The sequence below is a fragment of the Malania oleifera genome, chromosome 5 (assembly GCF_029873635.1).
Source record: "Malania oleifera isolate guangnan ecotype guangnan chromosome 5, ASM2987363v1, whole genome shotgun sequence".
Classification (NCBI taxonomy): Eukaryota; Viridiplantae; Streptophyta; class Magnoliopsida; order Santalales; family Ximeniaceae; genus Malania; species Malania oleifera.
In genome coordinates, this window is record NC_080421.1 from 107894833 (window position 1) to 107956407 (window position 61575).

A 61575-nucleotide genomic window follows, 5' to 3' on the forward strand; every position below is an offset into this window, starting at 1 on the left:
TTAATTGTAAGATTATAATAGATATTGTTAGCAGTTTTGTTCCACTCCAATAATTTTTATATTTTTAAAATATTAAAATATAGCAATTTTATTCAATTTTTTTTTAAAATGAATTATTTTAGGTTAAAATCTTAGCATATTTAAATAAAATTTTTAAATGAAAATATTTCTAGTTTCGTGAATTTATTCTTTAAAGAAAAACATAATACTATATATTTATTATCCTACAAAGTAATTTACACTATAAAAATTAACTTCTTTTGGTCATAACACAAGGATATTTTTGTAGGCAGAAGAGAGAGAGAGAGAGAGAGGTGCCGCTACTTGATTCAGAATGAGGATGAAGATCATATGCGGAGGCACTCTGGTCATCTTCCTTCTCCTAGATCTTCTAAGCCATTATGCCGCCGCCGGCGACTTCATAGACGACACCTGCCAGAAAACCATGTACCCCCAAGTCTGCACACAGGTCCTCCGCTCCGAGCCCAGCAGCGCCGTCGCCGTCCACGCCCAAGACTTAGCCGCCATCACGCTCACCGCCGCCGTCGTCAACGGCACGGAGACCATCGCCGAGATCAACCAATCGCTTAGACAGAATTTCAACTCGTCGCGACGGTGCGCCCTCAACTACTGCGTCTCCCTGTACTACGACGCGATCTTCCACTATCTCGCGAGCGCCCAACAGAGTCTGTCCGCGAATGCCTACGCCGCGGCGGGAGACTCGGCGTCATCCGCCGCGAAAATGTCGTATCTCTGCGAACTCTCGTTCACCGACGGGAAGTGCGGGCATGACGCCGGCAAATCAACGTTGACCGACAGAAACGATGGTTTCTTCCACCTCACCGCTGTCACCTGGGGCATTATTGTTAGTCTATATTAATTACTTGTGGGTGTGGGACGCGTTTCTCTTGAAATTATCATTTAAGAATTTTAAAATAAATATGTGCACCAAGTGTTCATGATAGTAGTATTTTCTAATTAGAATAAAAAAATTAATAATTTATAATCAGATTAAGAAATTTTCATTTATTTAGTTATTTATTCGCTTCAAATTGAGACAAATAAGAGTTATTTCTATAACAATAGTTCCGTTGTAAATGAAATAAAAGAGAAAAAATTTTGAAATTATAAAAATTTAATAATCTAGTTTTTCAAAAATTAGATGTTACTAATCATCTTATTATATCATTTTGTTATAAAATATGTTCTTATATAGACAAATACATTGACATCCCAAAGGTTAACCACATAATAAACCGTTATGTGGGCATACCAAATGTTGTAACATATTATCTAGATAGTCATCCACATAAATATACATGTTTTATAACACTTACCCTATGATGACTATACACTATGAATATGCCTTGTTAAAACTTTCGTTAAGGATTCCCCTGTGAGACAAAATCTTAACGAAGGAAAAAGAGTGCAATATTCATACTTCCCCAAAAAAATACAATCAACTAAAAAATGTCCTTAAGTTGTCACATTCCAATGTTATGTACATGCTTCTTGAAAATTAAAGTTAACAATGCTTTTGTGAATAGATCTGATGGTTGTCACTTGAAAGAATTTTACAAATGTCAACATCTCCTCTATTCGGAAATTCATGAGTGTAAAAGAACTTTGGTGAAATATGTTTTACTCTATCACCTTTTATGTACCCACCTTTGATTTGTGTAATACAAGTTGCATTGTCCTCATACAATATTGTTAGCGTGTCATTTTCCAGTGATAATCCACTTGTCCCTTTAATGTATTGGATTATAGTTCGTAATCATACACATTCATAACTTACTTCGTGAACTGCCAATATTTCTGAATGGTTTGAAGAGGTAGTGATGATCGTTTGTTTTATAGATCGCCATGAGATAGCAATATCACCACATGTAAAAACATAGCTTGTTTGTGATCGAACTTTATGAGAATCAAAAAGATATCCAACATTAGCATATCCTTAAACTCCGACTTTAATCCCTTTATGTAAAATAAACCCACATCGAATGTGCCGAGGAGATAACGAAGGACAAGTTTTACTCCATTCCAATGTCTTTGAGTTGGTGTAGAACCAAACCTTGCTAGCAAATTTTAGCGCAAAAGCTATATCTGGTCTAGTGCAATAAGCAAGATACAAGAGTGCTCCTATTGCACTAAGATAGGGTACTTCTGGATCAAGGATTTCTTCATCATCTTATCGAGAACGAAAAAGATCCTTTTTCACATCAAGTGAACGAACAACCATCGGGGAGCTTAATGGATAAGATTTGTTCATATAAATTTGTTTCAAGATTTTTTCTATATAAGATGATTGATGAATAAGAATTCCACTTGTTCAATGTTCAACTTGAAAACCAAGGCAAAATTTTGTCTTCCCAAGATCCTTCATCTCAAATTCTTTCATTAAGTAGTTAGCAGTTGTTGAGAACTTTTCTGGAGTTCCTACCATGTTTAGGTCATCAACATAAACAATGACTATAGAAAATCCTGAATTTATCTTCTTAATGAAAACACAAGGATAGATAAGATTATTTTCATATCTAATTTTCAACAAATATTCACTTAGACAATTGTACCACATTCGTCCAGATTGCTTCAATCCATATTAGGATCTTTGTAATTTAAGATAATACATTTGCCATTGTTTTGGATTAAGTTGTTACTATGTCCATGAGGCGAATGTCAAGTCCTTCAGAAATCGTTAAACTAATCAGAAATCTAAAAGTAACTGCATCCATAACAGGGGAATAGGTCTCATTATAATCTATACCAGGCCTTTGGGAGAAACCTTGTGCTACAAGACGAGCCTTGTATCTCACAATTTCATTCATTTCATTTCTTTTACGTGCAAAAACCCATTTATACCCAACAAGTTTGACATTCTCAGGTGTTTGGATTATTGGTCCAAATTCCTTACGTTTGGCTAATGAGTTTAGCTCTGTAGAGACCCAAAAAATTTATTTATGAAAAATAATAAAGGAAAGAGAAAGGAAAAGAATAATAAAGGGAAAAGAAATTTAAAAGGGGCATCAGCAGGGGTTCGTTGATTAATCCAGAGTCTTCGTCGATGAATGTCCTTCTAGGTCTCATTGACGAAGTATACGTGTCTCGTCAACTAGAAGATATCGAGAGTCAGGGAATTTCAAAGAATTTAAGGTTCATGAATGAACTAGCCCCTTCGTTGATGAAGTGTCTTCATTGGCTCATTGATGAATCACTTTAACTTGTCGATGAAGCCTGGCCTATAAAGAGGTCTTCTGTCATTTTCCAGAAAATTCTTGTCTCTCTTCTCATTCTCTCTCCCTACCCTACGGCCCTCTCTCTCTCTCTCTCTCTCTCTCCCTCTCTCTCTCTCTCTCTCTCTCTCTCTTCAATTTTTTTCGCTTCGTCTAAACCTATTTTGACGATCATAAGCTACCACGGGATTTGAGGGGAGATTCTCTACAAGTTAGCCAAAGCAGATTGTTGATTTGGAGTCCTTGGGCACCACTCTAAAATTAGGATAAGTAAGGTATTTTAGGATTTAAATGTTTAATTGGAGTATATAGTGTCTAGGAAGTGCTAAATAAGAAATATTATGGAGGTTGAGTTGATTAATTGGGAAAAAATGTAAATTTTACAGTCTTAAGTTTTGAATGTCGCGGGCGTAGGGTTTGGGTTTTAACAAGTCTATCAGTAAGTCAGGTAAAAGGAATAAATTATAACAATTATTTTGAGAATTACTGGTTGAATTAATACATGAAAAATAAGAATATGATATTTTTCCTGAAATTATTATGATATGAATATCATATAAAATGGTGTGGCATATGAGTCATACTGAATTGTGATGTTTTGGGATTTGAAATATATGAAATGATGAATTATGTTATACCAACACGTATTTTACTAGGAAGTGATGGAATATGAAATATGAATATAGAAATGTTTTCTATGATAAATGGGGAAATATGAAATGATGATATGTTTTATTGAGAAATGTTGAAATATGCGAAATGAGATATGTACTATTATTGAGAATGGAATGTGTATTGAAAAGATGAGAAAGAAACAGAAAATGATGAGAATATTGAAATGTGATATATACCATTATAAGTTGAGATATGAATACTGAAAATGTGAATATTGGAATGAGCATATTGAAAGGCGAATACTAAAATGTGAATATGAAAATGTGAATACTGCAATGTGAATGTTGAAATGTGAATACAGGAATGTGAATATAGAAATGTGAATATTGTAATGTGAATACTGAAATGTGAGCACGAAATGTGAATAATGAAATGGGGAAATGAGAACCCCGATGGACGGTTGTTGATAAAGAGTATGATATTGTTGCTGGCGAGGTGTTAGTGCAACCACACGGTCTCATGGAGAGTGTGGCGTGACAGCCGATTGAGCCAGTGAGAAGGGTAGTTTTTCCCCCTAGAGTCCAAACTAGGGTAGGTAGGCCAATCGTACTACAGACAGACAGGTAGAGTTCTTATTTTGATCTAACCAAATAGGTCAACTGTGATTTAGATGCAGCCTTTGGGCCGCACAACCTTGACCATGGGGGGAAGCATGGCATGGATAATATCCTCAAGACAACCATGAGTTACAGAGGACACATGGATTGGTTACTGAAGACACTAATGAGCTAGATGTGAAATGGAAATGAGAAATGAAAGAGTGTGAGTTAAATAACATAAATATTTAGGGTGAAGTAAAACTCTCTGACTGAGGGCTTACTGAGTAAAGTGAGTGTCTTGATAAGTATCAGTTGTAGCCTCACCCAAGTTAATTGGGTAAGGTTACAAACGATATTGGAGCAAAGGAGAGCTACATGTATAAGCGTGTAATCTCCCCTATCCTCGAGAACTTTTGCTGATAAATATGGGTTGTATGTCAATGAGTTTGAAAAATGGAATTTAAGCTTATAATAGCTTATGTTTTATATCTATATGATTATGAGTATAATTGGTATATTTTTCTCAAATATTATTATCACTGAAATGACTATATTATGGTATAACGAAACTCATACTGCCACACACTGCAAATAATTTATTCCATTTTACTGAGATGTGTCTCACCCAAATATCTAAATATCTGCGAAAACTATGACAGGCCAGGGGAGTTGGTACCCTAATAAACAGGGTGAGTGTTTTAAGCTAGGGATGTATGATTCCCCTAGAGCTTTTGATTGATTTTGGGAATATGTTAGATATGTATATATATATATATATATATATATATATATATGGACGGTTATAACTCTGGTCATTTGTATTCTAAATGGTGCATAAATATTGCCTTCCACTATTAGGGTTGTTTGTATGACTGTTTACCCGGTATCCACTTTAGGTCGGGTTGTGTTGATATGGTATCAGAGTTGTGACGTGGCAGGTGTTGGATAATTATTATTGTTTATTATTTAAAAAATGGTATGAAAAATTGGTGCGTCACAAGCTCAGCCTGTATTGCTTCTTTCCATTTTGGCCAATCATTTCAATATTGACATTCTTCTATAGTTTGAGGCTCAAGCTCACTATCATTAATAATTTTTGAAGCAATCGCATATGCAAACACATTGTTAACAATAATCTCATTTCTTCTTGGCATATTTCCAAATTTTAATAAGATCTCATAATTTTCCGATACCAGAACCACTTTTAGTGTTGCTTCTGTGAAAATTTATGATTGTTGATCTATTGTTAGCTTTACTGTAATCCCAAGAGGGGAGTGGGGGTGAATTGGTATTTTAAAATTTTTTCCCCTAGGTCAATTAATCGGCAGCAGTAATACATAACCCTAGGGTCAATCTAGTGTAGATATAAAATAAATCAATATATATGCTGAAATTAAATTACACAAGTAAGCTAATTGCACATGCAATGTCAATTAGGTAAAGAGAGATAACATCAGATATGTTATCGAGGTTCGGCAAAATGCCTACGTCCTTGCCTTGGCTCACAAGCATAAGGATTACACTAAGACTCACTTCACAGGTGGAGTGACATCGAAATACAACCAGGTCAAATTAACATAGAGCTAAGCTCAATCTTTTACAATCAATCCTTCCGAACTGGATCAACGCCGCCTCAAGCCACGCCTGGAATACAACAGAATCATAATACAATTTGTGTACAAATTATTTGTTTCTCAATCAAACAGATTTGCACCAGTATTAATCAATGCACACCAATAATATAAGAACAATAAGCTCTGTGCTATATGTGTGCAATCAACACTCAAAGTAATGTCTATATTCAATCAACCACAAGAGTGTATCAACAAGCTAATCTTTGAAACTAAGTATAGATGTAAATCTCAATCACAGTTTAAGGTTTCAAAGATTTCTACCAAAAGTATTCTAAATATCTCTAAAAAATATTTTCTCAGTATTCAAGCACAAGAGATATTTGAAAAAATGAGCATGTGAAGAGATTTTTGCATAGTCAAAAATACAAGCTCAATGAGTCTTGCAATGATAATGAAAAGACTCACTAGCCACTAGATTTTCCCACGCACTAATTTATCAAATAAAATCGAGGGAAAAATCTTATGCTTAACTCTCAATCCGAAAATCAAATACACAATACAATAAGTGTTTCCTAGGAAATGAGGATAATGTAAAACCACTTAAATAACTCTCACAAGGATTGATTTAGTAAAGAAGTGATTGTATGAGAGAGTATAGGCTTTATATTTTGCAAAAAGGTTCTCAAACATACAGAGAATATTTGCTAATCGGATTGCTAATTACCTCCTAATTTGAGCAAATGAACCCATATATATAGAGAAGACCTAAATTATATCTGCTGGGGATACATAGGGAATTATTAAATTTATTTTGAAAGAGTTTAAAAAATTTAACCCAGTTTAACCCCAATTAATTGCGGTAAAATTTTAGCCCACCCGAGAGTTTTGGTCGACCGAGCCATAGGTTTGGTTACCCGAACAAACACAAAAGAAAAAGTTAAATTTGAATTTCAGGTGCTTGAATGAGGGTTCGGTTTGCTAACCAAGGCGATTTTCCATTATGTTCAAGGTTCGGTCGCTTGGTCTCAAGTTCAGTTTGCCAAACTTGCATATTCGGTTGTTCGAGAGTATTTTTAACGTGAAGTTCGAGTGTCCGAGTTGTTGGAAAAAGTAAGGGTATAAGTTCGGTCGACCGTAGACACTTAAGTCATTTGAATTCGGTCGCCCGAAGTTAGGTCAACTATTTGACCATTCAATGATTTGGTCAAACGAGGTGTTTTGAACACCAAGGTTTGGTTGCCTGAAGCCCTATAATTTTTATATCTAAAGTCCTGTTTCAATTCAATAATTTCCCCTGATAGTATATGTGATAATGGGGATTAACTTAAGTGCAAGTGCAAGGTCCTAAGGTCTTTCTAAGGTCTTTGAGTTTATCAGTTCCTACATGCATGATATGCATTAATGATTACAGACCTTTCCTACTTTACTATTACAGACCTGAATTGAACTTAATATATAATTACAACAAATGACTCTTCTGGGTCTTCTTTTGCTTTAAGTTAATATATGCTATCATACGATCTTGCTAATATGAACGTGCACACAAACTTGATAAACATTAAATACCGGAGTATTTTTCATAATCAAAATAGGGTATGACCTATAAGGTCAACATTTTCCCCCTTTTTGATGATGACAAATATATTATACAAAAGTGGGTACAACCAAGAAAGGCTCCCCCTAACAATAAAACTAGATCAATTAGTGGGACTGACTTCAACCTACACCTTTCCAGGATGGTGCACCTAATTTTCCTAACCGGACCTAAGTCAATCCTGGACTATTCAACATGGCTAGTCTCCCTCTTCAGGTCTGGGCCTAGAGTACAACAAATATGTATAAAATTTTGTGTACATGGAAATGCTTCTTACACAAGCAAATATGTACCACTACGTACAAGTACTAATCAATGCACATCAATAATATAGGAACTATAAGCTCAATGATGTATGTGTGCTATCAACACTCATTAGGATGTATAATCTCAAATATGCGTAGAGTGTTCTAACAAGCTAATCTTTGAAAGCAAAGTGTATCAAATCTCAATATCAGATTAGTGTTTCAAAGATGCTAGCAATAATATTCAAACGAACTCAAAAATATTTTCTTAAATGTATCTACCATAAGAGTTGTTTGAAATCAAGCTTTGTAAAATATTTTACACCCAAAAAAGAATGCTTAAGGAATCTTGCAATATCAATGCTAAGATCCTAAAGCTAATGAGTTTTTCCCAACACAAGATTTATCAAGTTAAATCTGTGGGAAAACTTTATCCAAACTCTCAATACAAAAATCAAACAATACAAATATCAATGAGAGTATAGGGCTATTTAGAATGAAGCACTAATAATCTAAACACTCTCTCTAAGCTTGGATGATCAAAGAAAATGAAGTAGGAGAGTATTTGGGAGTATTTGAGAAATATGGGCTTTTGGAAATCTTTAGAGGATTTTTCATTAATTATTTTGCTAATCTCCACTTAATTTTCACAAACGAGCCCCTATTTATAGAAGAGGTGAGAATTATAACCGTTGGGGACATATATGTCATTTTTGTAAAAGTTTAAGCAAGGTTAATAAAAATAACAGTGTTTTTAACCTCGATAATTCTCGCCAACTCGAGACCATCACTCGACCGAACTTAAGGTTTGGTGACCGAGTGTCTGAGTTCAGTCGACCAGGAGCATTTTGAACTAGAAGGATGATCGACAGTACATAAGTGGTTCAAAGGTGATTTTGCAAATCCGCGCAATTTGGTCAATCGGGTCATTTTGAACTAGGAGGTTCAGTCGATGAGGCGGTTGGAAATTCCCACGAGGGGGTTCGGTTGACCAGGGCATTGCCCATATAATTTTGGTTGGTCGACTGAGCGGTTAACTTGTTGACCTAGGGAGGTTCAATCAACTAGATTTGCTTATGTATATCTGGTCAGTCGATCGAGAGGCAACCTGTTGACCCGGTGGGAGTTTGGTCGATCGAACATGCCAATTTCTGCATTTTCGTTCTTTTTCTTCTTATAAAGTTACCCCTATTCATATGATAATCAACACTAAGATTATGGGGGCCATTTTCTTGCAATATTGTGGGTCCTATGGTTGATCTAAGGCCTTTGAGAATATACCCTAAAAATCTAGCGTTGATCGACTGAAGGGTGATCCTTAAGGTCCATCTATGGTCTTGAACTTATAAATTCCTACATGCATGATGCACACTAATTATTATAGACCATTCCTATTTTACTATTATAGACCCAATATTAAACTTAATATGAAATTACAACAATGAATCTTTTGGGTCTTCTTTTTACTTCAAGTTAACATGTGCCATCAAATGATCTTTGCTCATATGAACCTGCACACAAACTTGATAGACATTAAATACCTGAGTATTTGTCATAATCAAAATAGGGTATACCCCACAGGGTCAACACAAGGGATTCTGTTCCAACCCCTACTCCACATTGGTAGAACCCAGAGGCTCGATGTGCATATCACTCCAACTCCCCTGGTCACACCATCGATCGCTGCTGGGCGTTTAAGCACAAAGTACAATCATTGAGAGACTCTATATGGTTGATATTTGACAGCAAAGAGCCAGGTGTACAGGGGAATCAACTGCCTAATCATAGTGGGGGGTACTGTTAAGGCCATTGGATTGAAGGAAGGACTGATTAGAAACAATATCGAGAAATGAATCACGTGCTAAGAGGGATGCTTCTTTGAGTCCTTTTTGCTTTAATCATTTTGAATTTGAATTAAATAAAATGCATTTCAGTCTCATCACATCACCTTGTGTCAAATTTTATCCATTTTAGCTTGCATTTTGTGTTTTGACACAGGAAATTATTTTACTAGAACAAAGGACTTGGAGCCAATAGATAGTTGATTTTGTGAATCTATTCAAAACCAACAAAAAAAATGGAGGAAAAGCCTAAAAGTTGGAGTTTAGTAAGGACTCCACTGCAAGATATGGTCAAGGAGACTTGTTGATAATGAAGATTTTTAGGAAAAACAGACAGAATCGACCTATCAAGCGTTATATTTGCTCGACGAAATCAATGAACAAAGTCTTCCATCTTTATCTTCGAAATCATGATCGGTGTCTTAGGAGTATAATGATTATATTCTGATCAAATGAGGGGTGACCATCTTTGGTCGACCAGTTTTTTCACAAAGAACCAAACAATGATTTACCATTTGTTAACCAAGTTAAGTCTCAATGTTAAACCGGTTTTTCTTAAGAGTTAGATCGCCAGAAATTTAACCTGGGTTTGGGTCTCTTGGGGTTTGACAAATCATTTAAGGCGATGGTCACTACCAAAAGGATGGCAAGTCGTCTTTCTACTACCCAAAAATAAATTTAACATGTGATTAGTGTTTTATTATTATAATTAATTAATGTGTGATTATTAACTTATACCACATATTTGTAGTATTATCATTTATAATAAATGCCACATTCTTAGTGTTGATCCCTAAGAAAGGTGGAGCAAAGAGTCTTAAGGATCTCAAATCCATCAGTCTTCCCAACTCTATTTACAAATCATTGCCAAAATCTTATCCTTGACTCAAAAAGATATTGCCTCCAATAATTTTTGAGAATCGAATTTTGTCTAAAAAGGCAAATCCTTGATGTTGCTTTGTTGGCTAATTAGTGCGTTGATTCACTTTTTTTAAAAAAGAAGTTGGTCTATTTCACAAATTAGATCTTGAAAAAGGTTTTGACCTTGTAAATTGGGAAAATATTTTGAAGACTACAGAATTCATGGGCTTTAGCAAAAGATGGAGAAGTTAGACTCAATTCTGCATATCTTCTTCATCTTTTTATTTTTTTTATCAATTGAATATTAATTGATTTGTCTCACATTTACGATAAGATCGACATGAATGTATAATAACGATTCTTGAACGGGTCTAAACTTCAATGAACACATGCATATAATGATTAAAAACATAAACAAAATATAATTTTTGTTATTGTTTAAATGCATTATAAGCTAAGAGCTTGATTTCACTTGTTTTTACGTAAATATGTGCATATAATTTATAATTAATTTTGGGAATTTGTACCAACTCTTACAATTCAATTCGATTCTCAATTCCCAAAATTGGAATTTTGGGAAACTTTCCCTCATTAAAGGCACACAAGGCAAATGAACAAATGAAATCTAGTTGATTCCGTTGTTACATTAAACTACAATTTGTTCCCCTTCAACCTTGCATTTGGATAGAAATGGTTGCATCAATGGAGATAGGCATTCCTTCATATTGAACCCAAAGCTATAATCTAGAGAAGGATGAAAAAAATTTAGGGCTAATCTATAATGGCTGAGTGTTATGGTTTTGGAAAACATGGCAATCTGTAATTATTATAAAATACTTGTTTGGATAATATCTATAAATAACTGTCTGATAAATATATATCTGTCTATATATATACACTGTAAATCATGATATTTGTAGTTGTGTAAATATTGTGCTAATATACTTTATGCTCATGCCACACGATTTAAATAAATAAATTCACATGCTCTAAAATCCATATTTTATGCTAAACATATATATTTTATAATATGAATAATAATAATCTGTTAAAACACATAATTTCTGCTAATAATCATACCAAAATTCTTAACATAACATATTTCCCTTACTTATCTGACTGGGAGGCTGGTCTCCACTTAACTCTCGCACCCTTGGTGTACCAACCCCAAAAGCTTGCATTTACATATACAAATTCTCTAGTAAATCAATACACCCATATTTCCTGAGATTGCCTATTCATAATTTCTTGAACTATAATTTACGTAGGCTCCCGAACATATACTTGTTGGGGTCCTCAATGCATGACTATAGGGGCCCAAAACACTCTATTCTTGAAAATGTGGCACCCCAAATTTATTCCATAAAACACCCGTATATTCTTATAGAATAAAAAATATGGACCCAAATAATACTGGTAATACTGAAAATACCTAAAAATCTACTTAACCAAATTTTAGGAGGGTTCCCAAACTACTCAAATTAAATTTCCGCTCCAGCTAAGTTGTAGAGAATCTCCCCAGGATCACCATGGTAGCTTTTGATCGTCGAACCAGGGAGAATCAGAGCTAGAAATTTAGAGAGAAGTGAGAGAAACCCATTTTATAGAGAGAGAAAATGATAGAGAGAGAAATTTTTCGCTGAAAACTCGTTTTCTACATATTTATAGGTGGCTAGTCATCTGACCTCATCGACTAGTCCTTGAAGGCAGTTTGTCGACGAAGATGGTGCGCCCGTCAATGAAATTCAGGCTCTGAAAATAGCTTCTTGGTAAATTCTCGTCGACGAGACACACATCCACGTCGATGAGCCCAAGAAGATGATTCGTCGATGAACGCTCCGCGTTTGTCAATGAGACCCTGTCCCTTTTGTGAAATTTCCCTTTTATTTCCTTTTCTTATTATTTACTTACTATAAATTCTCCGAGTCTCTATAGTTCTACCGGTTTAGATTTCGAAAATAGTTGATGTAAACAAATTCTCTTACCTATTTATAGAAAAATGAACCCAAACAACTCGAAATGGAAAAACCCTAGAAATTCCAACCAGTGAAAACACGCGTATTTGCTAGACAGGAGATGATAGAGACAAACAGGAAGCAGAGATAAGCTCAGAAAGGATTTATAGTGAAAAAGTTCCGAAACCCTAGGAGAGAGAAGAGAGAGAATTGAGATTCTCTAAAAAAAATGAGGTCAAACCTATTTATAGGTGAGCAGGCCCAGAGGAAAACCGGTGCCGGTTTCCCTTGTATCCACAAAATCATCACCGATTTTGCAGTTGACTTACCCGACTGATCCAAAACCGTGGCTGATTTTCTTCCGGCTCACAAAACCGTTGCCGATTTGGGTCCCCACCTTCCAAATTCCTTCTTTTTATTTTATTTTCCTTTATTTCTTTCTTTTATATTCATTCTTTTTTATTTTTCGGGTTCGGGTTCCTACAATCCCCTCCTTATAAGAATTTCTTCCTCGAAATTTGCTAACTAATACTAAGCATATTCTAAAATCACGACTCCATTCTACATAAGGGTCGGTAGCCACCCATATTATGGCTCTGGCCCAAGTTTATTACATACCCTCACCTATGGCGGAGGAATACCATGGTTACAACATAATGTCTAGAGAGGTTACAATATCTATACAGAACCCTCTCAAAGACCATACATACTCTAAACCAAAACAAACCTACTCTACTAAACATACATACATATGTTCTTACTTACATAATATTCTTCTTACCTGCCTAACTTTGTGCATCTATGAATAACTAAGGATACCTCTGACGTATCTTTGACTCTAACTCCCATGATGCTTCCTCCACTGCATGATTATGCCATAATACTTTCCCTAATGGTATCTCCTTAGTACACAATTTTTGCACCTTCTGATCTAGAATCTGAACCAATACCTCCTCATATACTAATGCATCACCGATCTTCAGAGGCTCATAGCTTAGCATGTACAAAGGGTCTGGCACGTACTTCCTCAACATTGACACGTGAAGCATGTCATGAACTCTGGATAGTGCCGGGGGTATCGCCACTCGATAAACAATTGAACTTATCCTTTCTAGGATCCCAAATGGCCCAATGTAGCAAGGGCTCAACTTCCCCTTCTTCTCAAACCTCATCACCCCTTTCATCAGAGCGATCCTCAGGAATATCATATCTCTAACCTTGAACTCTAACTCCCATCGGCGAGTATTTGCATAACTTTTCTGCTGACTCTATGCTGCTCTAATCCTCTCCCTGATAAGCTTGACCTTTGCAAAGGTCTACTGAATCAGTTCTAGTCCCAAAATTTGCCACTTGCCTACCTCATCCCAGTACAATGGAGATCAACATCGGCGACCATACAAAGCCTCATATGGTGCCATCTCTATACTGGCTTGGTAACTATTACTATACAGGAACTCTATGAGCGGTAGATACCGAATCCAACTATCCCCAAAATCCAGCACACACGCCCGGAGCATGTCCTCTAGAGTCTGAATAGTCCTCTCAGATTGTCCATTCGTTTGCAGGTGAAACGATGTACTGAATGTGAGCTGCGATCCCAAGGCATCCTGCAAACTCTTCCAGAAACGAGAAGTAAATCATGGGTCTTGATCTGAAACGATAGAAATAGGGATGTTGTGGAGTTGTACAATCTCCTACACATATAGCTCTACCAACCTATTCATGTAATAGCTGACGCTAATGGGAATAAAATGTGTAGTCTTCGTCAGACAATCTACTATAACCTAGATGGAATTTTGTTCATGCACCGCTGCAGGTAACTGATTACACGTCAAAACTGCGTAATTGGACCCTTAACCCGGGCTTTACCGTTTATATTTTTAATTAAATGTCTAAATTGTCCAATATTTTAATAAAGTGCCAAAATTATCATTCTTGAACTTTATTGCACTATTTATGAAGTTTTGGTAATTTTTTGTCGTAGGAAAATTCCCGGGAATCAAAACTGACACCTGTTCGTATTTTGTGCATAACTTTTTTGTCCGAGCTCCGATTGAGACGATTCAAATTTCTGGAGAAAGAGAAAGGATCATCTACAACTTTCATGTTTTGAGTTTTGTGAGATACAGGCTCCAGAAGAGCAGAATTTGCAATAAACAGAGAACAAAAAAATATAATAATTCGGGTCCTCTAAATGGGTCAAATCTCTAATCCGGGTCTGGGCTTTCTTCCCCAATCTCTATTTATTCTTCTCTTCCCCTCTTTCCCAGGTGTGCCCTGCACACCATTCTCTTATCCTCCCTCTTCTTCTTCTTCTTCTTCTTCTTTAAATTTTTTTTCCTTTCCATCTTGTCTCTCTGGCAGTTTTTTTTTTTTTCTCCCTTGTCTTCTTCTTCTCTTCTTCTTCCTCTCTTGTTACTTATCTTGCTCTTTCTTCTCCTCTCTGTTTATCCCCTTTCCCTTGTTGCTGCCACTGTCGCTCCATAGCAGGAAACACACCAACAGCAGCCTTCTCCTCTCGGCATCATCCAGCCACGACAGCCCCTGCTGTCCACTTTGCTCTGGCCAGCAAAGAGGTCCTTCCTTGCAGCAACACAGCAGCAGCGTGCTGCTAACAGACGCCACAGACAGCAGCACCAGTAGCTGAGGTTACTGCTGCAACTCCTGCCAACTAGCAAACCAGCCAAGCTTCTCTCCAGCAGTTCCAATCACTCCAGCATCACAGCCACCCGAGAAGCCCCTCTGCTCCAGCCGTGACTCCGCAGCCTCCTACTGCAGAACAGAACACATCCACAACAGGCCCCTACTCTCTCTTTCTTTTATCTTTTCTCTTTTAATATTGATATAGGATAGTATTGTTTTTTTTATTTACTGAAGGTAATTAAAAAGCTTGGATTTTGAATGTTTTATCTTTGCAATAGTTGATTGTTTGATTATTTTTGTCTTTGGTATTTTAATTTATTGGTAGATTTAGTTGGAAGTTCATATTTAATTACGCTTGGATTCATATTTAAATTAGTTATTTTTTTTCTCTTTCCAAGATTTAATTTTTGTTTCGATGTTCGGTTTAGTTAGGACCGGTTTTATCAAAGTTCATATTTTTCTTGTGTTTCATTATCGTTCAAGTGTTAGGGTTGTTTTAATTTGTTATTTTCATTTTATTGGTGCAATGAGTTACCGTGGAATTGATTTGACTCGAAAATTGTGGATTACAAGCATGAGTGGCTAAGTTCGGTAACTCGAGGTGTGGATTGATGTCGTTTGCGTTCCATGGTTTATTAGTTATCCTATGACATCATTGTTAAACTTTTATTTGGTTAAAACCGAAAATTGAAGGCATCGTTGATAAATCACTAGCTCTTGTTTCTTGCTTTGTTGTTGACGTTAGGCACATCAAAACCTTGATTTAATCTAGGATTTTCATCAACTAGTTTACACGACATTCGGTTGATGCTTAATGAGAGTTTATATTTTCTTCCGTTTGGATGTGGCAAATTTACTCGAGTTTAGTAATAAAATTTCATCTTATTAATGCCTTGATTGGATTAATAAGAAGAGGAGTAAGGCCTAGGGAATTAGTAAATTATGGAAGCAAGCAGACATTGACCCGTAACCCGAGTATTTGGTAAATTGTTTCAGTTAATCTGTTTAGTTTTGGTTGCGTTATTAGATTTACATTTTTGGAAAATTGATAAAATTTTAGTTTCATTTTGATAGTTTACTCAACCTTCTCTTACTTGTTTACTGTTTTCAAAATCATAAAAGACCAAAAAGATTTTCAAACCCCATTTTTCAGCAACAGGATTTCACTAAACTTACATAAATACTTTGATACTCAGTGGTCCCTGTGGAATACGATCCTAGACTCATCCTTGATACAACTTGACACTTCTACACTTGGAAGCACAACTCAGAACAAGTCAGTAACCCCGATACAAAATCTATCGAGATATGCTCCCACTTCCACTTGGGAATGTCAAGTGGTTGAAGTGGTCCTGCTAGCCTCTGGTGCTCTACTTTAACCTGCTGACATGTTAGGCACTGCTCTACGAAATAGGCAATCTCTCCTTTCATGTTAGACCCCCAAAAAGATTCCCACAGATCCCTGTGCATCTTCGTACTTCCTAGATGAACTGTGTAGAGCGAACGATGTGCCTCCTCTAGAATGACCCACCTAATCTCAGTGTCATTCGGTACGCAAATTCTAGTGTGGAATCTCAATACCTCATCACCTAAGATATTGAAATCTAGCTTTAAACCACTCTGAACCCCTTTTATAACCTCTATCAGTTCTGCATCTTCCTTTTGAGCTGCTTTGATTCTTTCACACAAAGTTGGTTGAATAAATAAACTGGAAATGAATGCTTGTGGATCCTTGTTCACCAACTCCACTCCTAACCTCTATAGATCCATCATGATCTGATGTTGTACAACAACTACTGAGATCAATGCGTCCACCGACTTTTGACTCAATGCATCAGGTACCACATTAGCTTTTCATAGGTGGTAACTAATGTTGCAGTCGTAGTCTTTAATCGACTCAAGTCATCTGCATTGCCTCATATTCAACTCCTTCTAGGTGAAGAAGTATTTAAGGCTCTTATGATCCGTAAAGATCTCGCACCTTTCATCGTATAAATAGTGCCGGCAGATCTTTAATGCAAAAACAATAGCTGCTAGTTCCAAATCATGCGTAGGGTAGTTCTTCTTGTACTCTTTGAGTTGGCGAGAAGCATAAGCAATAACCTTTCCCCGTTGCATCAAGACACAACCAAGTCCCTTTTGGGATGCGTCACTATAAATCACATAACCATCATTCCCTAATGGAATGGTCAATATTGGAGCAGTGACTAAACGTCACTTTAGCTCCTAAAAACTCTGTTCACACTCCCCGTTCCACTCAAACCTACTATTCTTCCTTATAAGCTGTGTCATAGGACCTGACAGTTTAGAAAAGCCCTTGATGAAACAACGATAATATCTGACCAGACCTAAGAAAATCTGAACCTCATGCACATTCCTCGGTCTTGCCTAGTTAACTATTACCTTTACCTTGCTTAGATCCACTGATATTCCTTCCTTGGACACTACATGCCGTAGAAATGCAACCTATTCTAGCCAGAACTCGCATTTCTTTAATTTAGTGAATAACTTCTTCTCCTTGAGTACCACAAGTACCAATCTTATATGAGTCTCATGCTCTACTGGGCTCCTTGAATAGAGTAAGATGTCATCTATGAATACCACAACAAACTGGTCTAAATATCAGTGAAACACCTTGTTCATCAGATCCATAAATGCCGTAGGAGCATTTTTCAAACCAAACGACACAACCAAAAATTCATAATGGCCATACCGGGTTCAGAAAGTTGTCTTCGGTACGTCCTTTGATTTCACCTTCAACTAGTGATACCTGGATCGTATATCGATCTTAGAGAAGACATGTGTGACCTGTAGTTGGTCAAACAGATCGTTAATTCTGGGTAATGGGTATTTATTCTTCACCGTTACCTTGTTAATCTCTCTGTAGTCGATGTACATCCTCATCGACCCATCATTCTTCTTCACGAATAGTACCGGTGCTCCCCAGGGTAAAACACTCGGTCGGATGTAACGCTTATCTAGTAGCTCCTGTAGCCGCTCCTTCATTTCCCTTAGTTCTGCTGGAGTCATTCGATATGAAGCTTTTGATATTGGCGTCGTCCCTGGAGTTAACTATATAGTGAACTCCACCTCACAATCCAAAGGTAATCCTAGCAAGTCCTTTGGAAACACATCTGGGAACTCACTTACTATGGGAATCTCCTCCAACCTAAATTCTTCTCTCGACGTCTTTTTTGCAAACGTCAAGTATCCCTTGCATCCCTTCGATGGTAGCCTCCTAGCCTAAATAGCTGAAAGGATACGCGGTGCATAATGCACACACGACCCTAAAAACTTGAATTCCTGCTTCTTAGGAGGCCTAAATACTACCTCTCTCCTATGGCAATCGATGTTGGCATAACTGGCCGATAACCAATCCATCCCAAGAATGATATTGAATCCATGCATATCAAACATAATTAAGCTGATTGGTAATATTCTCCCTTGAATCTCTACCGAGAAATCCCAAATCACCTTACTACATACGACTACTAACCCTGCCGATGTAGCCACTGCTAGTTCATCAGCTAATGGTTGAACCTTTAACCCACATAGTTTGACGAATCCTCAAGAAATAAAGGAATGCGTCACTCTTGAATCAAATAGTACTACAGATTTATTCATAAGCATATAAATATTACCTATCACCACATTTCCGGTGTTCTCTACGTCGCCTAGAGTTGGGGAATACACCCTTGCCTGGGTTGTACCTCTATGGTATCCACCACGTGGTGCTTGAGTACCTCCTCTATATGGTTGCTGTGGGGGTGCGTTGCTCCTTGGCGTGTCACAATCACACATCAGGTGCCCTAGTTTACCACACCGAAAGCAATCACCTGAACCCTACAAGCACTTCCTTGCATGTTGCTTCTCGCAAGTAGGACAAGCTGAGAAAGATGTGGTACCCTGAGGTGTACCACCCCCAGTCTCTCATTGATGGCTTTCGCCACTACCATATTTCTTCCAAGTGCCCTGCCTCACACCTGAATAAGAATTGGGAGGCGCTAGCCTCTTCTTCAGGATCTGTACCACTATGTCCTCCTGTAGGCTCTCCTCTGCCACAGTGACTTTATCCACTAGAGTAGCAAAGTCTTGAATCTGCAGGATCGCCGTCTGCTTCCGTATCTCCTTATTCAGACCCCTCTCAAACTTCCAGGCCTTCCTAGCCTCATCTAATATCATAAAAGGAGCAAAACGTGCTAACTCCATGAATCGGGAGGCATACTGCTGAACTGTCAGCTGCCCTTGAGTCAGAATCATAAACCCCTCCATTTTTGCATACCTGAGAGTGGCTAGAAAGTACCACTCAAAGAACACCTCTCTAAAATGGCCCCATGTCATCACTACTGGTACTGTTCGATGCTCCTCCAACATCCTTATTGATTTCCACCACCTATCGGCTTCTCTAGTAAATTTGAACGTCGCATAAGCCACCTTCTGCTCTTCCGTACAATGTAGAACAGTCAAGATCTTATCAATCTCCCAAAACCAATTCTCTTCTTGGATCGAGTCTGCATTCCCTGCGAAGGTAAGAAGATTCATTCGAGTGAACTGATTAATAGAACATCCTAGCTTAGCTATGGGACGGTCCTGCCCCCTAGCAGTTTGCACGACTTCTGCCATAATCTGTTGGGCGAAGTTCCGTAAAACTAATGTGGAGTCACTGGCGGCCTCATGGCTCGCCCCTTCCTTGCTACTGCCCTTGGCGTTAGTAGTATTATCTCTAGACTCCATTCTGAAGAAACAATTGAGAAACTTTATTTAGAATCCTGTTTGCTTACATATCTGCTACAACTACAATACTATAAGACTCACTTCGATGAATTAACACCCCTAATGACGACATGCTTTGCTAACTTGATACTCTTATTCTAGCTCCAATTCCGCCGACTCGGAAACAAAACCGTCGATGGATTGCCGTGATTTTTTGAACCCATCTACTAATCCAGAAAAATACAGAAGTTCGTCAATGAAATTCTGTCTCCAGGTCTACGAAGAAAAACTCGAAAGTCCTATCCTCATCCTATACTCTGGTAAAGTTATCCAACCTAATCTGTAGAACTTAGCAACCTAAGCTCTGAATATTTCCACAACTAGGCGATGTAAATCTCTTCACACTTCTAGCTGGAACTTGCTTTGATACCACTGTAACGCCCTGACCCTCTAAGTGGGCCCAGAGTACTACTATACCTACATAACATGCATATCTCTGATACCATACATATACTACCCACCCAAATAAGGGAAATCAGGTGCTTCAAACTGAACTTCACATTCATGCACAGTGGAAAACATAAACATCCATCATCTAATAAAACTTACCATATTTTCTAACTGTTTCCTCACATACATCCATACATAACTATAAACATAACCTGCTATTACAAACCCCAAAAGATATCCTGGCCAAAGCCCAGTATATAAAAAAGAACTTACATAAACTAACAAAAACACTATGCTTCAAAATCCCTCTAGAAGTCTAGGACCGATTTCCTATAGGATCTAAAATAAGATTTGTATATTGGGGCGAGACACTTCTCAGTAAGGTAGATCATATTACATCAGTGTGTGACTACATGAGTTTATTCCAATAGAAAACCAATTACACATTTAAACCATTCACAAACCTATAATATAGAATATATATATATATACATAATTCCTGCTTAAGATTGTACCACTCATTACAAGCGAGATATCCTGAGGTTGGGGTAGGGTACATGCCCATACACTATACGATCCCTCGGCTCGGTACTCAAAGATGTAACTTTGCCCATTTTATTTTTAAATCATATATATGTATAATGAACTCATCTCAGCTTTGAAACATCATAACTACACCATTTACTTCCCCCATGATATGGGTTGTGCATTTATAATGCTCTGATCTAGTCTTGGGGGCACCAGGCTAGTCATGCTACTCTCTCCAGTCTAACTTGGCCCACACCACTCTTGTATAGACCTGGAAAATTATAATGATTAAATAATTAGGGAAAATAATAAATGGGATAGATAAATAAAGAATAAGGGAAGAAGGACGATATAAAAGAGGAAGAACAACAAACCTCGTCGATAAATATCCTGTCTTCGTCGATGAGTGTTCTTCTAGAGATCGTCGATGAAGTTCAATCCCTCATCGACGAAAAGATCCCGAGTGAGCAAATTTCAGATTTTAAGTTTCGTCAATGAACACGCCCTTTTTTCGATGAAGTTCTTTCTGTGACTCGTCGACGAAGCCTGTCTTCTCGTCGACGAAGCCACGTGGCAACATCGAGTATAAAAGATCCAATGAAGCTTCTTGGTGAAGAAAGTTTTATTTTCCTCTATTTTTCTCTCTCTAAAACGCCTATTTGCCTTCTCTCTTCAAATCCAGCCCGAATTCATCCTGAATCAACAAATCGAGACTGCTACAGTGTTCTAGGGAAGATTCTCTACACATCTAGAGGAGCAGATTTCTAAACTGGGCTTTTCGAGAAATGCTCCAAAGTTGAGGTAAGGGTTAAGATTCTTAGTTTTGGGATTTTAAATGTTTATATGAGGTTTATAGATTGAGGAAATGTAGAAATAGTAGGTTATTTGGGGTTTATCTAATTAAATTAGGGTTTTTGATTCAGCGTTTGGGTGAGCGCCACAGACATCATTTTGGGGTTCTTGTTGGCATAGTTCAAGAACACAGGTAAGGGGGAAATATATATATTAAACTAGATTTTATGAATTAAATGGATAAATGGATTATGTTATGTGTGTGTGTGTGTGTGTGTGTATATATATATATATATGTTTCCGTATGGGTTTAAAATGCCAACCGCTTAAATTGTATTTTCTGAGCCTAAGGCTATTTTATTAGATATGTATTTGTGAAAATGGACTAATGAAAGTGAAATATTTTTCAATATAATTGTTTAAGAAATTAAAGGTATACTTTTAGTATATGAAAGATTAATGAGGGTTGACTTATTTTACAGAAAATGTTTGAAATGTATTGCTAAATTGCGTGGCATGAGTAAAATGGAAATTCTGTGTTGAATTATGTTATATGTATGAAATGCAGGTTATACGGGAAATGCAATGAGAATGAAAAATGTGTTATAAATTATGCTGCATGTGATTGTTAATGTAACCATGGAAACAGATGAACAATTGAAAGGAGTTGTAGACTAACTGATAAACAACTGAAAGGAGTTGTAGTAGCAGAATAGAGCATATCTATGTGAACTAACTAATGTACAGCTGAAAGGAGTTGTAGTACGAATGCAGGAAATGGAATGGAAATGAGAATGAAATGAAATATGAATGAAATGGAAATGAAATGTGAAATGTGAAATGTAAACAATGTAAAATGGGAAAGAGTCACGTACAGTGAAATGCTATGAAATGTCAAAACTGAGAACATGAACATATGAGAAATACAGAATAAATGACAGATAGAGTAATGTATTATTGTAGCATCAGTATCCATGCTAGTATGATATGTATTTATATAGGCGGGGCAAACTCTTCGCCTGAGGGCTTGCTGAGAAAGGTGAGTGTCGTAGTAGGTATCAGATGTAGCAGTAGGCTGCATAACATATTAGGGTAGAAGGAAATTACTTGTATGGGCGGGTACATTTCCTTATTCTCGGGAGCCTTTGCTGGTAAACCTTTGTATGAACAGTGTGAGTACGAGATTACTTTTTCACCTGAGGGCTTACTGAGTAAGGTAAGTGCCCTGATATGTTTCAGTTGTGACCATTAGTTGCCTAAAGTATCAGAGCAGAGGAGTACTACTTGTATGAGTGGGTAATCACCCCAATCCTTAGGTATTCTCGTGGGTAAAATACCTTACATCTGTTGGATCAAGCTCAGGAAAGGATTTCAGAAATTATGATAATATTATGCAAATGATGATTATATATACATATGTTATTTACAAACCTTATGTGGCCACATGCTGATTTAATATATTGTTTCTTCTCTTATTGATATGTTTCTCACTCGAATACAAATTTATCTTTTTCAGGACCTCCATGTGATTGAGCTTAGAGAGCTCGGGGTTGTTATAACATTTTTGGATATAGAAAGAAAAACAATATAAACTTTGATGATACTTTTGAGATGTATAAGTTTTACGTTTTATGTTTTATGTTTTGAGTCTTCTGAGTTGTGAATATTGGAAGTTGTAGATTATGTTTTTGGAGATATGTATATATACGGATACATGTGGATGAATGGTTTATTTTGGCATGACGACTTGCTTTTAAAAGCCATGTTTTTTCCTGAGTACATATATATATATATATATATATATATATATATATATATATAATATATAGTTAGTCTCTCTGTATTACCTGCTGAAAACATCTCAGGCCCAAAGGAGCACTGAGGAAAACACTGTACGCAATACATTCCTAAGCAGCAGTAAACATAAAACTATAAACAATATTTACAATACCAGAAATCTAAAAAGTCCCAAAATATACATCACAAAGTACCTAGTGATGTCATAAAAAACCCTGAGATCTACCCAAACAACCAACACCCAGGAAACACTCACCCTTCAAAAAGGGCAGCACAAAAACCTCTCTACTCGCGAGCCTGATCTACTCATTTGGCTGGATCACCTGAAAAATGTTAAGTCATTGGGATGAGACAACGCTCAGTAAGAGGAAATATGCTATTACTAGTGTGTGGCAACTGAGTAACACATTTAATATACTGATATAATATTGAAATTGTAAAGCTGATAATCTAGTATACCACACTGATCACATTTATTATAGTTTAAAATACAACTGTATATTTGAGTTTTCTACTTACACATAATTCTAATATTATTATAGATATGCTGCTGTACTATAAATCTGTATCTATAGAAATAAATGTGTTAATACCTTGGGATCTGAATGTCATGATTTAACCTGTCATGACAGGGTTATACAGCCCATAGGCGGGACTTAACTTTGGTTGGCCTACCAGGTAAGTCAATGTGAATCTCTATCAATCAACAATCTGGCCCACTGCAATCTCTCCGAGCACGCTACTACTCTACCTCGTCAAACCGGCCACCTCAACCCAGCTTTCTAGAGAGACTGCAATCTCTCCTGGCACAGTTAGACAGAATCCACACACTATCTAACGTGTGTGGTTGCACTCTGATCTGAAATAGCAACAGTACCATGCTCTGCTGTCTGAATCTGACTAAATATTTCCACAGAATCTGATACTATTTAGTACTGATATATATATAAAATTATCTTACTGTTTTTACCATGCTATTGAAATAACCATAACATTTCAAAACTGATCTACATAATTTGTATATCTAACTGAATAACTAAATATCAAAATAACTGAGTGTTATGGTATTGTAGTCATGGCATTCTGAAAAATATTATAAATTATATTTTATAGGAACTACATACTGATATCTTCTACTAATATACTGTAAAACGTGATATTTGTAAAACTGTATTAATACTTTACTAAACTGTTATATACTTATGCCACACATTTAAGTAGTTAGATTCTCATGCTCTAAAATCTGTAACTCCTACTGTAATTATAATAATAATAACATTCGTGAAAAACTGAATAATAAGATGATATATATATATATATATATATATATATATATATATATATATACATAATCTTCTGATATACTTTCTAAAATCCATAGCATAGCATATTTCCCTTACCTATTTGACTGTGAGGCTGGCCTCCACTCAGCACGCCACTCTCGCACCCTCGGTGTACCAACCTAAAAAACCTGCATTTATATACACATATTCTCAAATAAATCAATACATTCATAATTCCTAAAATTGCCTATTCATAAATCTCCTAAACTATAATTTACCTGGGTTCCTCAACAGATACTTACTGGGTCCTCAACCCATGACTGTAAGACCCAAAATACCCTATTCCTGAAAATATGACACCCCAAATTTATTCCACAAAACACCAGTATATTCTCATAGTATACAAAATCTGGCCTCAAATAATACTGGTAATACTAAAAATAACTAAAAATCTACTTACCCTAATTTTGGGATGATTCCCAAACAACTCCAATTAATTTCTGCTCCAGTTAGGTTGTAGAGAATCTCCTCAGGATCATCGTGGTAGCTTCTAATCATCGAACCGGGGAGAATCGGAGGCAGAAATCTAGAGAGAAGGGAGAGAGTGCATTTTCTAGAGAGAGAAAATGAAAGAGAAAAAGAAATTTCTGTTGAAAACCCGTTTTTGCATATTTATAGGTGGCTGGCCACGTGGCCTCATTGACAAGCCACATCACCTCGTCAATGAGTTCATAAAGGCAATTCATCGACGAAGATGGTGCCCTCGTCAACAAATTTCAGGCCCTGAAAAATAGCCTCTCGGTAAATTCTCGTCGACGAGACACTCGTCCACGTCGACGAGCCCAAGCATACGATTCGTCGACGAATGCTCCCATTTGTTGAAGAGGCCCTGCTATATCCCCTTTAAAAATTATTTTCCCTTTTCTTTTATTTATTATTTAATTCCATTAATTATCTGGGTTATTGCATTCTCCCCTCCTCATAAAATTTCGTCCTTGAAATTTACTATTTGTACCATACATCACTCTCTGAAGAAAATTGGCTACTTATTTTATTAATTACCCTCACTTGTGGCGGAGGAATACTGTGGTTACATTCGAGGTCCTAGGAAATTACAAATATACTCAAAAAGAAAATTCTCCCCAAACCAAAACATTACCTATTCTATAATCTAAAATACAACCATATATATATTATCATTCTACACTAAACAGACTTTATCTTTATTATCTAAACAACACTGACTAATGTTATAATTCATTAAATAAATGTGGGTACTTCTGTTTAATTTCTTTCTCAAGTTCCCATGAAGCTTCTTCTATAGTGTGGTTCCTCCAAAAAACTTTCACCAGCTGAATCTCCTTGGTACGCAATTCTTGTGTTTTTCGGTCTAAAATCTACACTGGTGCTTCCTCATAGGCTAGTATATCTTTAAGCTCTATTTCTGCATAACTGATCATGTGGGACGGGTTTAGGACGTATTTCCTTAGCATAGCGACATGGAATACGTTGTGTATTCTAGACAAAGCTGGTGGCAGAACTAGCCTGTAAGCAACTGACCCCACTCTCTCTAGTATCTCAAAAGGGCCAATATACCTTAGACTTAACTTGCCCTTCTTTGCAAACCTCATAACCCCTCTCAGAGGAGCTACCTTCAAGAATACCCAATCCCCCACATCAAATTCTAACTCTCAGCGATGAGTGTCTGTATAGCACTTCTGCCGACTCTGAGCGGTACTGATTCTTTCTTTAATTAGTCGGACTTTATCGTATGCCTGTTGTACCATCTCTGGAACCAAAACTCGCCTCTCGCCTACTTCATCCCAGAAAAGAGGAGAACAAAATCTCCTACCATACAGTGCCTAGTAAGGTACCATGTCGATGCTGGCCTGATAGCTGTTATTGTAAGCAAACTCAACCAACGACATAAATTGGGTCTATCTACCCCCAAAATCTAGCACATATGCACGAAAAATATCCTCTAATATATGATCGTCCTCTTAGTCTAACCGTCTATGTGAGGGTGGAAAGTAGTGCTAAATGCTAACTGTGTGCCATAGCCTCCTGAAAGCTTTTCCAAAACCGTGAAGTGAATCGAGGATCTTAGTCTGTGACTATGGATACCGGTACACCATGGTTGCAAACTATTTCCTAAACATATATTTTTGCCAATCGATCCATGGAATAGCTGACTTTAATAGGGATGAAATAAGCGGTCTTTGTCAGACAATCAATGATCACCCAAATAGCATTCGACCCCTGTCACACTGGTGGTAGCCCAGTAACAAAATCCATAGAGACGTGGTCCCATTTCCACTTTGGAAAGAAGAGTGGCTGCAACTGTCTTGTGGGTCTCTGGTGCTCAGCCTTTATCTACTGGCACGTCAAGCACTGCTTTACAAATTCAGCAATATCCATCTTCATGTCACTCCACCAAAAGGATTCCTATAGATCTCGATACATTTTAGTACTACCCGGATGTACGGTGTATAGGGATGTGTGAGCTTCCTCCATTATAGTCCTCCTAATCTCGGCATCTGCAGGAACACATAGTCTAGTACGGAACCACTGGGCTCTGTTATCTGATATGCTGAAATCCTCTTCTTGTTCGTGTTGCACTTTTTCTATTAACTCAGCTAACTATGGGTCAAAATTCTGGCCAGCTTTAATCTTTTCTTGCAACGTAGGCTGAATCACTAAGTTAGCAATGAATGATTGGTGATCATCCTCTATCAGCTCCACACCTAATCTCTCCAAATCCATCATAATAGGGTGCTGAATCTCTACTGCCGATAATATTACTCCCACTGACTTCCGGCTCAATGCAACAGCTACCACGTTTGCTTTCTCTGAATAGTAGCTATTCTCTGAATAGTAGCTAATAGTGCAGTCATAATATTTAATAAGTTCTAACCATATTCTTCGCCTCATATTTAGCTCTTTCTGAGAGAAGAAATATTTTAAACTTTTGTGGTCCGTAAAAATTTCACATTTTCCTCCATATAGATAATGCCTCCAAATCTTGAGAGCGTACACCACTACAGCTAGCTCCAAATCATGCACAGGATAGTTCTTCTCATATTCTTTAAGCTGCCTAGAAGCATATACGATGACCCTACCGTGCTACATCAATACGCACCCAAGTCCCTTCAGGGATGCATCACTATATATCACGAACCCGTCCTTTCCTGATGGAATAGCTAACACTGGGGCAGTGACCAATCGCTGCTTCAATTCCTGAAAGCTCTGTTTGTAACATCCCATAAAATTCTTACCATTTTTTTTTTCTTTATATGTATATCTACATTCATACCTAAGCAGCGGAACACACATCACATAACCATATATATATATATATATATATATATATATATGTAAATACTATACAATACTAGAATCCAGTATATATCGACTATAGCCATACTAAACAAATCCCTCCATCATCATCTACCCCAAAAATAAAAAACTCTGTCAAAAACTCACCTTATAACCAAGGTAATCAAAATACTCTCTGTCTGCGAGCCTGATCTGCTTGCCCAACTGGCTCACCTGAAAAATGTTAAAGTCATGGGGTGAGTCGACGCTCAGTAAGTGGAAATATGCTATTACTAGTGTGTGGAAACTAAGTTAGGAATATTGTTTAAATAACAACTGAACTGTAATACAATAGTAAATCTATAAAGCATATCTTTCTTTTCACAATTTAAAATATAACTGTATCATCTGTGTTTTCTACTCTTCATACTGCTAATATCATACTATACTCATCATATACTATAAAACTATATGCATATACATAACTGTGCTTTATCCCTGGAACTCTATATGTCATGATTTGACCCCTCATGACAGGTTTGTGCGGCTCGTAAGCGGGACTTCATCTGGTCGACACTCCAGATAAGTCAATATACTCTACAGTACCTCAGCCTGGCCAAACTGCATCCACTCCTAGGCTCGGGACTGGCTACTACCTCGTCAAATCGGCCCCCTCCACCCAGCGAAATGGGGAGCTGCATACTCTCCGAGCATAGTCGACGGTACCCACACACTATCTGAGATATGTGGTTGCACTCTATCTGTATCTAGCAACGGTACCGTACTCTGTATTCTTTATCTGTATCTGTATGTAATCTTTCCTCAGGGATTTGATACTATATATATATATATATATATATATATATATATATATATATATATATTCTTTTACTGTTTTCATCATGTTTCCAAAATTACCATAATGCTATCTTTCTATACTGTAAATATTGTAATCTCTGTATACTATATCTGTAGCATCTTGATGTTAGCTCTGTATATATGTCTGTATACTCTGTCTATATACTCTGTCTGTATACTCTGTATGTTATGGTAATAGGAAACATGACATACTATAAACACTGTATATACTGTTCTATATAAAACTGTAATATATATACTGATCTGAGTAAAACTGTATACATGTATATGTATATATGTGTATATATATATATATATATATATATATATATATATATATATCTATTTATGAAGCTATTCGTATAAAAGTTATATATGCATGTATATCTCTCTGTATAAACTCTGTGAATATATATCTATATTTGTATATTCTATATAACTCCATATACTGGAAAAAACTACATAAATTGTATATACTGTTTATATCTGTGTATTCAGTATAGTATGATATGCTATAAAAGTTATATAAGTTCTTCATCACATGAAAATCTACTCAGGTTACACAAGCATTTAAACTCATATTCTATAAAAACTATATCTATATGTGTCTATGAAATTTATGATATCATTATAAAACTCCAAGCATAGCATATTTCCCTACCTTAGCTCTGAAAGGCCCCTACTAAATTCTGGCCCTATACCCGTCGAGTTCTCCACTCAACACCCTGAAAATCAAATCCCTCATAACAAAATATCAGTATTTTTTCATGTATTGTATTTCTTATAACCGAGGGAAAGGAAAATTTTGAATAAAATGTCTTACCTTGAGATTGGGACGAAATCCAAACCAACCCCACCAACGATTAGCTCCAGCAGACTTGCGGAGAACTTTTCCAGGAGCATCGTGGTGGCTTCAGATCGTCAATCCAGCGTAAAACGGGTTCGAAATCAAAGAGAGAAGTGGAGGGAGTCGTAGGGGAGAGAGAGAGAGATAGAGAGGAGAGTTCTGCGCTGATTTTTTCATCAAAATCCGGGTTTTGGAAATTTATAGCCCTGGGTTCATCGACGAGACACGTCATCTCATCGACAAATCTTTAAGGAATTCTTCGACGAACTTCCTCCCTCGTCGATGAAATTCAGGTTGCCCCAAAGCATCTCTCGATATTTTCTCGTCGACGAAGCTCGCCCTTGTCGATGAGGTCCTGTTGTACCATCTTCGATGAATCCCCTGTATTCGTCGACGAGGCCCTGATAAATTATTGGGGTATTTCCTCAAAGTACGATGTCGTCGACAAACACGAATCGTTCTTCGATGAAGTCAACTACCTCCTATTACTGTTTCCATTACTCTCCCTCTTTATTATTTAAATATCATTATTTTTTGGGTCGTTACACTGTTCACAGTCATTAGTCCATTCAAACCTCACATTTTTTCTCGTGAGTCGCGTCAGCGAACTTGATAATTTGGAGAAACTGTCAATAAAGCATCGGTAGTAGCCTGCCAAACCTAGAAAACTTCTAACCTCTTGGACATTCTCTGGTCTCACCCATCTCATCACTACCTTTATTTTACTTGGGTCAATAGATACACTCGCCTCAGAGATCACATGGCCGAGAAAAGAAACCTACCTCAGCCAGAATTCACATTTCTTGAATTTTGCGTACAACTTTCTCTCTCTCAATGTCTGCAACACCAACCTCAAATGATGCTCGTGCTCCTCAAAATTCCTCGAGTAGACCAGTATATCATCAATGAATACAACAAAAAATTGGTTCAAGTACTGATGGAACACCTGATTCATTAAATCCATAAATACTGCTGGAGCGTTAGTCAACCCAAATAGCATCACTAGAAACTCGTAATGCCCATATCTAGTTCGAAATGCCGTCTTTAAAATGTCTTCTGCCCTAACTTTCACTTGATGGTAACCTGATTGAAGGTCAATTTTAGAATAGGCCTGGGTCCCTTGGAGCTGATCAAACAAATCATCAATCGTGGGAAGAGGATATTTATTCTTGACCACAAGTTTATTTATTTCTTTATAATCTATGCACATCCTCATGGTCCCATCTTTCTTCTTCACGAATAGAACTGGTGCTCCCCAGGGTGACACACTAGGCCTGATAAATCCCTTATCCAATAATTCTTGCAATTGATCTTTCAGTTCCTTTAACTCGGCTGGAGCCATTCGGTAAGGTGCTTTAGATACCAGTGCTGACCCCGGTAGAAGATCCATGGTAAATTCAACTTCATGGTCTACGGGTAAACCAAGTAATTCCTCTGGAAAAACGTCTGAAAATTCTATGACCACAGGAACAACTACTTGTTTCAGTTCTTCTTTTGGAAATTCTTTTATGTAGGCAACAAATTCCTAGCAACCATCTTGAATTAGTTTCCTCTCCTAAATAGCTAACACAAGCTGTGGCGAAAAGCGCACACATGAACCAAGAAATTTGTATTCTTACTCACAAAGAGGTCTGAAAATCACTTCTTTCAAATGACAATCAACACTAGCATAATTAACTGCCAACCAATCCATACCAAAAATTACATCAAACCCCTGCATGTCTAATATCACTAGATCAGCTGGCAGTACTTTTGCCTGAATGGCCATTGGAAAATCCCTAAGTACCTTCCTACACCTCACCACTAATCCAGTAGGTGTAGTCACCGCCAACTCAACATCTAACACCCGTGCCTCATACCCAGTCAATTTAGGATATCCCGACGAAATAAAAGAATGAGTGGAACCTGTGCCAAATAAAATAATAGCTTTATACAAAAAAGAGGTAAAGGTACCTGTAACTACATCTCTAGTGGCTTCGGCATCTCCGGGCGTCAATGCATAGACCCTCGCCAGTGTAGTGTTCCTCTGTTGGTCTCCACAGGGTACTTGATAACCACCCCGAAACAATATGGGAGCTGGTGCCTGGGCTGGCAATCCCTGACATGACTAAGACTGGTGCGCAGGTCTCCCATAATGATAGAAGACGTCCTCTCCCATCTTACATTCACCTGGATGCCTCCGGCCGCATCTAGGACAAGTAGGAATAGTCCGTCCACCCTGAGGACCACTGCGCCCCATCATATGTCCCTGACTACCTCCATATTGGTCTCCTCTACATGGTCCCCAACTAGAACCCATCTGGAAATCCTGAGGTGTGGGCCTCTTCCTTTGACTTTGAGCTACAACACCTCTTTGCATGCCACTCTTGATAACGGCAGCTCTGTCCACCACCTCCGCGAACGTCCGATGACTTGCTCAAACAAATTCTGCCTCAGGCCTTCCTCAAATTTTCTTGCTTTCTTCTCCTCGTTTGGTGCCAAGTGTGGGGCAAATCAAGACAACTCAATAAACCATGTTGCATACTGTCACACTGTCATCTGCCCCTGAGTTAAATGTAGGAATTCTGTTGCCTTTGTACTCCGAACGATAGTAGGGAAATATCACTCGAAGAATAGCTCCTTGAATTGACTTCATATCACTGGCACGGGATCAAGCTTCTATTCCTTGATCAATCGTGCTGATCTCCACCAGCATTTTGCCTCTCCCATTAGTTTAAATGTCACAAATGACACCTTCTGTTCATTTGTACATGAAAGCACTGCCAATATCTCTTCAACGTCCTAAACCCAATTTTCAGCTACAACTGGGTCAGCTCCTTTAGCAAAAGACGGGGGCTTCGTCCGTGTAAACTGCTCGATTGTGCAGCCACGCTCTCCCAAGCTCCTAGCCATCTCAGCCATCACTTTATGGGTGACGCTGTGCAATATTGCATCTATATCTCCACCTACCATACTGGAGGGTCTTGGTCTATCTCCTCTAGCATTCATACCACTGCTCCCTAGATCCATCCTGAAAATACAAGGAACACTATTTAAAAATCCTATCTCCTGTACAGATCCTATTTATTTCATTTAACTAAAACTTCTGATTCACTATTAACTATTTCCCCTGTTCCTAACTCAAAATTCAATCCTACAACCTAGACACACGACTCGTTAATAGTTTTTTTATGGCTTTCCTCAAATCGCCACCCTAGGAAAGACACAGAAATCACCGCGTAAATCATGTATCCAAACCATAGAACAAAACTCCAAATCTTTTTCCTATATTTTGGTATTGTTTCTGATGCACTCTATGGTCTACAGAACTAGTAACCTAGGCTCTGATACCAAACTGTAATAACCTGCTGTTAAAAGCCATTTTTTTCCTATATATATATATATATATATATATATATATATCCAATCTCTCTGTATTACCTGTTGAAAACATCTCAGGCCCAAGGGAGCACTGAGGAAAACTTTGTACGCAATACATTCCTAAGTAGCAGTAAACATAAAACTATAAACAATATTTACAATACCAGAAATCTAAAAGGTCCCAAAATAAACATCACAAAGTACCCAGTGACGTCATCCAAAACCCTGGGATCTACCTAAACAACCAACACCCAGGAAACACTCACCTTTCAAAAAAGGGCTGCGCAAAAACCTCTCTACCTACGAGCCTGATCTACTCACCTAGTTGGATCACCTGAAAAATGTTAAGTTATTGGGATGAGACAACGCTCAGTAAAAGAAAATATGCTATTACTAGTGTGTGGCAACTGAGTTACACATTTAATATACTAATATAATACTAAAACTATAAAGCTAATAATCTAGTATGCACAGATCACATTTATTATAGTTTAAAATACAACTGTATATCTGAGTTTTCTAGTTACACATAATTCTAATATTATTATAGATATGTTGCTGTACTGTAAATCTGTATCTATAGAAATTACTATGTTAATACCCTGATATCTGAATGTCATGATTTAACCCTTCATGACAGGGTTTTGCAGCCCGTAGGTTGGACTTAACTCTGGTTGGCCTACCAGGTAAGTCAATTTGAATCTCTATCAATCAACAATCTGACCCACTACAGTCTCTTCGGGCACGCTACTACTCTACCTCGTCAAACCGGTCACCTCAACCTAGCTTTATGGGGAGACTGCAATCTCTCCTGTCACAATCAGACAGAATCCACACACTATCTAAGATATGTGGTTGCACTCTGATCTAAAATAGCAACGGTTCCGTGCTCTACTGTCTGGATTTGATTGAATATTTCCACAAGGTTTGATACTACTTAGTACTGATATAAATAAATATATATATATATATATATATATATAATTATCTTACTATTTTTACCATGTTATTGAAATAACCATAACATTTCAAAACTGATTTTCATAATCTGTATATCTAATTGAATAACTGAATATCTGAATAACTGAGTGTTATGGTTTTGTAGTCATGACATTATGAAAAATACTATAAATTATATTTTTTGGGAATTGCATACTGATATTTTCTGCTAATATACTGTAAAACATGATATTTGTAAAATTATATTAATACTTTACTAAACTGTTATAAACTCATGCCACACATTTAAGCAGTAAGATTCTCATGCTCTAATGTAACTCCTGCTGTAATTATAATAATAGTAATAACATTATGGAAAAACTGAATAATAAGATGATATATATATATATATATATATGTATATATACATACATACATAATTTTTGATATACTTTCTAAAATCCCTAGCATAACATATTTCCCTTACCTATCTAACTGTGAGGTTGGCCTTCACTCAACACTCCACTCCCGCACCCTCGGCGTACCAACCTCAAAAACCTACATTTATATACACATATTCTCCAATAAATCAATACACTCATAATTCCTTAAATTGCCTATTCATAAATCTCTTCAACCATAATTTACCAGGGTTCCTGAACAGATACTTACTGGAACCTTAACCCATGACTATAAGGCCCAAAATACTCTATTCCTGAAAATATGACACCCCAAATTTATTCCACAAAACACCAGTATATTCTCATAGTATACAAAATCTGGCCTTAAATAATATTGGTAATACTGAAAATACCTAAAAATCTACTTACCCTAATTTTGGGATGATTCCCAAACTACTCGAATTGAATTTCCGCTCCGGCTATGTTGTGGAGAATCTCCCTAACATCATCGTGGTAGCTTCTGATCGTCAAACCGGAGAGAATCGGAGCCAGAAATCTAGAGAGAAGGGAGAGAGTAATTTTTCTAAAGAGATAAAATGAAAGAGAAACGGAAATTTCAACTGAAAACCTGTTTTTTCATATTTATAGGTGGCTGGCCATGTGGCCTCGTCGATGAGCCACGTCACCTCATCGATGAGTCCATGAAGGCAGTTCATCGATGAAGACGGCGCCCTCGTCGACAAATTTTAGGCCCTGAAAAAAAACCTTTCGGTAAATTCTCGTTGACGAGCCCAAGCAAACGATTCGTCGACGAATGAGGAGCCCTGCTATATCCCCTTTAAAAATTCTTTTTTCTTTTCTTTTCTTTATTTTTTAATTCCAATAATTATTCGAGTTATTACATTTGAAATGTAGATAGATGTAGAAAACTCAAGTATTATATTGGTTGAAGATTGTAGTTACATTTTCCGCTGCGTAAATGATAATAGAATGTCAGGTATTAGGTAAATAAATAGATGACATAGCACCCAAGTCCCACTAGGCAGGTTCGGGGGGCCACGAAGCACGATTTATTTAGGTATAACGCATCAGACCGGGTTTTTGGGTTCAGGGCATTACAACCCTGGTCCGTGATCAACCAGTGGCTATCCTTACCAAGTCGACTAGTTCGATACCCACACTTAAGAATAACGCGTGGTTGCACTGTATCTCATGCTAGCAATGCTACCGTACTTTCCTGGTAACAAGCTTTCTCAAGTGGTTCATATAATATATATACAATTTATATCAAAAGCACAGTAACTTGTTTTCATTCAAAAAGCATTTAAGCAGTTCCAGTATTTTTCACAATTAATTAATTCATTCATTCATTCATTGGTATAAACTGGCACACACAGCTCTCGGTTTAACCTTGGTACATACATATCTCGGTATTTAGCCGACATCTCTTTTCTACATTTCCTGATAACAATTTAGAACTCCAGTTCCCATATCTCATAATCATATTTCTCAATTCAGTATATTTCCATTTAACATCTCATGTTACACTCATTTGGTTTAAAATGCATTAGTATAGCATATGGTTCAGAAAATATCATTTAAATTGAAAACAAGGGTTTTAAGCATCTCCTACTTTAGGTTTAATACAAAGAAATAAGTTTTAGGAAAAATGGAGGCCATACTCCAAAACCCTAGTTTTTACCAAAACCGTAAAACAGAAAAATCAGAAATTTCACCCAATGAAATTTTCCAAATAAGCAGTCATATCATACATAATATCATAACCTACAGTTCTACCAATTTAGATTTTAAAAATAACTAATGTAAACAAATCCCCTTACCTATTTATGGAAAACAAAAAAACCTGAACGGCTTGAAACGACAAAATCCTAGAAATTCCAATCGGTGCAAACACGCGTATTTGCTAGACGGTGGATGATAGAGACAAATGGGAAGCAAAGATGAGCTCGGAAAGGCTTTATGGTGAAAAAGTTCTGAAACCCTAGGAGAGAGAAGAGAGAGAATTGAGATTCTCTAAAAAAATGAGCTCAAACCTATTTATAGGTGAGCAGGCCCAGAGGAAAACCGGTGTCGGTTTCCCTTGTATCCATAAAACTGGGACCATTGCCGGTTTTGTGGTTGACTGGCCTGGCAGAACCAAAACGTGGCTGGTTTTCTTCCGACTCGCAAAACCATCGCCAGTTTGGGTCCCCACTTTCCAAATTCCTTCTTTTTCCTTTCTTTTCCTTTATTTCTCTCTTTTATATTCATTTTATTTTATTTTTCGGGTTCGGGTTCCTACATAATATATTTTTAACTCATCAATTTTGATTGACATTAGTTGGTGATAATCAAATATTTAATTGGGACAAAAGTTTATTTAATTAAAGTGAATTTTCTCAACTTTCCGACACATATTTTTCATTGTTTATATTATGTCTCCCCTCTATAAGTAAAATTTATTCTTTGTATCTTACTTGATAGAGATATTGGAGAGGCATATAAGGTAACTTGGGAAGACTAAACATTACGTTTTGGTTTTGGAGCAACATGTATAGATTGAAGATTCAAAACAACCATAGACACACTAAGAAATAAAGCTTATGTTGTCCAAAGATGAATCAACTGGCTCTCAAATGCAATTTTGAAAGCCTTGTCTTTAACAGAAGACAAAACAAACAATGAAAGATTATAACAAAAACAACAATGTAAGTGGAATATAAAACTAGATTATACATAAACAAACAAGTGGGGCAAGTTAATCGGTGCTTTCTTTGGGAGATTAAAATTAGTGTTTTGAAACCCAAATCATGGATCAAATAGAAATTAAATAATCTATTGAAAAATAAACAATGTATACCAAAAATAGAGGCAAAAGTCAAATGGGGTAGAACTCATAAGAAAAGTTAAGAAATCAAACGTACCATAGCTTGAACGAATCGCATGGTAGAAGGGAGCGCGAGGGGGATAGAGTAGGCAGCAAATGATTGCCCAGCTGATGGTGACTCTACGGCAGAGGGGGTGGCGCCTCTTGGACAAATTGCATGGCGGAATGGAACTCGAGAGGGAGAGAGTAGGCAGTAAGTGGCTACCTAGCTGACGGTGGGTCTGCGGTGGAAGGGATGCAGTAGTGGCGGTGGGAATGCGCGGCGGTGCCTCTCAGATGAATCGAACTGCGAGAGGGAGTGCGAGAGGGAGAGAGTTGGGATTGGGATAAGCGAGGGATTTCACAAAAGGAAAAGCCAAATGACATAATTGGGCAAATTTTTTAGTGACGGAAACCATCACTAAAAATCACTACTAGTGACTGTGGACACTCTAATTTTAACTAGGCCACCCCAAAGGAGCCTTGTGAAATAAGACTTGACTTTGAATCCCAAATGAGCCCCCCCTTTGTTTTAAGACTAAGACTCGGCGTAACCCCATAATTGAGTCCTTTTCACTTAAAAAAAGAAGGGGGGGGGGGGTTTAAGTTTGAATTCTTAATCGAGTCTTTCAAGTTTTTAAACAAGTTGCTAGTCATTTTAATCCTAATTTTTTAAAATTAGGATTTTGTTTTACTCGAGTAGACTAGGTTTCTTTGAACAGTAGTTAAATTCAAGACCGTCTTTGGAATTTGTTCTTTTTGACCAACTGAAAATCAAGTTTCCCGGGTTTAGGTCTAGGAGTAATCCAAATTGTTGGAATTGGGCTTTTCAGGTTTTTAAATTCAGTCTTCTGAATTTTGAAATTTTAATCTAAGTTTTTGGTTTTGGGGTCTATTAATGTTAAAGCTAGGGCTTTGTTTGAATGTTAAAATGGTGTTTTATTAACCGAGGGGCTTTCATGGGCCACATGGTCAACTCTGAAATGAAACAAGGAGTCAAAATTAAAGAAGTGAGGTCACATTTTATTTTGCCAAAAGGGGGGGGGGGGGGGATACGTGCACAACAAGAAACCGAAAATAACAGTGTAAAGTACGAAAACACAAGGAAATGAAATATACATGGAAAATAAAGACTTAAGTTGTACAAACTATTGTCGTAGGAAATAAATCTTTGGGGTACATCACAACAGAGCAAAAAGAAAAAAATTACAAAAACAAAAATAAAGTAATAGATGCCCTGCCCTCCATTCTTGGTTCACCACCTGGTCAAAGGTCCCAAAGCCCTCCATTCCCGAAATGCCACCTGGACTACCCCGATTACCCTGCGCACAAGAGAGCTAGAAAATCATTCGGTTAGTAAGAGAAATTCAAAAATAAAGGGGAAATAAAGTAGAGAATAAAATATTCCCTGCCAGCGCAGGGAATTCAGTTAAATGGAATTGCTTTTGGCGCCAAAGCACCCCAGAACCCCCTATAAATTGGCCTGCATTGTAGTTGAAGGAACATACAATTGAGAGTGCAAAGGCACTTTATAAGAATTGATAAAATTGAGAGCATCAGAAAACCTCTCCTAAAATTGAGAGAGAGAGAGAGAAAAACAAAAAAGCAACACTCTGCCAAATTATAGAGAGCAGCAGAGAAGGAGAGAATTAGAGAAACAATTTTGCTTAGGTGAGAATTCCAGAGAGAGAGCTTTGCAAGAAGCAGAGACCAAAGGACACCATCCTATGCACAGATCAGCATTCACCCATGATAGGGAGAATTAGAGAGAGTTAGTGGCGAAGACAGAAAACCACTGGTGCTCTGAGGTTAGAAGCAGATACCAGAGCAAGGGAGGAAGAGGAGAGAAGAAGGGGCATGTAAGAATTAAAAGTTATGTTTCTTGTATCATTTAGTTCATATAATCTTGTTGAGTGTGTGAATGGGTAAGTAGGTCTTCCCCTTTCCCTAGGTCTTAGGCTTATACTTAACTCAAGCTAAATCGAGCAAACCACCCAACCGAACCCGAGTTTGGTTTTTGAACCTTTGAACCGGGCCACCAAACCCGAACCATGTTCAAACTTGAAGCCCAAGTTCATTTCAAATAGTCCTCGGCCCACCCTTGTTTTAAAACAAGCCTGGTTCCATTTTTAAAATCCAAAACGGGACCTACTTTTAAAATAAAATTGGGCTGGCTTGTTTTTATACAGGTCCTATTTTTAAAATAAATTGGGCTGGCCCATTTTTATAATCCAATACTGGCCCTATTTTTAAGATAAATTGGGCTAGCCCATTTTTAAAATCCAATACGGGCCCTGTTTTAAACAAAATTGGGCTAGCCAGTTTTTAAAATCCAATACGGGCCTTGTTTTAAAATCTAATTTGAGCCAGCCCATTTTCAAAACACCCCCAGACCCATTTGAAAAATTAGACCAAGCCCACATGGGTTTTAAACAAAATCCGAGGCCTGGTTAATTTTTTAAAAACAAAGCCCATTTGAAAAAAAAAAAAAGCCTTTAAGCCTATTCTAAATCTCAAGCCCACTTCCCAACTAGACCCACACGTGTCTGGTCTCACGTGCGGGGTTCACTCGGGACCACCCGAGTTCACAAAACTCGTTGAGTTGACTCACATGAGTTAACAGTCACTCACCCACCAGATCAAAGACGAGCCGACTCGTCTTTATCTCCCACCCTTGAAACATACCCTAACCACCTAACCAAAGATCCCAATCCCTCACCCGAAGCATCAGAACATCCAATGCACGATCATCACAAACTAGTGTACACATACACACACATCAAATCACAAGAAAAAATAAACAAATGAAAATAAAAAAAAAATAAAATAAAATAAAATAAAATAAAAATAAAAAGGGAAAGAGAGAGAGGAGGAAGAACTCATCTTTTTTGGACTTCAAGTGAGCCTCTCGAAAATCCACACCAACCATTTCCTTCGAAGTCTTTTGGGGCAGGTTCGTCGTAGTAGCATCCCATTTGTCAAAAGCCACAACTCCTTCAAGAGTTGTTGCGGGTGAGAGACCGAGAGAGACTGACAGAATTATAGAGGAGTGTTCAAACTAAGGTTTTTGGTACGCAAAGACAGAAAGGAAGAAGTTGGAGAAAGGAAAAGGAAGAAAGATTGAGAAGGGAGTGAGAGAGAACCAAATAAGAAACAGAGGCCCTAGGGCTTCTGTTCTTGGATTTATAGGGAAGATGAACAGAGAATAAGAAGGGGGAAATAGAAACCATTAGGGTTTCTGTGACTGTTCGAATGGCAGAATGTACAAGAGAGAGGAGGGAGAAAATTGAGAGAGAAAAGAGGTATGCAAACAAGGAGTGAAAAATGAGGAAGAGAGAAATTTTTGGTTTTAGTATCTTGTACCACAAAGCAGCAGGATTTTGCCACATGGAGACTCGGCAACGGTGAAGATTAAGGCCATCTTGGCAATCAGTGAGTGCCCTCCTTCAACCTTTGAATCACACTCCGTTATCAACGACCTGGATCTCCTCGTGTCAGAAGCATTGATGATGGTAACCTTTACTTGCATGCGCCACTGCTCCAAGGTGACAGGTGGCAGCCAGTCACCCTCATCATCAATGCTAGCCAGGTACTTCTTCTCCCAGTCGTAGATCCCCAATCTTCATCAACGGTGGAGATGGGCCACAAATCCTGCTCAATTACACCTAGCTCCCACACAATTCTAGGCATTTGATGCCCCTCATCGAAACTGTCCGATAGAAGCTCCCCTGCATGGTCACGATCTTCCCACATTAGAAAACCTACGCGTTTCACCATCGCCGTTGGATTTATTTACAACCCGAATAATAACAAGATTTAAATAAAAAAGTAGAAGGGAAATGGAAACAGTAATAAAAGGAGGAAGTTTACGATATTACACTTTAGGAATGAATAACTGAGGAAAATCATCAGGGCTTCGTCGACGAATACAGGGGATTCGTCGATGAAGATATAAGAAACTTCGTCGACAAAGACAAGATTTGTCGACGAGAAAATACCGAGAAAGGTTTTTAAGCTGACTGAATTTCATTGACAAGGAGTGGATTTCGTCAACGAAATTGTTGAAGGACTCGTTGACGAATAACGTGGCTCGTCGACGAATCCAGTCCTATAAATATCAAAAATCCGATTTAAAAATAAAAAATTTAGAAAATATCATCCTCTCTCTCTCTCCCCTTCGATTTTCTCTCTCTCTCTCTCTCTCTCTCTCTCTCTCTCTCTCTCTCTCTCTCTCGCTCTTCGATTTTGGGCTGGATTTACGCCGGTTTGATAATCTGAAGCTACCACAACGCTCCTGGGGAAGTTCTCTCCAAATTTGCCGCAACATATCATTGGTGAAAGTAAGTTGGAAATCATCCCTGAGTTGAGGTAAAACTTTTTAAGTCAAATTTGGTCTTATGGTAGCTATAGGAAATGATATACACAGGAAAATACTGAAATTTAATACTGAGAGTTTTCAGTTTCAGGGTATTGATCAGGAAATCCTACGGGGGGTAGACTAGAATATTTTAGGGCCTTTCTCAGTAACCAGGTAAGGAAATAAACTAAAGCAGTTATTTTCATGCCAATTATTATTATTTATGAGAAAATTTATTTTTAGGAAAGCATGTATAATATCTGTATATTATGAAGGAAATGCACGTTTGGGAAAAATACTGCTATTATGTTGAAATGTATGTATATGTATGAGATGTCAGAAACTATGATTTCAAAATACAATGTATGGTTTTATGCAGCAAATGTGTGGCATGAATATTATTTTACATGGAAGAATTTTATGTTACGACAATGATACGAATGAAATATGTTTTGAGAAATTATGAAAGAATACAGTACATTATGATATTGAAAATATATGATAGATTGATTATTTTCAGAATGATATACATTTATGTATGATTTCCACGCGAGACCGTATTTATGTATGATTTCGGCGCGAGGCCGTATGACTCACTCGAAAAATGAGCAGTTCAGAAACTATCCCAAGTATAGGAGTTCTTTCGTGTAATATTAAACCCAAGGGTTAGATCGTCTCCTCAGGAAATGCGTTTTAATATCAGATTTTACGTTCTCCCAATAAAAAATAAAAATGTACTGAACTTGGTTCAGATTCGGGGTTTTTCAGAGTTGTTCAATTTTACTTCTGACGAATTAAATGGCACGTAATTTAAAAACCCTAAAACTAACATTCACTAAATTAAAAAGCAAAAATGGAAACTCTTATCTACTTAAGGAAATACCGAAGCACGTGCTAATTAAAAATGGTAATTTCGGACACGGAATTAAAAGCACACTATGGAAACTCAAACAGACACAAACATACACTAAAAATCGAAACTTTAACAAAAATTGAGAATTCGAACCAAAATTTAGTATTTTGAAAACTTAAGAAATACGCAGACAATATATAAAAACACGAACTTTAACAAGAAGAAACCTAAACTAAATCAAACTTCAATTAAAAATTAAATTTTTTTTAAGAGAAGAGAACAACTAAATTAATCTACTACTAATTTATGGGAAGACAAAACAAAACAAAACACAAGAAAAAAAAAACACAATTAAATAACCATTACAAAATAAAACATTAAAATTCAAACTTGCAAATAACATAGATAAATAATAATAAACACAATAGTATCCATCAAAAGAAATAAATGAAAGAAAGAAAGGAAGAAGAAGAAGAGAGAGAGAGAAAGAGCAAAACAGAGGGTGGTTGCAGAGGAGGATCTCCGGTTGCAGCAAGGCTGCAGTTCTGTGCAGTGGCTCGTGGCTGTCCGAGAGGCTTGCTGTGCTGGAGCTGCGCAGCATTGGTGCTCGAGGAGTTGCTGCTGCTATGGTGACTCTCGGGTGGACCTTGCTGGAGCAGATTCTGGAAGGCTGGCCTGGAATGGTGGACTTGATGAGGTTGTGTAGAAGCACAGCTAGTGCGAAGGAGCTGCTGTGCTCGGGTTATTGCAAAGACTAGAATTCTCGGCCATGGCTGTTGTTGGAGGATGGCAGCAGGCTGGAGTGGCTAAGGGGCTGTTGTTGCTGCTGCTGTTTACAAAGGGCTCTCGGGTGCTTGTGTGCTGGTAGAGTTTCTAGCCGAAGGAGTAGGTTATGGAGAGCTTGGTGTGGGCTGGTATCTGCTGGTGATGGAGGACTGTGAGTGTTAAAAAAAATAGAGGACGGGAGAAGGGAGGCTGAAAGAGAGGATAAAGAGCGAGGGAGAAGGAGGAACTGTAAAATAGAGAGGTTAGGAAGAGGGAAGAAGAAAAGTAGAGGAAGATAAGGGGAAAGGGACTTCGTGGTGTTGCTGCAGAGGCAGAGCTAAGGAAGAACAGGGAAAGAAGGAAAGGGAAACAGAGAAGGAGCAAAGCAGAAATTGAAAGAACAAAAAAAAACAAAACCAAAGAAGAAGAAGAAGAAGAAGAAGAAGAAGAAGAACAGAGGAGAGGAGAGCCACCAAGAGCTGCGCTGGAGGAGTTTAAAAAAAAAAAAAAAGAAGCCCTACCCGGATAGCACTGACCCGACCCGGCCATGCATGGCCAGGTCACATCAAATATATTTTTTATTTTCTCATTTTATTTGTTCTCTGTTCGTCGCAGATCTGACTCTTTTGGAGCCTGTAGCTCACAAAACTCAAAACACGAAAGTTGTAGATGATCCTTTCCTCTTTCTCCAAAAATTTGAATCGTCTCGATCGGAGCTCATTCGGAAAAGTTATGTATAAAATACGAACAGGTATCGGTTTTGGTTCCCGGGAATTTTCTTGTGACAAAAAATTTTCAAAACTTCATAAATAGTGCAATAAAATTCAAGAATGATGATTTTGGCACTTTATTAAAATATTGGACAATTTTGGACATTTAATTAAAAATATAAACCGTAAAACTTGGGTTAAACGTCCAATTACGCAATTTCGGCGTGTAATCACCGTATTTACGAGATGATCGGCACGAGGCCGTATTTATGAAATGTTTGGCGCGAGGCCATTTTTATGAAAATTATGAAAGATGCTATATTATCATGTACTATATGTTATTAGAACCCGAATGTTAGTTTAGTTTAGTTTAGGAGCTTGGTACCATAGCTATATAGATCAGATATCTATGTTCAGATTAGTGCTAACCACCCCACGAGAGGGTGGGAGATGGATAGTCGATGTGACTTTCAGTAGAGTGTGGACGTCCACCTAGCAGTCTAGACCAGGGTGTGGCGGGCCCATCGTACTTACAAATATACTTGACTCGGCAGTGGTCGGCCAGCCATTGTTGGGTCCCACCTTCAGGCTGCACAACCCGTCATGGGGGGTAATACATGACATTAGCTAGCTATTCATCCTGGATATATTTTCAGTATCATCAGTATAACAGATGTTTACGTGCAATATGATTTATCAGCAATTATGAAAGCATATGATTATTTAGTATGTTATGATAAATGTCTACAGATATATGAAATGTACTTCATATGTATAATTACATTAATATTCATGTTGCCACACAGCTGTATTTAGTTTATTTTCCCTTACTAAGAAGTGTCTCACCCCCGAACATTAAATGATATTTAGGAAATCCAGAGAGACCGGCGAGTCAGGGTCGCCGTTGAGTGATTGGAGCTTCCCTACTAGAAGGGTAAGCGTTGAACTAGGATCAGGAGATTCTTGTTGTATGATCCTAGTGTTATTTTGACTTTTTGGAGATTGTATATAGGAACAGTATTTTGATGATATAGTAAACTCTGGTATTATGCTCTATGATTGGATGATTGAGATTTTATACCTACTGCTGCTTAGGTTTTTGCTGTAATTGACAGGTGTCCCCCCTTACCCACGGGTTCGGGTTGACTTTTCCATTCATTATGTTACATTTTATATTTAGAATTTGAGGTCGTTACATTTATGCCCCGCCTCAATGGTCGAGACTTCCCATGTCAGGAGCATTCATGAGGGTTTACACTCTTCCTCGTCCGGTGTGTGGCATTTTTGTCCCCTCTCCCATTAATCCATGTCGGCTTGATGCGAATTGTCGGATCATCGCCTCTGTGAATGCTTAGGATAGTGCTACCTCTGCAGTCCTCACTAGCCTACGTACCCCTCTTATCAGATAACACGTGGCGTTTTTGTCCAACCTTCATCAATGCCTAGAGGCCTTCCCTAGTAGTTGTTGGATTCACGCCTCAATGGACGCTCCAGATCACAACACACTAGCCATCCTTACCCGTGTGCACCTCCTCTCACAGTACACCACGTGGCGTGCCGGTCTCGACTACGACCTTAAATTAGTTCCCTCCAAAACTAGTTGAGGTTTAACCAGTTCAACTCCCCCCTGAACCAGTTTTTCACCGGTTCTACTTTTTATTTTTCTTATTTATTTATTTTAAATACATAAAAACTCATTACAAATCATAAAAATCATAAAAGTTCAGAAAAAATTCATAAAAATTAGAAGAAAAATTATGGAAATTCAAGAAAAATTCTAAAAGTGCTCTTTACTTCATTTTCATTGTTTTTTTTTTGCTTAATTACTGTTAGCTTTACTGTAATCCCAAGAGGGGGTGAATTGGTATTTTAAAAATTAATCCCCTAAGTTAATCAACTAGTAAAAGTATTACACAATCCTAAGGTCAATCTAGTGTAGATAAAATAAATCAATATATATTTAGAAAAAATTAAACTTCACAAGTAAATTAATTAAGCATGCACAATAAAGCAGTAAAGAGAGATAATACCAGATATGTTATCAAGGTTCAACAACAGTGCCTACGTCCCCACCTTGACTCACAAGCATAAGGATTATACTAAGTTTCACTTAACAGGTGGAGCGACACCTAAATACAACCAGGTCAATTAGCACAGAACTAACCTCAACCTTTACAACTAATCCTTCCGGGCTGGATTAACGTCCCCTCAGGCTATGCCTGGAATACAACCAATTTTCAATACAAGATACATACAAATATTATGTTTCACAATCAAGCAGATTTGCACCAGTAATAATCAAAGCACACCAATAATGTAAGAACAATAAGTTCAATGGTGTATGTGTGCAATCAACACTCAAGAAATGATTATCTCAAATTTAAGCATAAGAGTGTATCAACAAACTAATCTTTGAAACTATGTATATATAAAAATCTCAATCACAGTTTAAAGTTTCAAAGATTTGTACCAAGAGTAATAGGAATATCTTAAAAATATTTTCTCAATATCAAAGCACAAAGAGATATTCAAATATGAGCTTGTAAAAATATTTTTGCACAAACAAAAATATGAGCTAAGATGTTTTGTAATATGAATGCAAAGAACAACAAGCTCTAAGTTTTCCCACACAACAAATGTATTAATTAAATCCAAGGGGAAAACTAAGCTCAACCCTCAATCCGAAAATCAAATATGCAATAAACAAATGAGAGTTTCTAGTAATAACACACAATAAATAAAACACTCACAAAACTTGATTTCTCAAAAGAATGGTAGTATATGAGTGTATAGGGTTTGTATGAAGAAATAGGTCTTAAGAAATTTGAGAGAATTTGTTTGCTTAATCAATGTCCTAATTAATTTATAATCAGAGCAAATGAACCCCTATATATAGACTTACCCAATTTTATAATTGTTGGGGATACATAGGGTATTATTAAATTTGTTTTAAAAATGTTTAGTAAAATTAACTTTGTTTAACCCCTCTTAATCACGGTAAAAATTTGTGTAACCCAAGAGTTTCGGGCGCTTGACCTATGGTTTGATCGCCCGAATAGGCACAAGAGAAAAAGTATGTTCTTCATGTTCAGGTGCCCTAGGAAGAGAACAGTTTGCTGAATCGAGGAGATTTTCCAAAAGTCTACGATTCGGTTGCCCGGTATCAAGTTCAATTTACCAAACTTGAACATTCGGTAGCCTAAGGCAGTTTTGAGCGTGAAAGTTCGGGCTGCCAAGTTGGTGGAAAAGGTAAGCGTGCGAGTTTGGTTGGGCGAGGACGGTAAAGTCCTTTTTGGTTCAGTCGCTCGAAGTCAGGTCAATTATTTGACCTTTCAACGGTTTGGTCGACCGAGGTGTTTTGAACACCAAGATTCGGTTGCCCAAAACCCTATTCTTTTAGCCCTTTAGGTCTTGTTTTGATTCAATTGATTCCCCTGATATTATATATTATTTTGGGGACAATCTTACGCGTAAGTGCAAGGACCTAGTTTCATTCTAAGGTTTTTGGGCTTATTAGTTCCTATATGCATGATATAAATTCATTATTACAGATCTGTCCTATATTACTATTACATACCTGAAAATGAAGATAATATAAATTACAACAAATGAATCTTCTTGGTCTTTATTCTTCAAGTCTTCATATGCCATCAAATGATCTTACTAATATGAACCTGCACACAAACTTGATAGACATTAAATACTCGATTATTTGTCATAATCAAAACAAAGTATGACCTATAAGGTCAACAATTACCCTTTTGTTATTTCAAAATTTTGAAAAAGTGTTAGCTTTGGTGCAATCCCAAGAGGGGGGGGGGGGGAAGTGAATTGGGTATTTAAGAAGTGAATTGGGTATTTAAAAATTATCGCCTAAGTCAATCGGTTTAACAACAGTATTACACAACTTAGGGTCAGTCTATGCAATCAATAAATAAACATACACGTGCAGTAAAGTAAAGTGCAAAAAAGTATTGAGGTTCGGCCAAAGTGCCTACGTCCCCGCCTTGGCTACACCAGCATAAGGATTCTATTACAGCTCACTTAAACAGGTGGAGCGACACCTAATACAACACGCCTTACCAGGATGGCGCACCTAACTTTCCTAATTGGGTCAAAGCTAGTCCGGGACTATTCCACAGGACTAGTCTCCCTCTTCATGTCCACGCCTGGAATACAACAAATGATATGAAATTTTTGTACACAGAAATACGCTTCTTCACAAGCAAATATGTACACCAGTATAGCTCAATATCACAAATCAATGCACACTACCGAATGATAAGATACGATAAGCTCAGTGTAGTCTTAATGTCTACTCTCAAAGATTAATGCAAATATGACAATCAATTCACAAGAGTGTATATGAAAGGATCTTTGTGTCAAAATAATAGTATCAATCACAATGCAGTAACAAAGATCTCAAGCACGCTTCAATATCCTCAACAAATATTTTTCTCTCAATAAATCACAAGAGATATTTGAAGTTGATTTGTAAAATAGTGTTTATCTTCAAGCACACTTTCAAATACCTTGAACAAATATTTTTCTCAAATAAACCACACAAGATATTTGAAATCGATTTGTAAAAATTATTTGATCTTTGTGTCAAGATGATATAATCAATCAAAAGGTACAATAACAAAGATCTTCACAAGCAAATATCCCAAAAGTATTTTTCTCAAAAATAAGCACACGGGATATTTGAAAATGGTTCGTAAAAATTTATTTCACAAACAAAAAGTAATACAAACTCTTGAGTATTGAAATGATGATGCAAAACTCACAAGCTTTATGACGTTTTCCTACGGAAGACTTATTAATAAAGTCTCATAGAAAAAAAACTCAAGCTTACTCTTGGATAAAAATTTATGTCAATCAATTAGAACTAACGAGAGTATAAGCTTAACTAGAAACTCACAATAATACTTTTACTTAGCAAGGTTTGCAATAAGGAAGAGTAAGAATAAAAAAATGAAACTTGAATGTGAGAAATAGAGCTTTTGAAAATCGAAGAAAATTTGCTAATCTTTCACTAATTTTTGCAAATGAGGGGGTATATATAGAGTTTCCTGAAATTATAACTGTTCAGGACATGTAGGGTATTATTAGGATTGTTTAAAAACTTTTTAGCAAAGTTAACCCCGTTTAAAAATTTAATCTTAGTAAAAAAAATGTCCAACCTGAGAGCACCGATCGACCGAACTTGAGGTTCGGTTGACCAAGTGACAAAATTCGGTCGACTAGGAGAAATTTGAACTGGGAGTTTGGTCGACCGGACTAAGTGTCTTAAAGGCGATTTTATAATTCCATGCGATTCGGTCAACCGGGTGTTTTTGAACTAGGTAGATCGGTCGACCAGGCGGCTAGGGCTTCTCCTGAGGATGTTTGGTCAACGACAGTGTTGGAGTTCATTTTCTAGTCCGTCAATCGAAAACTCAATATGTTGACCCAGGGAAGTTCGGTCGACCAGGGCTTGTATATATTCTTCTAGTCGGTCAATCGGGCGGTCAACATGTTGACCCGATGGAGGTTCGGTCGACGGAAGGTTTCTGTGTATAGAAGTTCGATCGACCGAACATGCCCTCTTTGTGCATTTCAGTATTTTTTTTTTCTTATAAAATTACCTCTATTTACATGATAATAAACACTAAGATTATGGGGGCCATTTTTATGCAATATTGTGGGTCCTATGGCCGATTTAAGGCTTTTGAGCATATACCCTAAAAATCTGGCGTTGGTCAACCGAAGGGTGATCCTTAAGTCCATCTATGGTTGAGTGTATCTATCCTACCATGTAGGTAAGACATTAATTATTCTAGACCATGTTCCCTATGTTACTATTACAGACCCAAAATGATAAATATAAATTACAATGAATAAACATTATGAGTTTTCGTCTTCTTTAAGCCCATGTGCATGCACTATATGATACTTTTGATTGGTCTTGCACTCAAACTTATCAATCATTAAATATCAGAGTATTTCCCATAATCAAAACGGGATATGACCTATAAAGTCAACATAAAGATCTAAAGAAAATTGTCATAAAAATTCAGAAAAATCATAGAAAAATAGGGAAAAATATTTTTGAGTTAAAAAACTCATCTTTACAAATTTTTCATCTCTAAATAAATTCAAAAACTCCTGGAATAATATTTTCCTACGTATAAAATGCTATACAAATTTCGAAAAACCCCGGGAGCGTATTTTATACCCTACCTTCTCGATTTTTCGATCCCAATGATTTAAAAGGGAGGCATGAGCTCTTTGGAGCACGATATGCCAAAGTTCTAAGGGAATACCTATATGATATTTTTTCTTTTTGCATTTGTTTTACAATTTTGAAAGGGAGTAATTTTAAAGGTTTATTAAATTAATTTTGAGATAATTTTCGATTAATTAGGTACCGTTCGTAAGAATGGACGTGTAGGGGGTGTTAATACCTTTCCCTCGCATAACCAAACTTCCAAGTCCGACTCTGGTAGCACAGACCGATTCTACCCCTAATGGGGTAGCAATCAAGTGTTCTAACCACACTCCAAAAAGTTAGTGGCGACTTCATTGCACTTTATTTTCTACAAAAATCACATTTTTCAAAATACACTCGCTTCATTTACATCATATTCATTTTTGAGTCATCCCAAGTTCACATCCGGGAACGTCGCGACAATGACAGTTTTTAAAAATCGTCACTAAAATATAACTATTAGTGTTGATCGACATCCGTCACTAATAATAGAGTATTAGTGATGAAAAATCTCGTCACTAATATTCCATAAATCGTTGCCAATATTTTCACAAGATAGTTTGAGCGAAAAACCTACTTTTAGTGACAAAGAGAAAATCGTCACTAGTAATACATTATTAGTGATAGATATCAATTTCGTCACTAATGCTTTAACTACTAGTGATGAATTTATTTTTTATCACTAATAGCGCATTATTAGTGACCATTTTTGCTTCGCCATTAATACTTTTGTCACTAAAAATGCAATTTTTTTGTAGTGTGTGTATATATAAGAATCACAAATAAATAGTAAAGAATTTGCAATAGATCATCCGAAACGCAGCTACTGTTCTGACCAAAAAACCTAGGTCTCTAGGACTCCAAAATAGATTTCCATCGATCAGATTGAAGATCGACAAGCCTTGAACGTATTATCAAAATTGCAGTAAAATCGAACCACAAATGACTTTTTGGTTGGCTACTTGATCGAAACTACTATGAAATTCTGCAACTCCTCTCTATTTCAACGCTCTATTCTACCTCTTCTCAAATTCTCTCCAGCGGTGCATCATTTTTATAAATAATCAGCCCTAATGAGCTTCTAGAAATGAGCTTTAAAAGAAACAAATAAATAAAGCTTAGATCCTTTTAAAAAAAATTGGGCTGGACCTAACACGATCCCCCAATTTGTGACGGAGGTTTGAAGATCCAAAACAGTAAGACTATAAACAAGGCCCTCTTAGGCAAATGGATTTGGAGATTTTTCTTTGAAAGAGATAGTTTATGAAGAAAACTCATCCGTGTTAAATATGGTTATCCATTAGATGGCTGGCCGGTTTCCTTCATATCCTAAAGAAGCTTTTGGGAAAGAATGGTTGAAAGAGATTCTTACAAGTGCAGAGGATCTATGGGAATTGATCAGAATTAACATAAACCCTAACTCAAGTCTACTTTTGTGCGATGACAGTTGGGTTTGAAATCAACACCTCACAGCATCTTTGCTGCAACTTTTTAATGCAGCAACTAACAGAGGTGCAAATTTTTTTTATGTGCTGCGCAAGGTTAACAATTCATTTTTGGAATATCACTTTCAGTTTTTGGTACATCGAAAAAAAGTTGATGAATTCCTACATTGAAAAAATAGATAGAAAATGGACGCTTATGCACATAATTTAAACTTTTGAGTTAATTGGTGCTCACCCGCGTATATCAGGTCCGTCGATGAGGACTCTTCGGTGTTAACAAGTGGTATCAAGATCAGTCATTTGTAACTTTGGGTGAGCAATATGGAAAAATCGAGATGTAAAGCTATTTCTCTCCTGACGTCCATTTGTGAACTTGTTTCATAGTTGAAAAATAAATTGAATGATGGATGCTAACCTTTTTACGATGTTGAGATAATACTAATTTAGACTCCATTTGAAATTTGAAAATCGTTGGGAAAAAGAAAGAAAAGGAAAATATTAAAAAATCAATCTTCATTTGTGTTGTTAGTTACCTAGAAAAAAAAAATTAAAAAAACATATATATATATATATATATATATATATATATATATTCATATTGATGGACCAAAATTTACTTCAACGTCGGTGAACATATTTTTTAAATTTTTTTTAAAAATATTAGAATCATGTTTAATATTGGGTGTAATTGTATAAATAAATTGCATAAAAAGGTAAATTATGAATTATTTAGTCATAATTTTTGCATGTTGAGGTGAACCAATTGATTAATAAGAATAAAAGGAAGATACGATGGAAAGTTCAGGCATACCGCCGCCGCCACCTTTCCCACCACCATGACCGCTGCCACTGCCGACACCGTCACCACGGCCATGACCGTCACCACTACCTCCTCCTACACCACCAATTTTTCCACCACCAGCGCCGGCACCACCTCCTCCACCACCTTTTCCACTGCCACTGCCTCCCCCTGTACCACCGCCGGCCCACCACAAGCAACGCCACCAGCACCACTGCCAGCGCCTCCTCCTGCACCGCCACCACTGCCACGGCCTGCCCCACCACCATGGCCGCTGCTACTGCCTCCTGCAGTACTGCCACCACAAGCACCACCACCATGACCGCTGCTGCCTCCGCCGCCACCTCCACCACCGCCACTTATTGTACCACCACCAGAGTAAACAATAATGTCCTCTTCGTCATCAGAGCGCCGCGCTTGGGCAATATCCACGGCAACTAGCAACAAGGTTACAACAAGAACACCAACATTCTTAATGAAAAACTTTCCCATTTTCGCTCACCTATACTCAATGTTGCAATGTCCTTGAGAAGGATAAAAATTTATTGGAGTAGTCATCAATCTATTATTTATTTAGGTGCGGTTAGATTAACTAGTTACTACTCATTGTTTGGTCTCCATACTAATCCTAAGCCAAGTAACCAGTAGCCTTAATCTGCTTTTACCTGAATTGGGATCGGAAGTTCATAGGAAATATACTAGCACTCCCTACACACCTATTTTATGAACGGTACCTAATTAATTATGAATTATCCCTAAATTTAATCTAATTGTCTTTAATTAACGTGTAAATCTTATTAGATAAAACTCCTCTCATAACTGATATCAGTGAGATCTGAAATACCTTTTTACCCTTTGTTAAATCATCGGGACGAACACACATAAAATCAAGTAAAATCAACAAATTTTAAGCAAAGGAATCTTTAAAAGCATTCCCAAATTTATCCAAAATTTTGTAGAAATTTTCTAAAACTTTTCAATATTTTTCTAAAACTTTTTTGAATTTTTAAAGACTTTTCCTCATTTTTGGTATTTTTATTTTTCTACTTTTTAAAATTTGAGCTAAAATAACTCAAATATTTTTCCTTATTTTTAATATATTTTTCTTGATTTTTTTTTCAGATTTTTTTTACTTTTTTTCCCATTTTTCAAAAATTAAAAATTAAAAAAAATTAATAAATATAAACCAACGGTTCAAGAAAAACAGATGTTGGGTTTAGTGGGCTTCGAGTTGTGATTGATTCTGGGCTAAGTCTATTGGGCTAACTAATATGTGTAAGTGGTTAATGGACCTAGGTCCAACTTAGACCTGGGTCTTGGGTTTTTCAATGGGTCATGGGTAATGGGTCAACAGGTTGGATCCATATATGGATCAAATCCAGGTTAACGAGTTGAATACAGATCCTAACCTTAATATACTACATTTAGATTACGAGATTTCAAATTTTTATAATTCAAAGCAGAATTAAACAAAAAAAATATTTGAAAAGTTTACCAACCTTAATCTTTAACTCTTCCGGTTTTCAAATCCAATGTTAATTCTTTAACTTTTCTTCGATCCTAGTCATTTGCTTTGTTATTCCTCGAGATTTTGACTCTTACTACTTCTCCATGTCTGTGAATCCTCACCCTGAAACTCTTTCAGGTCCTCCTAAATTCTTTCACTAGATCCTCACTCCTTCAATTCTTTAACAATTCAGACTATTAGCACACTCTGAATTATCTCTCAATCAAAACTCTTGATTTTCCTTCCAATTGTCTGCGCTTGATTATGTGAATGTGTGTTTGTGTGACTATCTCACTTTAAGAAACCTCTATTTATAGGCTTGAAGGATTAATTTGATTTGAATTCGATCAATTTTGATTGCTCAATCAAACTTTAAAACAAATTTTCAATTTGACCAATCAAGAATCAATTACATTTATCTTGTCAACCACCTTTTATTTCTTAGTTTTGCACATTTTTCACACATGTTTAATTTCTTGATTTTTCTTTGCAGGTTTGAATTTTGGAGCTTGAAGACCACCTCTTTTCTTCTTTCTTTTTTTCTTTTTCTGTTTTTTTCTTCTTCTTTTTTTTATTATTTTCAATGTACAAATACATTTCTTCCTATATTCTAATTATTTTTTTTTTATGGAAAAAAATTTTATTATATGCCCAAACAAAATAGGGTATGTAGACTGAATGAGATCAGTATACCTAATTGTGTGGTGGGAGAGGCTTGTGAGTGATTGTATTTATAGGGGCAAAGTACTGAGCCCAGTGCTCCCTAAAATCTTAATACTTCCTAGTGCATGCATGCACACAGATCATAGCTATGGCTAGATATATAGCTAGTAGGAAATTTCAAATCTTTTTTTTCTACGACTACAACGCTTCCTATATTTCTTCTTCTATTCTGAGGAATAAGCATAATCTAAACTGTGGCATTTTATAGACAATCTTCTTGAAAAAATTGTATGCCTGCATGCATGTTCAACCTTGAGAAAAAAATATGAGCTCAAAATTCAAACTCCAAGACTGAGAAAGGAAGACTTTGACATCATACCTTACGACCACTCCATCCAAAGTTTAAACAAGTTCAAGCCACTGGATGAGATTCAATGACCACGTTTCATGAGAGAGAGAGAGAGAGAGAGAGAGAGAGAGAGAGAGAGAGAGAGAGAGAGAGAGAGAGAGCTGGGGCTAGAGCATCATCCTATGATGCATGCATGTATATTTAATAAACATATAACGTCAACATGCATTTGATCATGCGCACACAGCCTGATTCAGCCCAGTAAATGCATGAACAGACATGGAGTTAGCACTCTAATCACCCGTCATCAAAAGAATAGGACTCTACTAACCACAAAGCATCCAACTTTTACTTATTCACTATTCTATATAATTATATTATATTCAAAATACAATCTACACAAAGAAAAATAGATAAATAAATAAAAATATTTAGAAGGTAAATCTAGTATACATTCAAAATAAGTTTGGTTGTAAGGGTGATTTGTAACTTTGGTGGACCCCAAAGTCATGAGTTCGATTTTACCTTAAGAGTTTACCGCAGTAAATTGCTAGGGGTGCGTCAATGGGTGAGTGGCTTTCATCCTCCTAAATTTAGTGTTGTACCATAGTGTCCAAAGCGACACGATGGTGGCTAAAGTCTCCGGATTATATATATATGGTTGTTTTTTTTTTTTTTTTTTAATTTTGTTCAGCTTAAGATTATATTTGGATGAAAATTTTAATTTTTGAAAAGAGAAAAAAATTGTTATATTATTTTATTTATTTTTTCTCTGTTTCTTTGAGAACTAAGTTTATATCCATCATATATTTATATAATATTTTTTAAGTTTCAAACAAGACCTTTAAGAAATTTACTAGGTCTCCGATTTAATAATACTTACGAGAAAAAAGGAAAGAAGAAGAAAATAACTCAAAATAGAATTAAAATTTTATTGTATTTTTTTTCTCTACATTAAGTGCTATTAAAAATAAAAATTTATTGTAATACGACTAAAAAAAATAGATATTAATGCTGTGTAAAATTTAATTTTTATTTATTTATTTGGTATATATCTTTTTTAATTGATAAACAAACATGAAAAAATGATCAACCTTTCATATTTTTCTCTACCACTATAGAAGAATGCTAAGTGGCATATTATTAAGCTTTCCTAACAACAGGGCTTTTTGGGATATTTCATTCAACAGACTCGTCAAAGGTAATTAAGGAGGTTAACAAAGTTATTGATCTATTCAACTTGGTATATAACGTCAATGTTTGCAGGGGTAAGCCAAATTCATGTGTTTGGGATTTGTCCAGTACTAAATCCTTTTCGGTTAAAAGTTTTTACAATCATTATTCATTGTTCTTGTTTTATGACGTGTACCAAGTAGGAAAAAAAAAAAAAAAAAAGGCATCTGAAAAGAAAAAAAAAAATGAGACGTAAAGAAAAAAAAAGAAAAGAAAGCAAAAGGACGAAAAAAAAAAAGGTGATATTAAAGCAATAGATACTATCATTTGGTACTTGTCAAAGTTGATTTTTTTTTTGGTCGTCTTGCATTGATTCATTGTTTCTATAATATTATCTTGCTGTCAATATTGGTTTAAAATACTACACGATTCGAGGACGAATCCTTTTGAAGAGAGGGGGAATGATGGGAATCAATAAGCCCATTAAAGGATCCATTGCATGTTCCAATTGGGTCTATCACTAGAACGAGATCCAAGAAGATCAGAGAAGCACTTAATGGGCGGATTCAAGATATTTGGGCTTATTCAAAATTGGGCCCCTCCAGTCAAGTTTAATTTTCAACATCCCCCCTTAAACTTGATTTTCTTGGTTTTGTCATTTTAAGCATTATCTTCAATCTTGCAAAAATGTCATGTCTGAGTGGTTTCGTGAAAATATCAGCAATCTGATCATACGTTCTGCAAGATATCAATTCTACTTCTTTATTCTTGACATGCCCCCTGATAAAATGATACCGAGTATTAATATGTTTTCTTTCATTGTAAACTGGATTTTTTGCAAGTGCAATTGCTGATCAGTTGTCAATGTAGACTTCGCGGGGTTAACTTGAAGAAATCTTAGATACTTCAGTACATTCCTAATCCATATACCATGACAAACAATTGAGGTGTCAGCAACATACTCAGCTTCGCATGATGACAAGGTTACAATGGGTTGCTTCTTTGATGACCATGTAAATGTTGTACCTCCCATAAAGAATGTGAATCCAGTCTTGCTTTTTCTTTCATCAAGATCTCTTCCCCAATCACTATCTGAATAGCCGATAAGTTTGCAATCACCTCTTGATGAATAAAACATACCATCGATGATGGTACCTTTAACATAGCGGAATGTCTTTTTCGCTGCATTCAGGTGGAACTAATTAGGAGTCTCCATATACCTGCTGACAAGTCCAACTCCATAGAGTATGTTTGATCTAGTGCACGTCAAATACCTCAAGCTTCCAACAAACTCTTGAAGTATATGAGGTCAACATCTCCTTGCTCATTCTTTCTCAACTCCAATCCCGTTTCAACTGGAGTTGTCACAGGGTTGCATTTGTCTATCCTAAACATCTTCGATCAGTACCTTTTTTGCATAGTGGCTGTGGGAGATGAAGATTTCCTTCTCGCTTTGCACGACTTCTATGCCAAGGAAATGAGCCATTTGACTAATATCCATCATTTCAAACTCTTTGACTATGCTTCTTTTGAAACTGGCAAACATCTCTGGATTGTTGCCGGTGAAAATTAGATCATCAACACACAGGTAGGCAATCAACATGCTTCTGTCTGTCTCCATCTTCATGTATAACGCATGCTCGTAGGGACATTTCTCAAATCCATTCTTCTGAAAATAATCATCAATCCTCATGTTCCACGCACGAGGTTCCTGCTTTAAACCATAGAGTGCTTTCTTCAGCTTGTACACTCTATCTTCTTTTCCCTTCTTCACATATCCAGATGGTTGATCAACATAGATCTCATCTTCTAGAAAACCATTCAGAAATGCTGATTTCATGTCCAGTTGGTAAATCTTCCATCCATTTTGTGCTGATCGTGAAATTAGTAATCTAATAGTTTTAAGCCTGGCAACCGGGGCAAAGATTTTTCCATAATCAATCCCCTCTTTCTGTTTGTAGCCCTTGGCGACAAGTCTTGCTTTGTATCTATGAACTTCTCTTTGAGCATTCTTCTTGGTCTCTTCACACCAATAGTTTTGCGGCCCTTCGGGAGATTTGTTAACTCCCAAGTCTTGTTCTTCTCGATGGACTGAATCTCCTCATCCATCGCTTTTCTCCATTTGTCATCTTCTTTAGCCTCCTCAAAGCTAACCAGGTCGTTGGTCAACAATAGACAATATAGTGTAACACACTCTTCTATTGATTCTATAGTTTCATACAGGTTAGCTAGATTTCGAGCTCTTGTAGGCCTTATGTCTGAGATTTCATACTCAATTGGTGATGGAGACTCATTCCTCTGAGGTGAACCATGTGGAGGTGTCTGCAGCTCGGGAACTTGTGACTCGATAGCCACTTCTATTATCTGTGTGGTTTCTTCACTTTCAAGCATTAGTTCTGCATCTTTGGAAGATTCATCCTGGTCCCATTTCTAGGATTCATTTTCTTCAAAAATGACATCCTAACTGTGAATGAATTTCTTATTGATGGGATTGTAGAGTCAATGTCCTATGGTGCTGTCCCTGTATCCAATAAAGGATACATTTCTCTCTTTTATCTTCCAATTTTGTCCTTCTTGCCTCTAGGATCTTAGCATAGGCAATGAAGCCAAACACTCTAAGATGACTCACACTGGGCTTGTGAGTACTTTAGGTTTCATGTGGTGTCTTTGTATTAAGACTCTTTGTAAGACACCGGTTAAGCAGATAAACTGCACATGATACTGCTTCTGCCCAAAAACTTTTGCGCACATTTTTATCCTTTAACATGCTCCTAGCCATGTTAAGGATTGTGCGATTCTTTCTCTCAGCTACACTATTCATCTGGGGAGTGTAGGTCAATGTGAACTATTTTTGAATCCTTTGTTGCATAAGAAATTCCAGGAAAGCTTCGTCTTTGTACTCTCCTCCTTGGTCTAATCTAAATGACTTGATGTGATAGCCACTCTGTGTCTCCACAAGAGCTTTGAACTCTTTGAACTTATCGAACACCTCTGACTTCCTTTTCAGGAAGTAGACCCAAGTCTTCCTCCTATAATCGTTAACGAAGGTGAGGAAGCATCGGTTCTGTCCATTTGAAAACGACCTCAATGGACCACACACGTCTGTGTGAATTAGCTGAAACGACATGGTAGATCTCCAGTTAGCTTGCTTTCCAAAGTTGTTTCTATGTTGCTTGCTCAAAACACAGCTTTCACATATCATATTTGGGTGGTCCTTGGTGCATAAGGAATTCTAGGAAAGTTTCATCTTTGTACTCTCCTCCTTGGTCTGATCTAAGTGACTTGATGCGATAGTCACTCTGTGTCTTCACAAGAGCTTTGAAGTCTTTGAACTTGTCGAACATCTCTGACTTCCTTTTCAGGAAGTAGACCCAAGTCTTCCTACTATAATTGTCAATGAAGGTGAGGAAGCATCAGTTCTGTCCATTTGAAAACAACCTTAATGGACCACACACGTTTGTGTGAACTAGTTGAAATAGCATAGTAGATCCCCAGTCAGCTTGCTTTCCAAAACTGTTTCTGTGTTGCTTGCTCAGAACACAACTTTCACATATCATATTTGGGTGGTGGATGTTGGGTAAGTCTTTCACCATCTTCTTGCTTCCCAACTGTTTCAAACTTTCAAAATTCAGATGTCTGTACCTGAGATGCCGTAGTTAGTCTTTGTCTTTGATGATAACGTTTAAACACCTTGGCACATCATATTGAATGGCGAGCGGAAACATTCGATTCTTTGCCATTTGTACTCAAGTAACGTGCTTACCTCGAGCGTATGTTATCACCATCTACTTATCTTTAAGGCTAATTCGATAGCCTTTCTCCATAAGCTATCCGAAACTAAGTATATTAGTCTTCATGGATGGCACATAGTAAACGTTGGAGATAAAAGCATGGTCTCCATCCTTCCTATTGATTAGGACATTTCCCCTTCCTCGAACTGAGACTTTAGAGAGATCACCAAATGATATCTCTCCCTGAACTTTATTATCAAGTTCATTAAATAGGTTCTTTCTACCAGTCATGTGATTACTGGCTCCAGAATCAAGGTACCAAACATTTTGGTCCTAGTGGGTTGAATTGTGTGCCATCAGCATCAATGATTCTCCTTTGGCTTTCTCCTTTTCTTCAAAGTTAGCATTTTCATTTGATTCGTGATTTTCGGGATTACCTCTGCACTCATTACTGTAGTGTCCATACTTGTGGCAGTTGTAGCACTAAACATTTCTCTTGTCTACATTCGAACGGTTATTGTATCCCCCTCTTCTTCTTGTTCTCTGCCTCGTGGGATATAGTTATGTTGATTGCGTCATTCTTTAGTGGGACCTCTTCCACCTTTGCCACCTTCTTTGGAGTCAAAATTTTCATAATTTCTTCCACGAGATCCTCGGCCTCGTCCTCTTCCTCGCTATGACATCCCCCTTTATCGTATAAATCTGTAGTGAGGGACAACTTCGTTTAGTGGGTTTGCTCTAGTGCTTTATCTTCACTTCTTCTATAGACTTTATGCTCATAGGCTTGGAGTGAGCCCACAAGTTCTTTTGTGGACATGGTTTCTAAATCTTTTGTTTCTTCCATGGTCACCGCTATATAATCATATTTTGGATCTAAAGATCGCAAAATTTTCTCACAAATTCTCTCGTTGTTGTGAGTCTCTCAATTTCTTCTTAATTGATTTGATACTACCATAACTCATGTATAGTAATTCGCAATGGATTCAGTAGATTTCATTCTTAAAGATTCGAAATCATCTCGCAATGTTTGAAGACGAATCTTCTTCACTTTGTCTACACCTTTGTGTGTTCGATGGAGAGAGTCCCAAATTTCTTTGGATGTCTTGGCGGAGGCAATGATTTCGAACATAGCCTCATCAAGGCCTTGGTAGATTGTGGACTTCGCCTTGCAATTTTCTTTCAATCGGTTCACAAGATCGTTCTTTGAGTGTCATACATAGTTGCTTCAACTTCTTCTGATGGGCTTTCAGTGTACCTATCTTCAAAGAAGTCCATGATATCCTGAGCACCTAGAAGGGCTCTTATTTGAATAGACCAGTTATCATAATTCTCTCGTATCAACTTTGGAATGACCGCTTGGGTAGCATCGTTTGCCATCAATTTTAAAATATCAAAAAACAGAGTGATAGAGATTGATTTTGGAAAATTTGATGCAACCAATGTGTTCAGAAGGTCAAAAAACTTTAGGAACCGATTTTGGGTTACAAAGAATCAGTATAAAAATCATTGAACCAGCCAAAAAGTTCTGAACCGATTTAAAAAAAAAAAAAGGTTTGACTTAACGGAGATAACGACATTAGTAATTACCGTTATGGCCACATGGTTGCTTCTACGCATGTTGTGTGTCGGCAGCTGGACATAGGTGGGTCTACCGGGTCGGGTCG

At 37.0% G+C, this 61575-nt stretch overlaps 2 protein-coding genes across 2 annotated transcripts; both read right to left on the reverse strand.

The window, feature by feature from the left end:
- Positions 1-13326: 13326 nt before the first annotated feature.
- LOC131156108 (uncharacterized) lies at positions 13327-13689 on the reverse strand. The gene has a single exon (XM_058109554.1). It carries the CDS (start codon positions 13687-13689, stop codon positions 13327-13329), a length of 363 nt encoding a protein of 120 aa, XP_057965537.1.
- Positions 13690-52584: 38895 nt separating this feature from the next.
- On the reverse strand, positions 52585-52980 carry LOC131156109 (glycine-rich protein DOT1-like). Its single transcript, XM_058109555.1, has one exon. It carries the CDS (start codon positions 52978-52980, stop codon positions 52585-52587), a length of 396 nt encoding a protein of 131 aa, XP_057965538.1.
- Positions 52981-61575: the final 8595 nt, after the last annotated feature.

Excerpts from the sequence above, each read along its gene's own strand:
- LOC131156108 (XM_058109554.1), bottom strand. The coding sequence starts at position 13,689 with ATGAGGTTTGAGAAGAAGGGGAAGTTGAGCCCTTGCTACATTGGGCCA.
- LOC131156109 (XM_058109555.1), bottom strand. The coding sequence starts at position 52,980 with ATGGGAAAGTTTTTCATTAAGAATGTTGGTGTTCTTGTTGTAACCTTG.